The sequence below is a fragment of the Rhamphochromis longiceps genome, linkage group LG12 (genome assembly GCF_057381845.1).
Source record: "Rhamphochromis longiceps isolate RC_006_pf linkage group LG12, R_longiceps_female_GT1.1, whole genome shotgun sequence".
NCBI lineage: Eukaryota > Metazoa > Chordata > Actinopteri > Cichliformes > Cichlidae > Rhamphochromis > Rhamphochromis longiceps.
This window is the reverse complement of record NC_140568.1, coordinates 33901480-33972187: the sequence shown is the minus strand read 5'-3', so window position 1 is coordinate 33972187 and position 70708 is coordinate 33901480. Positions and strand designations below refer to the sequence as shown.

The 70708-nt window shown below is 40.8% G+C and overlaps 2 protein-coding genes across 3 annotated transcripts; one reads left to right on the top strand and one right to left on the bottom strand.

Annotated features, from left to right (window-relative positions):
* The first annotated feature begins 47177 nt into the window (after positions 1–47177).
* LOC146657676 (secretory carrier-associated membrane protein 1-like) lies at positions 47178–55517 on the top strand. 2 transcript variants are annotated; one of them, XM_085425955.1, is made up of 9 exons: positions 47179–47399; positions 48239–48319; positions 48540–48650; positions 50491–50602; positions 51360–51488; positions 51671–51830; positions 52486–52587; positions 52682–52799; positions 53934–55517. In XM_085425955.1, exons 1-9 carry the CDS (start codon positions 47343–47345, stop codon positions 54093–54095), a joined length of 1032 nt encoding a protein of 343 aa, XP_085282081.1. In that variant the 5' UTR covers positions 47179–47342; the 3' UTR covers positions 54096–55517. The 2 variants fall into 2 exon arrangements, with proteins under 2 accessions (XP_085282082.1, XP_085282081.1); XM_085425956.1 differs by lacking the exon at positions 48239–48319 and having other exon boundaries at positions 47178–47399.
* Positions 55518–56908: 1391 nt separating this feature from the next.
* Positions 56909–69791, bottom strand: LOC146657675 (LHFPL tetraspan subfamily member 2a protein-like). Its single transcript, XM_085425958.1, has 3 exons — positions 69661–69791; positions 61188–61887; positions 56909–59378 (listed from the first exon to the last, which is right to left on the bottom strand). The coding sequence occupies exons 2-3, from the start codon at positions 61588–61590 to the stop codon at positions 59122–59124; spliced, it is 660 nt and encodes a 219-aa protein (XP_085282084.1). The 5' UTR covers positions 61591–61887; positions 69661–69791; the 3' UTR covers positions 56909–59121.
* Between the last annotated feature and the right edge of the window lie 917 nt (positions 69792–70708).

Here is a 70708-nt window from a genome sequence, read left to right as displayed (position 1 = left end):
TTGTGTTCCATCAAGACATCTTGTAATAGTTAACATATGCTAAGGTAAAGCTCCCCTGTCCCGCCCTCCGGGAGCTTTGCCGGAGGATGCTGTCTCTGCGTTTGGGGGTAGACAGGAGCTGATGATGAAATGGGCCCTGCTCTTAATTTCTTATTTTCCGGAGCTGAGACGCTTATGGGAAGGGTGGGGCACGAGCTTTTTAAATGGACCTGCCACCGTGTTTTCCCAAAGTTAATGGAAAAGCAGCTTGCTGGAAAATAGGAGAGGGAAAAATGGAATTAGGTTCAGAGGTTTTCACACACAATAACAAGAGATAAGTATGAGCTACGGGCCTATTTCCCCACAGACATACAAATTAGAGTTGTCATTTCCTCACAGCCTGACGCCATTAACTAAAAATGCTGTTTTAGTTTTATATTTAGAAATGTATGCTAAACGTGACTGACGCGATTGCGCGGTCTGAAATCGGATTAAAAAATAAACTAAAATGGCAAAATCCCATTAAGCGTGGTCCATGTAGAAACGGCAGCATGAAATGTTGCTGCGCGCTGTTCAGCGAACAGAACTGATTTACATTCGCCCTCTTCAGCCTGACCGCTGAGGGAGAAAAGGAAGGAGCTGAAATAACTGCGATATCAGCCTTCCTTTTTAATCAATGATATGAGCCCCTCTGCACCAATCATGGCTGCTGGAAGCAACTTAATGATCAGCATTTAGAGTGGGCAGGTAAACCACTGCGCTGTGGAGCCAACACAGGGGCCAACTGCAGGTGAATTAACCCAGTCCAGATCTAATATGCTGGTGTCAGCTCTAGTTAGTGAATGGCTAACTGTAGCCTGTATTGGCAGTGGCATAGCATCCAACATTGTCTCCCTCATATGCCAGCAGGTAGCTATCTATAATCAATGGCCACTTTTAATTGGACAGGCTGTCTGTTAGTGGACACCGCAGGTTGAGAAGTGGTTGAGCAAAACTGTGTTTACCACGTGCTTATTGGAGATTTGGTCGGAGTTCTTCGCTTTAAAATGCATTTCATTGCTTCTGCGGTTGCATGACGATCAGTTATCTTTCACATTTCAAACATTCATAAATTTCCATGAAAGAAAAAAGACTAAAATAGCACTGTTTATATTTGTCGATAATAATGTAACAAGCAGTTCTTTAAAAAAGAAAAAAATTGCACCGTGCTTTTCTTTCAAACGCTTCACATAGTCCGCGTTTCTCTGCATAGCGTCGCTGCTCACAGCAAAATATAATCCCTGACAAACTAAGGCCAGTTAAATTGCATTAACTCGGAAACAACCCATGTTTTTCTTAGAAAATGAGGAAACTACCATTATGCAAATGAAATTCAAGCCTAATTGAACGGAGTGGGTCTGTTATACCCAAACACGACTTATTCCACTCTTCTAAAAATATAGGTAGATTGGTATTTAAGACGTGGACGCAATAAGGTTAGACAGAACTATATCCGATAATGTAACCAGTAAATGAAATCAGCCACTATTAGCCTCATTTCTACCGAGCCAAAGAGGTCAGAGACGAGGAAAATGGGAATTAATTTCCTCTAAGCCGAAGCGACCTACTGACGGTGTGCTGAAAGGCTTTTCGCTCTGTGTCCACACACTGTTCATTTCTGCAGCGAACTCCGCAGAGGTAGGCTACACTGCCTTGACTAATAGGCCTAAGTGACTTTTCCTTAATTTTGCTTCTGGATCTGAGCCTCTGAATTAAGCGAGTCTGGGCATGATAAGAAAAGTCTCTCAGATCTGTGATTGCATAAGTTTAAATTTGGTCAACAAGTTGCATACAGTCGCAGAGGTACTATTTGATGAATGCTGTCTTAACTGCGATTCCACGCCTTTATCCTCCCCCTTTCCCCCTATACTGTTCTCTTTGTTAATCCTGGTAATATTATTATTTATTTATTCTTAGGCAGCGGAGTGCCAGCGCTGTTAGGAGGCTGGAATCAGGAGACGGGGGGCCACCGGTGGACTAGCTGCTTTTGGCGCAGCCTCTAATTGATATTGAGCGAGCTGCTGGTGAGGAGTGCGCAGGGCCACTGCTGGCTAATCTATGCTTTAATCAGCGTGTGTAATGAGAGTGGCGGCACGCTCGGAGAGAAAAGAGACTTACAAGCGACGTCTGTCAGAGTCTGGGGAAAAATATTGGGTCTAATTGTCGTGATTAAAGAAAGCTAGAAGAAGGAAATGGCTTTTTTAAGGGGGAGAATGTGTGACGGTCTTTTCCTTCAAATCAGAAACACCTGAACGAAGCAATGAGGCGCTGTCCAAAGTGCTGAACTTGTATAACTAAACCTCACGAGGTCATCAAGTGCCCTGATGACCTCGGGCCACGCGAGATTATAACAACAATAATAATCCTTGGTATCTTACTCTTAATCCCGCAGTTATTTGTGTGACATCTCGCGCGAGACTCTGATCACAATTCTGGTGAGGTAAGCTAATTAGCGCTTGAGATTCCTGCTGCTGTTGTAACAGAACAATCCGTGCCTGAGAGAGAGCGAGAGCGCGCGCGCAGAGGAGAGGCAGGAGGAAGGCAGGCCACAGACTGAATAGCAAGCGGAACATTAGCAGAGGTGTGTGTAGGAACACTGTCAGGCAATTAACAGGGCATTAGAGATGATGCGCACACATGCACACTCTCACACTCACGTGTAGCTAAACGTGCACATGCTCTTCACATGACATAGCCCGTCCTTTCCCAAAACCACATAATCAAAGCTTCGGTTGTCGCGCGAACACTTGCATGAGTGTTTAAAAAAACAGGAACCCGCGTGCAATGTAAAATAAATCTCACTTGTGTGAAACCTGCTTTCTTGATCTTGACATTGTGTTAAATGGTGTTTGTAACGGTTTCGACACGTCGTGGAATTTTTTTTCAAAACTTTTTTTTTTTTTTTTTTTTTTTTAGATTACGTTTGGAAAAATGAATGTAACCAAACACTAGAATTGTGCTTTAAACATTGGCCTGGAATTTGGTTTTGTGTTAAGACTGCTTTTAGTGGTCTGTTTGGTTTCATTGCATGCCGTGGTATGTGCATCTTATTTTTCTGGTCAAGATTTGTCTATCAAAAGTAAAGGGCGTTTAGAAAAAAAAAAAAATCCGTGCGTGGCAGTCGTGCGCCATTTTACACACTGAACCTCAGCAAAGCTGTCTGACAGCCTGCCTGCGGCTGAGATTAGCCTCATCTATCTGATGTCAGTGACGGTCGTGTCCAGAAAATCACAGCATAAACGGGCCTGACTGAGGTGTGAATGTTTGTGTGTGTGTGTGTGTGTGTGTGTGTGTGTGTGTGTGTGTGTGTGTGTGTGTGTGTGTGTGTGTGTGTGTGTGAAAGTGGGAGAGAGAGAGAGAGAGAGGAAGAGAGAAAGAAAGAGGAGAGGTCAACTGATTACTCATACAAACAGACTGAAATAGACTGCGGTGTTGTGGGAATGCGCAGGGAGGGGAGGGATGAATTGGGTTTCCATGTGACAGAAACGCCTCACCTCAGTCTTCCCCGGCAGGGTCCACTTCCTGTCTCTGGTGCTAACACTTTGTCCTTTCATCAATCACACCAGCATGACCTTAGAGTGTATGAACAATACACACACACACACACACACACACACACACACACACACACACACACACACACACACACACACACACACACACACACAAATATTCTCCTATTCTTTTTTGTATAGACATGTGCAAATAGATCCTGTATTTCAAACAGGCAATTTTTATTATGAGGAGGGATTTCCCGTAAGAAAATGAGATATCCACCACTCCACAAAAGTGACAACTTCCCTAACAAAATGATTGATGGCACAAACTGGAAAAATATCATGGCACTTTTAAAGGTTAGTAGGCAATAGAATCACTGACTGACAAAATGATTAAATTTTTAAAACGTGGCTTCTCTAATTTTAGGATTTATGACTGACGACGCTTTCTGTTAAAAGTTTTTTTTTAAAAACATATAGGTCATTTTAATGAAAATATGTTTATCTCATTTAAAATTAATTGCACAGTGGGAGGGTCTGGGGTTACAAAGTAAAATCACATATTTAAATTTAATAGAATAAATATTTCTCCGGCAGTTTTTTCATAATTAAGCCAATATTTACATGATTTACATATTTATTCTGACGTCTCTATAAATTATTTTTAGACCTGTCCTGGTTGTACTCTGCGTTTCTCCCTAAGTCAGCTGGGATAGGCTCCAGCCTCCCCCTCGTGACCCTAAGATTGATAAGGTGTTAAGAAAATGGATGGATAAATAATTTAAAAAACAAACACTGGAGCCTTTGCTCGCTGTATCTGTGCTCCCCATTTATACAATGTCCGGCGGGGCGGAGAAATGGAGATATCAGAAGCGGTCGTATTTATGAGGCTTTCTGACAAATAGGCGCAGTTACGCTCCGCAGGCGCACTGCCTGTTTACATAGACCGGCTCCATTTCAGTTCCAGGCGTTTATGGACCGTGTATGTGTGTCGACGTGGATGAGTGTGCAGCCCGTTTGTGTGCATCGCGCACAGTTACAGGGGGTCACCTGCGAGGACTTGATAGACCCCAGGTAGCCAGAAGACAAACCAGAGGCTCCCGGATGCAGAAACTCCAGTAAAAATTGCTGAAGTTTTGAAGGTGACTGCGTGATCTTCCCTCACGCGTCTGGAAATGACAACGTCCTACATGCACCCTGCCTCTCCTTAGTGCTCATGCGCTCTAACTGTCTCTTATTACTCATAGTGGAACGACCTGGAGTTATTTCCTATACAAATAAAGTGCATTTGAAAGAGATTAGAGAAATATGTATGAATTTCAGTTTAATTTATTTGATCATTCCACATTACCAAGCTGCGTAGTGCTCAAATGTGATAACAAGTTTTCAGTTCCTTTCATTATGTAAGAGAAATTAGACCTCAATAGGATTTCACAGGGGCGCGGTGTTTCCTCGGGTGAAATGTAATTTGTGGGGAGAATTTGTTGTATCTGTCACAAATATTCCCAATTAGCCGCGTAATTATTTGAGGGTTTCTGCAATTACGGCTTAAACCGGTAAATTTGAAGCTGTGGCTGCCCCTAATTGGTCTAGATTTGATATTTTGCATATTTGCATAATGAGGAAATTGGGAGGAAATTGTGTTCATCCATTTGTGAAAAATTCTATGAATTTTATGAATCTGAAAGCCATCCCCTTGCGGTCGGTGACTTTGCCTCAGCTCCCAGAGGAAGCTGGGTGGGGGTGCGCAGGGCACGGTCACGTCTCCTTGTGCGCTCCAGAAGCACTCGGTGTTTGAGGTGGTTACATGAGCTTTACGGTTCCCTGTAGGGGAAATGTTGAAGCAATCCTTGTTTAGTAAAAAAAATAAAATAAAACTAGTATTTAAATATTAAAAAAATGTTTTTGTTTGATATCTAATCCAACATAAATACGCAGTAGTAAAGCAATAGGGTGCATAAGATTATGTATTTGTGGTCTGTGGAGGAATTTGCTTTATGCCTCTGCACTGATTTATTAAGCATTAGATGGGCCACAGTTATCTTTTCCAGTTTCAATCAGTTAACAAACAATATGGCTTCAAGGGTTTTATTAAGAAGCCTTTGATTTTGTCATTAGGTTTATATTAGATAATTCATCCAGATTGGTCTGCGAGACTTAATTATGCATTATCACAGTGTGCTGATTGATATTGAGAAAGCTAAGTGTTCTATGTAATTGGTAATAAAGAAGGTAATTTTAGAAATTTGTCCAATCAGTAATGATTATGAGGCTGTGAGCAGGTAATGATGTTAACCCTAGTTGCCTCTTACACAGTCCACCTCGAGCATATCAAATATTAAATATAATAATCACTACAATAAGAGGAAATACCCTTTTCACACACATTAACATAATTATAAACATTGCTTTTATCAGTGACTGAAAATGTAAATACAAAAAAATAGAGGTTAGTAAGTGGGACTCTCCAACACTGTGGTGTACTTTAGATTGAATATTACATGAAGGATCCACCTGGCTGGTAATAGTGCTGGTGGAGTGTGTGTCCTCGTGTAAGGGCTTTAGCCCACTGAGAGCCGTATATCAGAAAGCAGTAAAGAGGGACGCTAAGAGCACTGATGAATGTCTGAGAGATAGATGTGTTAAGTGACCTTGGTACATTACGTTCTCCTTCAAAGCTGCAGCAAAGAAGATTGTCCCTTATCTTGCGATGTAAAGTATGCTTTTGTGCATATCAGCATGCTTGTGTTTATGAGCAGCGTCCATTCTCACAGTCCAGACTTTGTTACAAGAATAATGGCAGGTTAATGCATGCAGGTACTGTTGTTCCCAGCCACTCCCCCCCCCCCCCCCCCCCCCCCCCCCTTTTCCTTCTGCGCACATGTTTGCAAATGATTGTAGACGTGAATTGTTTGTTGTTTTTGATGAAGGGCTGGGACTATAGATTGTATTTATTTTCCATTAACCTTCAGATACGTTTTGTAATTAATTGTTTGGTCCATGAAATGTAAAAGAAAAGAAGAAGAAGAAGAAGAAAGCAAGCTCATTAACATTTCTCAGTGAAGTGCTGTCTTTTAATGTTTGAACTATGATGCTTTGGGATAAATGGCTTAAAAAAGATAGTTGTGGATACAATTTGTTGCTGAACTTCACATTTCCACGAGTATTATTTTGTTTTTTAATCTTCCCCAAAGGGCAAACAACGGTTGTTGTTTTTTAGCTCTTAAAGAGTTTACACATTGAGGTTGTTGGCTAACATCCACTTATTCAAAGAAAGAAACATTTTGATTGAGTTTGAAGAGCAAAGACGAACGCAAGCCAAAAACAATGTGAGGGATAGCACACAAAATATCCTTCTTTAATATTCACAGGCAGCTCATAAAATAGGCTGCATAATAATTTTACCATTTCATGGGATATTAGACCATAATGACCACAGTCCACCCCTCTACACCCCACAGTACTACAGGCTATGCACACATACAGATATACACCTCAACCCCTGGGCAGACCAGTGTCGTTGCTAATTTATAGGTGAAAATGAAAGGCAAGCTTAATGTAATGGCTTCTCGGCGCCATGATATTATTCGCCCCATCACTCCATGGGTGCAGAAAGAGGAAGGTTTTGAAACAAGAAAGAATGTGGATAATAGGAAGGAGACAGTCAAGTGAGGGAAAGAGAGGGAGATAGAGACTAAACACATCAACTCAGGGATTGGAGGGCTCACAGCACACATTCTGTTTTGTTTTTTTCTTCTTTTTTTCTCAGGGAAAAAACAACAGCAGCCATGAATGTGTTCCCAATGAATCTACAACTACAAGCCTGAACAAATAGAATCACACACACACAAACAGCAGCAACAACAGCAGCAGCAGCTGAAACTGGCGTATTCTACTCTTTGAGTTAATGGGAATAAAATACCTCAGTGGATGAGTGCAGATGTGTTTGATACAAATAGTCATTTTCCTATTTGCTGCCTCATTGGGCATGATGAATGATGGAAGTCAGGGAGGCGGTGTGATAAATGGCAGCACCTTGGCTCTACTGCATGGCCTATTGATTCTCCTTCTTTATTACCCCTCCAACCCAGCTGGCTGCTCTGCCCCATACGAGCACACTCGCACACGCACACACATATATGAGCATGCACAAACACACACACACACACACACACACACACACACACACACACACACACACACACACACACACACACACACACACACACACACACACACACACACCCATGCATGCAGTGCTCCCAGAGAAACAAATAAACACGTGCATGCAGCCATGTGCTCAGTGACTACACACACACACACACAACACGTGCAACACATGCACATTTGGAGATCCACAGAGCAAAGGAAGGTAATGAGAGGCAGCAAGAAAAAGATGCAAAGTAAAACAAATTTGGAGGCATAGCAGAGTTTTATTCGTTTTAACAAAGTTGTGATATGTTTAGATTAAAAAAACAGGAAGTCAAAAGATACAGATGACTCAATTAAAGTGTTTTGTGAAGGTGATTCAATTGTCCTGAAAATGTTTGCTTCATTTATAAATCCTAAGCTGTCAGTGACTGTGCAGTTTGATGAGGGATTGGCCTGTGAGTACAACGCCATCAGTCACACAGACAAAGCGGGCAGGATAAATCAGTGATATGACCATCTACTGAGCTCTTCATCATGAGGTAATGAGGGTAATATCCTCCTCTGCACAATAACAACCAAGCAGATTACAAACAGAAAATCAGACAATGTAATTGTGTGTGCTGAACTTTCGCACACACTGGAAACACTCACCATGTCAATAAGGCAGAAGTGTTTGAGGAACAGTGACAGCTGTATTCTGTGGGAAATATGTGCAGAGGTGAGAAACTGCTTCTTGCTGGGTGGTGGAAAGAAACAAGGGTCAGAGGAAATGGGCTTAGAAGTGGCTGAAGAGAAATAAGTCCCATTAAAGATTAAGTAAGGAAATGTCTCTAATCATCAACATTTAAACAAAGAACGCATCGGTCTATTCCTGTCTTCATCTCTCGGATTGGGTAGAACAGAGAGATCAAACCCTGCTGACCTCTCAGACTTCAATTTACCTGCTGCATCTCCTTGACCTTGAAGCGCAGAGATAATTCAGAGTCTTGGGCAGGTGATGAATGGTTTGTGTGCATGTGTGCATGTGCCTGTGTCTGAGTGTGTGCTCACACCGTATTCACAAATATGATACCTAAACAAATGGAGAGGCAGTGAGCTAAACAAGCAGTAAAGCACGAATGGACCCTGAATACACTACTGCTGCATGAACCTTTGTTTTTGTTTTTCTGTGCAAGTGTGGTCTGCAAAATAGTGGAAATTCTAAATATAAGCTTTCATTTACATTTGATTTATTTTCCAATGTTTGCATTGACTGCCTTCAGAAACCACTGAAAGATATCCCCTAACATGAATTTTAAACTCGACTTTATTAACTCTAAATTAATCTCTCCCTGGGTGTGATTTATAGATGAGTTTTTATAGATTGAATTTAAAACTTTGGCTGGTGTTTGTCATTATTTGATAGTTACGTTTGGAATATTGTTGGTAATAAATGATTAATAAATGTGCTGTAGTAACACATCAGTTATTAACAGTGATGGATGAATTATTAAGATGCTTCACCTAAGTAGAAGTGGCAATATTGCAGTATAAAAAAGACTACTAATAATTCTATTATTAAAAAAAGTTTTTAAAAAATCAAAATGCTCTTAAAGCATCATCATTTGGTTTTTATACAAATTGTAAATATGTGCAGTAATTTTAAGATGAATAGTAGCTTAAATTCATATGTAAACACTATAACATTGTATTATATATGTCATAATATCTATCTCTGTGATGGATAAAGACAAAAAAACAAGCTGATGGAGACCTAACTTAAATAACAAGATTAGTTTTCTGAGCAATAATATTAATGATTTATAATGCTATGAAATATTGATAATTGATAAGTACATAGTAGGTACATATTATAAACCTTTAAATAGTGTTTAAATGCAATGAAAAAACTCTAGTTTGGTGACATAAATAAACATTGCCGTGTGGTGTTGGAACGGATCAATAAGGTAAAGGTAATATGAAAAGAAACTGCTAATGTGTTATCCGATTAGAAGCAACAACTGTTGACATAGAGTGGGCATAAAAAGATCCTCCCAAAATAGTCCATATGTATATTCACATTCCTCCACAACAGTTTGTCCTGTAAATTATTTGTGAAATAAATGTTTCAAAATGGGCTGAAATAAAGTATTTCTTTCATAACAACATTACACAAATGCTCTCACAGATCTATTCAGCTTGCAGGGGTCAGTCCATGAGCATGTGTGTGCACATGTGCTGGCATGATGGCTTCTACCTCACACTCTCTGCTTTAAAAGTCCATTTGGACTCCTGCCTACAATCACCTTCCCGTCGTCGCTGTGGTAACGGAGCCAGGCCTAATTAGTATGCATTATCAATTAACAAACTTAATAGCCGGCAGATTGATTAGATCCTCAGTTATAGGGGCAGAACTCAGGCGAAACATGGAATGAAAAATAATCATACACACAGGCTTGTGTGCTCGCTCTCTCTCTCTTCCTCTCTCTCTCACACACAGCAGCAGCTCACTAACCTTCTCCTCCTCCTCACTTGTGTAATTACTGTATGCATATGGCGGTGAGTGGATTGGGAATGAGGCAGTGTGAGATTTTAAATAAACCTTCAGCTTATAATGAGTCAGGCCGCCATGGCTAGTTTAGCCCTGATTGTGCTCCACTCTAATGAATGACAAACCTTATCCACTGCACATGCATGCACACACACACACACACACACACACACACACACACACACACACACACACACACACACACACACACACACACACACACACACACTAAGAGAGAGAGAGAGAGAGAAATAGTTTGTTAACCAAAACAATAAAGACATGTCCAGTATGTGGAGAAATGCATAAGTTGCATCCCTCACACTTACATATTCATCATAAATATAATGTATATATGCACACTCAGACATAAACACACCAACTTGTACACACATACTCTGAGAATGTAATCAGGCGTTAGGTTTACCCTCCTATCAGTGTAATAGAGGTTAATGAATGATTAGGTCTAATAATTTTAGAGTGGAGCTCTAGCTTATCCACATGATACATCAAACGCTGAACAGAGTGAGAGCGAAAACAGCGAGCGAGTGCCAGCAGCAACAAACAAACTTACCAGCAGCACTGTGATGGTGACATGAAAGTCAAGGAGATAAAGTCCAAAAATGTGTTCACACGTCAACTATGTCTACTCCAGGTTTTAGGTACTGATGACTGTCTGTATACTGGACATATTTTTTGCACCCTGTCCCTGTTTAAAGAAACTAATGAATCGACTGTAGTGATAATTTTCACTGAAATTGCAGTCATTGGCTATTTAATCACCAAGATAGGCTTGCTTTTAAGCTTTTAAAGTCTATATCAAAAAATATATTAAATGAAAATGTGTACCTAGACTAATAATATTAGTTATTCTTGACAGGTTTAAAGAAACAACATCAAAGCATACTTAAACCATGCCACCAATCTGCTATGGCAGATTACAGATGCATGCCAGGGGTATTTGTAGAAGACCTGCAACTAATTTCATTTTGAAACAGTAATCATGCTTTCTTGATGACACTCAAGAAAACTCATGTTCGTGTGGCAGTAGGACAAGTCCTGGCTACTAAATGCAGGGCTATAGGCCCAGCATAGCAGCAGTGACCTACCACGTCAGTGAAAGGCCAATAAATGGACATTAAAATGCAAACGCGTGCATATTTCATAGTGTTAAATTTTATGAAGCATTTAAAGCACCATCCCTCCAGTAGTAAATCCTAATGGTCTTATTCCCGATTCATAATATTCATACTCGCCACCTCTAAGCAGTGACATTAAAAAATGTTTGCATCTCCACCAAGTTAAAGGTTGAAATTAAAGTGAGTCTGGCAGGGAAGAGACGTACATATTTACATGTAATCACACCCAGACACACGTACACAGCGTGACTTTAGTGCAGATGTGCGCCTGGTCTCCTCTGCTGCATTGTGGCCCAGTTTGCAGCCATCTCCCTCTGATGTATAACTCGTTGTCCAAGCCTTAATGTTGATTTATTATCCATCCATAAATTAGAAAAATATGTTTGAGAATTCCGTGGCGCAGCCAGGCTCTGCGGACCGTCTGGGGATTGGCTGACGTGTCAGAGGCGCATATTGCCTCGCCGGGCAGCCTTTTGTTTCCCTGCACCAGCAGGCATTTAATGAGTGCTGATGGCTTAAGGTAAATGTGTTAGGACAGACAGCAACAACAGCCACAAAAACAGCCTGCTACATGGGAGAAATGTAGAGCCGCTCAACAGAAGAAACTTGCTCCTTTTCCTCACAGACCTATGTGCATGTTAAAAAGCACAGCAATTATAGATCATCCAGCTATTTTTTATTATTAAGATTTAAATATAGTTTCATTAGCAGCTGGTGGCAACAAACTTCATAAACAGTGTCTTTGTTTGGGCAGTTTTACAGAGCTTTTGCCTTCCATTCAGCTGTTCGATATTATTCCTCTCCAGAGTCAGCTCATCATATTAGCTCCAGTTTCAGCAGTATGCAAGCCTATTTTTCTCTTATCCTGCTATTATCGAATAAGGCTGATTATTACTGGTGATGATTCTCCAGCCGTTCCTGGCTGACTTGTGTACCGACATACATACTAATTTCTAATAAAGCCTCAGACATCTCTGGGGGTAACATGTTGCAGCATAAACCAGCCAGCGCCACGGTCCTTTCAGAAATGTTTTTGTGCAGTTCCTATTAATCATAGACGTAATCATAGGTCAAGGTTTAATTTTGTGACATAAAAAGCTGCCATGGTGTACGCTGGAGCTTCATTCCCCATTTATTCAGAACAGATTCGAGCTCCATGAGACACACTGAACAGTGCATAATCAACACACTGAGACAGAAACATCATTGTCATCTTGTCTTGAGCTGACACTGTCACTTCATTGTCATGGCTGTTAGGTCTGCTGTGCTGATGTCCTGCTCCACTGTTTATGTTACAGATGTTGCAGTAATCAGAGCAGCAGCGTGTGAAGGACTCAGCCTGCAACCCCGGCCATCATCACGCCGGCAAAGGTCGTTGTGGAAATGCTGGATGATGGTGATGGCTGGGATGGAATGAGATGTGGTTCCACTGTGATAACCTATTTTTCCTCACATCGACACACTTGCCACTTTCTTAACTCTTTAATGCTCCTGCTTTATCCTGATAATACTCACAAAAAGAAGGCTTTGCATCATCAATATAATTGTTTTCATTTTTTTAACTTTACAAGTTCCCTCAGTGCCAAGTCTCTGGTCTTGGTGGCTCAATGCAATAGCATCTATTAAGCTCATTCAGTTGGACAATGATAAGGAAAGTAAAGTGCTCATGTGTTGCTCATTGTTTGTTCATAATCCATTACCATATTTTAATCATCTTGTTAGAATTTTCAAACAATTACAGAGCTTGTCACAACATTAGCTGGCCAGTTTACTCTCAGAATAACGCCTCGCATTAGCTGGATTTAGAGTGCCTTTTCTCATCTAGAAAACAATGAATCTTTCTGGTAGAAATCTATATCCGTCAAGGCACATTGCTGTTGTGATGCCAGCTTCGGTTGAGGCAACAACTGCTGCAGTTTTAAGGGGAAAAATGATGCCTTAGAGGAACACTTATTGTCCGTCAGCCGGGTTAGCTATGTCTCAGTCTGAGCATTTATCCTGGACCATAATGGGGTGCTGAGTTGCTGGTGGCGGCCATTGTTTAATGATCTCCTTGGGCTCTGGGAGTAAACTACTGTGGTAATCAGAAGGGTAAACTCAGCTATATTTCAATTTGGAGAGCCGCTCTTCCGTTCAGAGAGGCCGCTCTGAGACAATAAATAATAGGACTATTTAGCCTATCGCACAGGCTGCCTCTCTGACACCTACCCAAACACACACACATATATATAAGTCAGCCTATAACAATTCATGTCCCATCCATAAATCAGCTCCACTAAAAGCAGGTGATTAGCGACATCATTTAGCCCTAAAACCCAAACAGCGACAACTATTTCCTTCCCTGTTTTAGGGAGAAGATGGAGAGATGCACAGATGGCAAATAGGTTAGTGGGGGAATGAACTGTAGCTGGATGACTGGACTTTGGGATGTAGAATAAATTCAATGAGGTTTCAGTTCTTCTTTTGGCCAGTGATGGTTTTGACCTTGTAGATTATGACATGATCAAACAGGAGGTGAGATTGGTCTTTTTTTGTTTGTAAGGTATTTTTAAAAAAGAAGATTTTGTTTGCAATTATTTGAATCAGTCTCTATTTAATAGAATGTTTTATAATGTTTGCCATTTATTCTGTACTCTAATTCTCACGTGGTTTATATTCATATTGATTTCTTTGTGGGCAAAGAAAAGCAAAGAACCAACCAACAGAACCTAATGTGTCTAAGATATTATTGTGATATCATATTTTCAGTACTTTTAATTTATTAAGATATTTTTTATGTTTGTCCTCAGCTCAGAGACAGAAAAAAATGACAAGATTCAATTGCAAAGCTGAGTTAGCTTACGCTTTACAGCAGCTAACGGATCCACGGGAGAAGAATAAAGAAGCTGACATGAAACATCTTGTTATGTTCTCTTGTCTTCCCTCTGAATCCCAGTTCTAGTATTACTTGTGGTGCATGTGGTGCCCTTAAATTAATGTTTTTATCACGATATGTAGACAATTACTTTGCAATGTTCCTCTTCTTATATTCATATCATGAGCTCGGTAAGACTATATAAGGAATATTTTTTATCATCTCTACATCAGCAGTAGAAGCATTTGCCCAAATTACTGTAGGCCACCGCTACAGCGTGAAACGCTCCTGTTGTTTATTTTTTCTGAAGAATGTCATGTTGAGAGGCTGAAGACTGAAGTTCATAGTGGCAGTGCACACTCGAAACAAAATAAAAACAGTTGATGGCTCCACACAGTGTTTTATGAATGTAATATATTATGTCTGAAAGTAAAGACGGCAGAACGCGAGGTACTTCTGGCCTGCTGCACAGCATAAGGGAGTATTTACTTCTTTACTAATTCTCTATTTTCTTGTTTCTTTCAAAATTCATTAAAACAACAAAAGACCTTGACACGAGACAAGACTTTTCACTTTGTTTAGTAAAGAAGAAGAAGAAGAAAAAAGAAGCAATCATGAAAACAAATAAAAGTTTTACTGCAGCATTACTTAAAGGCGTCCTTGATTTGTGGCAATGGTCTTTTAAAATAGACCATTATACATGCAGCTTGCATTAAGCATCACATTTTTTAAATTACAGAAATTAAATTCTAATTGATCCACTTTTGCTCGCTCAAACAAGCGATCAGTTGTTAGGCAGAAGAGAAATAAGAGTATTTTACAGCCAATAATATCCTTGTTTTTTTCTCCTTTATAACAACTGATTTACTAGCACCAATAAAACCAAAGACATTAAACTACCTAAGCCAACAACTTCCTCATCTACCACCCTACAATGCTGCTCTCCTGGCCTCAGTGGGGAAGGATCAGACGTGTGTCTGATGATGGCTTCCTAAAGAGCTTCAGTTAATGGCCTGTCACTTATCATTAGAACTGCAGAAAGGCGGGACACCAGGGAGCATGATGCAAACAAAGGCACGTTTTAGAACGTCAATTCTAAAAGCACCCATTGACTCTCTATTCTTGCGGCCAGCCTCTGAGGCCCTCGTCCCTGCTGGCTCTGAGCCCCGCCGTCTCTCCTGGGAGATTAGAGGGATCTGCAGAAATTAGCCGTTTGGATGACAAGCAGAGGCCAAAGGACGAGCGGGTGTTAATGTCCCCTTTTACGGGAACAAAAGCAGCGGGGATTTTAAATAACACGTCTCCATGCCGCCTGTGGCCACTCTAGTCACAGTGTGTGTGGTAGGTTACTCAGCAGTGTTAATTGATTGAAGCCCTGTGCTGACAGAAGGAGTCAATGCTATATCTGATAGCCTACGATGCACCGCATCTGTGGCTTGGAAACCTACGGTATTTATAAAGAACCATTTGAGACATAGAAACTGAAATTTTAACTCAAATTGTGGGCCAAATGGAGTAACACAACAATAAAAAATGTTACCCAACTGGTGGCAGTTTAAGAAGAAACACTCCTCCAGCACTGTGACGATGAATAACATTTCCTGAGCCCGTTCTTTAAAACTGAATTAATTCTTTTTGAAAAATGTTTCTATTAGAGTTAAAGGTGCAAGATGTCAACATTCAACTTGAAGTCATGCACTTCCTAATGTCGCCCAACTACCTTTGGTCTAGCAGTAGCAAGGTTGTTTACTCTTCATTACAGTTTCAGACTGAGGCAGGGAGATCCTCAAAGAGAACATCCACAACAACATCCTCTTGACTGAGGCTCTGCAGTGCTGCTTTTGTCCATTACGCTTGGCCTCCTCATTGACAGCCAATAAATCATTCATTTAGAGGCAAAGCAGGGAGAGAATCAAACAGCCATTTCAGAGCCTGAGGCCTTTCACTGTAGTGGCTGCTGCAGGCCACAGATCTAATGTAGAGTGGCTAGGCTGCAGGCGGGTGGAAGGGCTCTTAAGAGACAGGAGCGCATTGTTTGGAGAGACGGGAAACGCTGCTCTCATTAGACCTGGAGCTGAAAACCAACCTGAAAGGCCTGCTTCAATTTACCTGCCCTGTGCTTGGAATAAATCACCCCGGTGTGTGTGTGTTTGTGTGTGGTGCGCACATTCAAAGCAGACACGTACAAAGGGCTTTATACATGCGTTTGAGAGCGCACCTCTTCAGGTTCAGAGTTGTTTTAGTGCAGCTCTTGTTAAAGGTAAAACCTTTTACCTCTCAGCCTCCAATGGCCCTTTTATAAAGGTGCTTTTTCATTCAAATCAGAGTCACAATTAAGCCAGTCCTGACTTGTGCTCTTTTTTTTTTCTTTTCTCCTGTAGATTTGAGTACTCCTTTGCACTCACGGTTGTAATAAGTAGTTTATACGTGAGCACGACTGTCAGTATCGTTCAAACGCTGCGACGAGAGCTCCGTCTGCAAAGTAGAAGCCCAGAAAAAAACAGACTTTCTATGGAATATTAGCAGAAAATTTTTAGACTTTTGCATGGTGACAGGCTACATTTCACAAGAGCCAAAACTCACTGGGCGCAGCCAAAGTAAAGAGAATCTAATACTTTACACCAGGTAGTCAGGCACAGCAGGTAACACTCTGTGACAAATCCCAACACACACTGAGACAAAACAAAGAAAAGAAAGTGAATAAGTCTCCCAGTCGCTGATTTAAAAACAAGAAAATGCAATTGACAGAACAGCAGTGAAAGAAGACGATGGATGGATAGAAGTTAAGGAAAAGGACGAGAGGAAAAAGAAGAGAGCTGGAAAAATGGAAGTGGATAGCAGCAAGCCCCTGCAGAAATGTGGTGGCAGAGATGTCAGATTATTTAAATACTGATGAGGCCCTGTGTCTCTCCTCGTCTCTGCTAATGACATGCTCGTCAACGCCAGACAAAAGACCCCGCAGCCTGCTCCACCATGCCTGTCACAACACAGACGCAGTCAACACATCAGGGTACATCTGTGTGTGTGTGTGTGTGTGTGTGTGTGTGTGTGTGTGTGTGTGTGTGTGTGTGTCAGGGGGATTCTCTGTTCGGGTTCTGTCAGGGTTAAGGTACCACTGACAAATGATAAATCTCCTCTTCCCTGTCAGAGAGTGCTGGCATGGCGTTCTCAGACTCACAGCTCACACCAACAAAGCAACAAAATTGTAACCACTACCTTTAGCATTTCTTTCAACTCTTTCTTCATTTCTCCTTTTCCTCTTTTCTCCATCCATTCCCTCTCCTCTGCCTGCTGTGCCTCCACCAGCATTGAAAATTAAGTTGTCACACTAGAATAGATGGATTACACACAAATACACAGAGTCACACGCACAACTCATAAATGAGCTGAAATGGAATCAGAGTCTTATTGAATGCCTGCTTGAAAAACTCTGTGGTGTCCATAAGCACTATACTCAGTTTCAACCCGTAACGATCCCTGCTTGTTATTTGTTTTCCAGTGAATAGCGCGTACATGTTTGGACTAACTAGAAAGTCTTTGTCTCTCTGACTGCTGACAGGAAACAGCAGGTGATAGACCAACATCAGGAAAGGAATGGCCTGCTATAAAACAGGCAATAAGCACCACAGAAATGGTTGCCCCACAAAACACATAAGCCTGTCTGATGCATGAACACAGAGTCATGTCAGACAATAAAGTGTCCGTGCAACAGACACTCGGATGGACAAGGGGAAATATATTTGTTTGGGATTCAGCGTGTGACTACATTTTCAATTGTTATTGCAGCTTGAAACAAAACTTTTATTGTAAATTGGCTTTAAAAAGACATCATAAAACTGTCTCTCCACCTTTCATCGCCTCTCCTCATCTTCTTCTCTCGTCTCCTCTTTGTGACTTTAGCTCTAAAGCAGAGGAGAGTGTCAGCGAGTGTTCAGTTTGATTCAGTGCTATCTAACCTTGCTTTATGAAAGCATTAAATTGATGGTTCCAGGCCAGCCCAGAGAAAATGCACATAAAACTGAAACTAACTGAGAGATAATAGTCCTCATAAACTGGTCTAAGAGCTCTATAACTCAAATCGTCCTCAACTTGTTCTGTCTTACACAGCACAAGCTGTCACATACAAAATACTGATGGCCCAAAGGCACAAACTGCAATGCAAATGCAAACAAAAGGAAATGATCTCTACCGGAAAAAGAAAAATACAAAACCAAATCCTGCTAAATTTCAAAAACAATCATGTTAAAAGTAAAGCACATCCTCTTTCAATCCTACGATTTGATACATCAGGACATAGTAAAAAAAGACTATCTGCTGCTTTCCAGGTCTTAATATTACACCATGCCATTATTTATTAAAAAACGTTACCAAAAAAGCCCCTAAAAATGCAGAAAAAATGTATCAAAACTAAGTACAGTAATGATTAAATGGCTTGTAGAGCCACTTTTAGCAGCAATAACTTGAAGTACGTTTTCAGTCTTTCACGCCATTGTGGAGGAATTCTGGCCCCTTCTTCTTTACAAGTTGTGTTCAGTTCATTGAGATTTGTGGGTATTCATTTATGCACAGCTCCCTTAAACTCTCACCAAGATACTGGAGTTGGTTTGAGGTCTGGACTATGACTGGGCCATTGCAACACCTTGACTATTTTCTTTTTCAGCCATTCTGTTTTAGAATGGCACGGTGGCATGGTGGTTAGCACTGTTGCTGCACAGCAAGAAGGTCCTGAGTTCAATTCCACCATCAGGCCGGGGTCTTTCTGTGTGGAGTTTGCATGTTCTCCCTGTGTTTGTGTGGGTTCTCTCCAGGTACTCCGGCTTCCTCCCACCGTCCAAAGACATGCAACTTGTGGGGATAGGTTAATTGGATAATCCAAATTGCCACTAGGTGTGAATGTGAGTGTGAATGGTTGTCTGTCCCTGTGTGTTAGCCCTGTGACAGACTGGCGACCTGTCCGGGGTGTACCCCGCCTCTCGCCCTATGACAGCTGGGATAGGCTCCAGCGCCCCCCGTGACCCTGAAAAGGATAAACGGATGGATGAACTATTTTCTTTTTCAGCCATTCTGTTTTAGATCTTAGATTCTAGAATACTTTGGTACACAGAATAGCACTGTGCTGCTATGTTTGCTTTTTGGTTGTGGTTCTGTGTACTTTGGTCCCCTTTAGTCTCATCGGTCCAAAGGACATTATTCCAGGGCTTGTGGCTTGTTCGTGCCACTTAGTTCTTTTTTTGAAAAATGAGGCTTTCTAATGGCAAACCTTCCAAACCAACCATAGTTTTTTAGTTTTTCAGTTTTTTATTTTATTTTGGACTGATATCTAAAACCTTAGAAATGAAAGACGGTGTACTTTCTTTTTCATAGCTGTATATCAAACAGCCTTTAAAGACTTGTATTTAACAGTAGTGATGTTTGTAATTGTTTACATCACCAACAAAACATACAACTTGCATTACTGAAGTCTGAGAAACAGAAAGCAACGTGCTTCACTGTGTGACTCAAACCTTTAAAGGAATGGCTTACCATTTGCCTTTCTTTCTGGTGGAAAAGAAAATTGATTGATATCAAGTCTGAAGCTGGAACCAGTGCTTTTCTTTCCTTTCTTCCTTTTCCTGTTTCCCCTCCCAGTCATAGATGGTTATCACCCTCTGTGAGTGTGGATTTGACTTTGGTTTCTTCCTGTCCTGGCTTTGAGGAGATGACTGAATTCTGCCTCAAACAGTTTTTCTCCATTGTTTTGGCTCATTTCTTGAAACAGAAATTACATTCTCAAAAAACCATGGACAAACCTCCAAACCTCTTGGCAAATGTTCACAACAGAATGGCATTTCTCATTCATTTTATCAAATGGCAAATGTCTCAATTGTCTCAGTGCATCTTTGCAAATAATTAAGTACAAGTAGCCTACAGTTATACAGTTAGCCCACATTTAGCACATTTTCCAAATGAATAGATCTTGTAGATCTAAACTGATTAGTTGATTCTCAGTCTAATGATCATTCTCTCCAAAACATGTCAGCATGATTTCATTGTATAAGTACTCACATGCACAACTGTCTGTTCAATTGTCAAAATTGGTCAAGAACATAATACCATGAATACCATATATGAATATCTTTGAATATTTGATAAATTGATGACAGTCATTGACAGTCAGGTGAAACTAGACTAACGAAGGGGTAGTATCACACACAGGTGTGTTCCATGATTATGTGCTGCCAAACACAGATATATAGAGCTTGACCAGAGCCAGTTCGATCTCTGAACATGGATAGACAAGGCTAAGCAAACGGACAAGGGGAAGTTCTTCCTCAAGCAAGAGGAGGAAGAAGAAGAAGAAGAAGAGGAGGACTGAGAATGTGTGGTGGAGGAATAGGGGGAAGAAGCCGCAAATAATGCCATCACATTGAGACAGATCTGTGATGCCATCCTTCAGGACAATCATATATTCCAGAATATAAACACATTAAGCATCTCCACAATAGACCGGGTTTTGAAGAAGCATCATATGACAATGAAACAAATCTACAGGGTACCATTTGAGAGGAACTCTGACAGAGTGAAGGAGCTGCACTACCAGTATATAAATGTAAGTCAGTTACTGGTTGTCTCTCATTATAACCTTACCTGTAATCACATCTGTAACCGGAAGGTCGCCGGTTCGATCCCTGGGCTCACTGTCCTGGTCGTTGTGTCCTTGGGCAAGACACTTTACCCTACCGCCTACTGGTGTTGGTCAGAGGGGCCGATGGCGCGATATGGCAGCCTCGCTTCTGTCAGTCTGCCCCAGGGCAGCTGTGGCTACAACTGTAGCTTGCCTCCACCAGTGTATGAATGTGAGAGTGAATGAATAGTGGTATTGTAAAGCGCTTTGGGTGCCTTGAAAAGCGCTATATAAATCCAATTCATTATTATTATCACTAGTTTAGAACCACTGGAGTAGTGGCCTGTAGTATATTGAACCTGTGGGGGAGAACATGTAATTGTCTAACTGTAGTATATGACTCTTCTGTATGACTGATTTTATGTTCTTTACTCTATTTTAGAGAATAATGTCATTGGAAGGACATGAGACCCCTCACATCCTGGTGTTCGTGGATGAAGCTGGCTTCAACCTGGCCAAGGGCCGAAGACGTGGCCGTAATATTATTGGCCACTGGGCCACAGTGGATGTCCAAGGTCAGCGAGGGGGCAATATAACTATGTGTGCTGCCATTTCTGAGAATGGTGTGGCCACTCACATCCCCAGTCTTGGCCCACACAACACACACAAGCTCCTCATCTTCTTGGATCGCCTTTATACCGATTTTTATACTGAAAATGAGAGAGGTCTCATAGGGCCTCACCTACCCATTCATGTAATTGTGTGGGACAATGTCAATTTCCACCATAGCCCACTCATTAGGGGCTGGTTTGCAACGCATCCAAGGATGGTCATGGGGTTCCTACCACCTTACTCTCCTTTCCTCAATCCGATAGAGGAGTTTTTCTCTGCTTGGAGCTGGAGAGTGTATGAGCATCATTCTCAGGATCAGCCGTCCCGGCTCCATGCTATGGACACAGGGGATGGTTGCGGCATGCACGCCGTGTCTTCCCTCGTTGCATCGCAAGAGAAAGTATCCGCTGTGATGTGGACGAGAATCTGTGGCCAGACGGACAACGGCATGTAAATAATCAGGAGGGTGAAGACAGTGGACAAGAGCGGGAGAATGAGTACAGCGACCACTGAATAAGTCCTTGTTTTTTAATTTTGTGTTCATACAATTTACTACTGTAATGTACTTTTTTTTTTACATATGTATGAAACTTTCTTTGCGTGTGAATAAAAAATGGTTATAATTTCCTTGGTAGTGTGAGTGCAATCTGTGATGTCAAACCTTGGAGGCTACTCTTTTCTGTTGTATATTGTTGGTCCTCTGCCATAGTGACAAAACATCTAAACATTTTGTATGGCAGTACTCACACAATGCCAAAGGGACGATGCATTTTGGGGGCACTGACTATTCAGATTAGAAAGAAATGTAGTTTTGACACATGAGTGAACTGTTTTAGGAGAGATGTGAGCTTTTGCAGGTGGACCATGTTGTTGTGATCAACCATCCAGGTTTATTTTGACAAAAGCACCAAGAATGATGAGAATGTCCGATCTGTGTCGAGAAATGAGCCAAAGCTATTGAGAAGGATCTTTGCCATTTTGGAGACACTGACTGTTTAAATGCGAAAGGGATTTAGATTGAAGCCTGAGTGAACAGTTTTGGAAGAGATATGAGCTTTTGCAGGTGAGCTATAGTGTTGTGCTAAACTGTAAGAGTGTTTTGCCAAATGATCTTAGAGTTTTGAGAATGTAATTTCTGTTTCAAGAAATGAGCCAAACCAATGGAGAAAAACTGTAATACGGAAAGGTTTTTCTCATATATTATACTCAAAGATAACCACGCCCTCACACCACCTTACAGACTGATGTGTAAAGCTACTTTTGGCTGGTCACTTGTCACAGGGGATCATCATAGCAGGTAACTGTGCACGTTTGATTTGGCTGAGTTTACAGGATGCCCTTCCCAACACATCCCTGAAAGGGATTTGTGTCTCTGGCTGGAATGAAACCAGCAATCTTTCCACTACACTGTAAAGCCACTATTGATGATGTGATGTTTTTTGATTGTTTTGACATTGTTGATCTTTAAATAATCATTTTGTGAGTTCTGTAGCTTAAAAGGCAGACACTTTCTTGATTGCAACGCATATTTTGCCCTTACATCATTTATATCTTCCAGTGGTCTCTGCTTTTAGTTTGAAGTCTAAGTCTTAGATCTTAGGTTATGTTTAGGGTGGGTCTCTGTAATATTTAGTTAGCTCTCGTTTGTATTTCGTTCTGTTCTAGTCTCATCTGTATGTTTTTTCTTTATAGTCTTGTCTATGTTTGTCTGTTTCTTGCCTTCCTGTTTAGCTGTGTCAGGTTAGTCTTGTTTCCATATTTCAGTTGTGCCCCTCTTCCTGTTTTATGCTGATAATTGTTTTCTCTGTCTTGTGTTAGATTTTACGTCATTTGTCTTATTTTCTAGATTTGTACATATTCTCTGAGTCTCCCCTCGTCCTTTGTTTCTCATAGCTGTGTGTCACCTTGTCCTGTGTTTCTGGTGATCAGACTCTGTAGTCTGCAAATGTTTTGAACTATTTGTATTCTAGAATAAAAATAAAGCTGATTTTTACAAAATGTATTCCTGTTTCCTGAATCCTGTATTTGGGTACACAGCTGAACAATGACAGCCGCTACCAGTCCAGAAACAACCAAAGGGACATTTTTGGTTTGTTGGTTGGTTTGTATGGGGATTAAAAAAAAATGTATGTTAAACTAAATGTTACTACAGGTCAGGTTATCTGTGAAGTACATGCCCCGGGGTCTGTTTCAGTGTCCTTATCCTCACTCTCTTCCCCTGCCTTGCACCTAGCCATCACATTGGACCCCTTTATTTGTTGCATGATTTTGCTAATAAATGACGCTGATTAGAGACTAAACTGGTGTTGTGTTTTGCCTTGTGTTGTGGACTTTTGAGCCAGCTGTAACGGTGTTAATGTAATAAATCAATAATTTCAATTGTGTGCTGTCTGCCTGAAACATGTTTGTGTCTTTCTTTGTCTTGCACATAGGCATTTTCCCAACTGCTCTATTGGATTAGTATTTTTTTAATCAATAATGTATTACACAAAAACGATACGCCACTTTCCTAATATAGTAACATCCAGGTGACCAGGTTTCCCAACAGAACATTGCATGACAACACAGTTGTTGTTTTGTCGTGCAATGTTTTTTACTAAGCCTGTTATTGGTTTTACTTTTGAGGCTGAACAGAATATATTTCACCACAATTTGGTGAATTTGGAGTTAAATACAACATGCCTTCCAAAATATTTACACAGTCAGTTTGTTTACATTATTTGCTATTAAACATGATGGCAATTTGAACATTTGTGTGAATGCAAATACAGAAGTAGTAACAGTAGCAGCTGCTGTCAGCAAGATGAGTGATGACCCTTGTACAGGGTGTAAGAGGAAAACTTTGTTTAGTTTGTCTTTGCAGGACAACACAACCCCAACATTTCTTTATCAGTTGAATATCCTACAAGTTAATGAACATATAGGACAGTGAGTGGTTTTCCATATGTACCAAACACGTATTGCAGCCAGAAAAATGCATGAAATCTATGGGCCCATTTTACGTCTTTGCAGGTTGCACAGAGTGGTAATGGATGGCCGGTGGGTGCCCGCTGACGTGTTATTCTTTTATAAAACATTGCCTCTGCGTACCAGAGCGCAGGGGAGAGTGTGTCATGCTTGTGATGAATGACCAGAGGGTAACATCTTCACTCCTGACCCCTAATACAGGCATGCAAGCTCACGCGTAGATATACACATACTTATAAACACAAATACATACAGACTCACACAAAATCAAGGATGCAGATTCAAATTAGTAAACAGATTTTTTTTCCCCCACTGTGAAAGCACAGTGATGCAGTCACTAAGCAGATGGTGATCCAGATGCAGGCGGTGACCTCTTCAGTGTACTATCCTTTTGAATGTGTGGTGAATACAGAAAGACACTCGATCATTGTGGGTTGTTTTTTTTCCCCCTTTTTATTTTTGCATCGCTTTCATTGCTGTATTTTTTCATCTCACAGATGAATCTTTTAAAAGACCCTTCCTTGCTTGCTCTCATTTACCATACAGCTTGACTAACAGGCCCGTAGTCATCAAAAGATATCCTCAGCTATGTCCCCAAACAAAGCATGAAAGACCAGCAGCATCAAAAGAAGCTCCAAGTAATGCTGACAGAGCTGGAGTGGCCGGACAATGTAGAGGAGCTGGAGAGGTGAATAATAGGCACTGACCCTCTCCCCGTGCACCACCAACACTTGAGCACCAGCAATATAACAAACAGCAGCGAATAACTGAGCCCAACATCGCCATGCCTGAAGAAGTGAAGCAGCAGGAAGATAAAAGAAAAAGAGAGACAGAGAAAAAGATAGAAAGAGAAGGAGACATGATAGGGAGGAAAACGAGACAGAGAGGATGAGGGGGGAGACAATGAGACAAGGAGACAGAGACAGAGTGGGTGAAGGTGGTGGATGAAGCAGCGGAGGTTTGGTGGGGCAGGCGGGGAGGGGAATAGGCAGCCAGTCTATTATCAGGGGTCTATAGAGAAGCATTTAGGGACAAATAGGACACCACCCTCTGTCACCCCAAACCATTCAGCCCCTGTCAGCCCAGCCCATTCAGCCAAACCCCAGGGGGAAGTGGCACAGGGAGGACATGGGGGGAGGAAGCAGGATGGAGGTTTTGGGGGGGCTGAAGATGGAGTACCCAAGTACCACCCCTCCATGATGCTTCAGATGCTGTATCTTAGCAACGGCACTCAGGGTGTGACCTGTAGTCATATGGCTCCATTCAGTTTCACAGTTCATGAACATACACAGGAGCCAAAACAGGCTCTCATGTACAACAATTAGCAAGATCATGCCTCCCACCCGTCTCCTCCAACCTGGCCACAGCAGCAACCCCACAGGGAGGGAACTTAATTACCATCAACAGACAGAGGGGAGTTTTTCTTTACACACTTAAGATGATCCACTTTGCACTCACTGACAAGCGCACATATACAGAGAGAGCGAGAGAGAGGGTGTCTCATCCTATTCAGAAACTTTCCATTTCAGCATGCTGTCAATCACATGTTGATTAAAGCAGCGTATTGATGGCATTCTTCTCCCCCCAATTTTCATATGGAATTAGTATTTAATGAATTGTGTGCAGATTAATTATAACATAATGATATTTAATTGTTACCAACTAATTGTTGTGGCACTCTTTGCTTTGCAGTTGGTGGGAACTTTGTTTAGTTTTAGTTCAGAAAGGAACAGTTGGCTCAAAAACACTTCATTAAGCACCATTTAAACCTGAAACATTTCAGTGAAAGTCTTTTAATCACAGTCAAACTTTCTTCTTTTTTTATTTTAGTTAAAACTAACCAAAAAATGTTTTATCAAAGAGGAGGACTAATAAAGCTTGAAGGCAGTTGTGGGCATTTCAAATGTGCTGTGATTTTTGAAAATCGGTTAATCTCTCCTGCCTGCTTCAAAGTATAAAACAGACAGTTGAATTCATGCACTCAGACACACAGTGTGTCTGTTTGGTAATCTCCCTTTCAGAGGGATAAATGTCTTTATCGGCCTTGTTCTAGTAATAGATTTATATACTTCATCTATTATTTATCCAAGCATTATCACTATTGCCTTAGGCTAGAGATGTACAATGTTTACCATGACCTTGGGCTACACACTCATACTTACAACACACTCAATTTGGCATAGAATTGGAGTAATAATAAACACACATGCAATAATTGTCCCAAAGTCACTTTGATCTTTTTCAGCCCTGAGGAACCTTGCAAGCTAAGAGGCCCATTGAATAGGACTGTCTACCGAGTCTTTATGACTACTCATTAAAACACACTTTTATCATTTGTTATAATATAGCACACTCCTCTCCAAATGACATCATTAAACATAATTCAATCTTTACCTCTTCTTCATGTGTGCTGGTTTTGCTGATTTATCCCCACTTTTATTTTATTTTCTCTCCTGGTCCACAGCAGCTGCAAATTGCTGCACTGCCCCTCTGTGGATGCTTACAGAGCTGCAGGGTTTCCAACACCACCAATAGAAAGGCAAAGCTCACTTACCAAAACTGTCCGCTCAACTTAAAATGATCTACAATAATAGTGAAACACAAAGAGACAGCATCAAGTTTCCACAAATGTTGCCAAGGACGAAAACACACAGCACACTCACATAACCACACTCTCACAGCCAGAGTGCTCTGTGCAATTACTGCATATATCTATATACACATATAGATATATACACAAATACACACAGAGCAATTTAGTAAATGTCATCAGGTCTGCAGAAAGAGAGGGAAATAGGCCTGCCTCCCATCTTTGTATCGGGAACACAGGTGAGATTGATGAGTAGCGTCTGTTTATGATATCGGTTATTCAGGATGAAAGATGAGGGTTTGTAGAGGGGTTCCTCCCATTCACTGTCATTGATTTACACACACAAATGCACAAATGCACAGACACACACAGACACAAACACACACAAGAACATACCCACAGTGAGTGTCCTTGCTTTGTCAATAGTCAAGGTTATATCATATGCAGCAAAATATTTGACTAATATGCTAAGATCAAACACAGCAAATAAAAATTACTTTTGTTCAAGACGACAGAACAAAGAGTGACTTCTTAAAGGAGACATTCATAAGAAACTAAGTAGAGTACAGTGAACATCCATCAGAACCCCCCCCCCCCCCCCCCCATAAAACTAAGGTTTAAAAGCAATAAAAGACGGCAGGGAAATTTGTGAAGTGCCGTCAGGGCAGAAAACGAAGCACTCAAGCTGAAGCCAATTCTGTTCTGGTGAATTAAAACCTAAACCTCCTCCACATTAACATCCACAGAGAGACAAGTGCTGTGGTAAGTGAATGTGTTGCCTGTGTTTGTGTCAAAAGCCTGTTTCTCTTCCTCGGCCAATTAGAGTGACTACGGCACAAAGGCATCTAATTTTGTCAAGCTCCTGTAAATGGAATGATGGATGCTGACGTGAGGTGTGGGGGGCAATGTGAGTGAATGTACGCTTAGTGGTTACCCAGCAAGCACACACCCCCTCCACCCCTTATTAAAGCTTCTTCTGGAGAAACACAAGCAGGCAGACACAGTGAGAGAGATGCACAAACATTCCCTATTCATGATGAATTAAAAAGCTACAACACACTACTTTTCACAAGAGAGCATTCATTATGTAGCTCTAATGTAATGGCATAAAGCACAGGAGCAACAGCCTATCAAGTGCAGTGATTTGGCTTTTTTCACTTGTGCTGTTTCGTTGCTATAGGGTAATTTGTAGCACTCAGCAGGGCAGGGGAAAGTGAATCAAGATTAATTTACATGCAGGCGAACACTTAGGCAAGGCAGAGCTGGTAAGCAAACGCACCGCTTCTGCAGCTGAGCGGAAAGATGGCAGCAAGGCAGTGGGGGGGTGGGGGGTGGGGGGGGGGGGGGGGGGTTGGATAATTAAGGAGCATCAAATTGCTGAAGGTAGTTAAAAGGCCACAACATGCCGAGTCTGGTTGCTCTCAGAATGCAGCCTATGCGTTTTAGTCAAGCTGCATTGATGGAAGCATAGATTCTAATGGCAACAGCAGCCTTACAGCCAAAGAGCCACTTCAGGTTCAGTCTTCATTAATTGTGGTTTAGAGTCTTTCCTCTAAGCATATTATTCCAATACATGAGTTTGTCTTCATTTAGGTAGAAGAGTGCAACAGTCAGGGCAGTGCCAGACCAAACAGTGTACTGCTGTGTTATAGTCCTTCAGTGGGCAAAGTAAGCCCCGTATGAACCAAAACACAGGGGTTATTCAATTTAAACACTTGACTTAAATAACAAATTGTAACATATCATGGTGACACAAAGACAAAGCAAAGAGTCCCTAAAGATGCGAGGGTGAAGTGACACATCTAACTTGGACAAACTGCTGCAAACATGAGATACAAATGCAACTACAAGTGCAACAAAAAGAGAGGAATGAAAATACTAAATGAGCTGTTTGAGCGGGATGTGTATCTCAGAGAAGCAATGGATGCTGAATCCTTGCACCGCTGAACAGCCTTAACATATCAGAAAGAGAAAGAGATCACTGGGATGGGATAAAAAGAGAATAGCTGGTAGACTTTTTCCCCTCTGTCGCTCAGTGGTAATGGACTCTGGACCGAGCCTGTGGCAGGGGAATCTGATCAAGCATGCCATCCTAGAAACACATGACCACACTTCACATACACACATTCACACACAGAATCATTCTGTCAAATCTGAATAAACACAAGCACACATCGGTTGGATTGCGGGGTGCAGCTTGGGGATTTGGGGAGAGCGTCTAGCATATTTGGCCATCTCAGATCTCCTGTCAGGGCCTGAATGCGGGATGACAGCAAGAGAGAGCCGGCAGCGTCTGGAGACCTGTCTCCATCTATGCATCTCTCACATAAACAAATTCTCCCATCGCTGTATTCAGACTAGCCTCTCTGCTCTATTACACACAACACACAGCTGCCACAAGCACTCAGACACCCAATCAACAACCACAGTGAGAGGGAAAGAAAGAGGGAAGGAGAAAAGGGACAGGAGAAGGATAAGAAAGAGGAAAGAAGAAAGGGGGGAGAAGGGCGGTAGAAGGAGATGGAGTTGAGGAGAAAGCGACACAGGAGCAGCGTCGAGGGGAGACGCTGAGATGAGAATGGTGAGAAGAGGCCAGCGCTCCGGAACTGTGCTCAGCGTTCTGTCTGGCCGAGCAGGAACCTCCTAAAAGCAGGACCAGCACGAATGAAAGAGAAATGGGCTCTCGTGGGATGAGGAATAAACAAGAGGCCAGAGTGGGGGGGATAAGGGTTGCAAACACATTGAACGCATGAAATATTAGGACCACCTGCTCTGCCCATGAAATAGGCGGATCAGGGGAATGCAGAGACTGAGGCCAAATGTTAGGAGTGTTATCCCGGTGCTTTTTTGTGTTATCAGAGTTGCTCGGTCGCCAGCAATTGCAGTTAAGGAACCACATTTCTCTCCTGGTCTCTGCATGTTTGTTTGTTTTCACTTTATACTGTAGTAATAATGGGCTTTATCTTTGAAATCCATATATCATCTTACATTTAAAAATGAAAGTGACTCTTACTAAAGCTGATAGAGGCATGCCTTTGAACAGCACTGCAAACATTATGTTGTATATACAGTCAGTGAACCTAATGATTATCTTGTTTCTAATTGTTATTCTTGATTAATGCACTTTTATTTTGTTTTTATAAAGATAAAAAAGCAAAATATGTCAACATCAACTAATAATTTATTAAGAAAATTAATACTCTTGAATTTGAATTTTAAAGTAAATTATTGGGCTGCCTGCAAACATCTTGGAAATGTGGATTTTCATAAGGGAGTCAAGGTAAATTGTACAGCTTTTTTATAAACATTTGGAAGCAGATATGGTGAAACACCAATGAGCTCGGTCTCTGTTGCCTGCTTCTGATTATCTGTTTGATACATAGGTCTATCTTCGACTTCCAAGATATTGGTTTAACTTTAAGACAGTTTGCATTTTTATTTTCCTTAATCTGTGACATTTGTGTTCAACCTGAGAAGTAGATTGTTGGTTGCAGAAGATGTCACCATGCAATCTCGGATAGACTTGTGATTCTGACCTCTGAATTCTGCATGCTGCACACTGCAGCTGATGAAATGCAGTTAAGCTGCAAAGTTAACATGGTTACCATTTTGAATGTGATAGGTGGACTAGAACACACCCAGAAACTGTGCCGTTCAGCCAGATTGATCTGCCACATTAGAAAACATTCCTCCTCCTGCCTCTGCTTCCCTTCTTTCTGCTGCCACCTCCTCTGATCAAAGAATTGATCCCTGGACCAGTCGATCGGTTGCTACTCTGTGATCCGGGCTGGGCCAATTACGACAGTGAGTAATAGTGATTAGTTTGTGTCTAGATCAATCCACACATATGCAGGCAGAGAGCCTGTGGACAGAGCCAAGGGAACCAATGACTATTCACATCAACACCAGATTTGTGAAACAACAGGATCCTGTTGTTTCACAGTTGTTTCACGATATATCCCTGAACAAAGAGGTCAATTTAAGGCCTACAAATAGTTTCAGAATGGTTAACAGTCCTTTTTAAAATCTGAGAATTACTTAGACCAAGAAACAGAGAACGTGAGCACACACTGAACACACACACGAATCCATCACATAGTTAGCAGCTAAATCTCAGCCTGTGGCATTGGTTTGTCATTGTACAGGTCATTAAAGGAAGACTAGTACTAATGTCGAAGGCAAATCTATTTATGTTGATAATATTCATGGGCAATCCTTCCATAACATTGATCAACACAGTTTGTCTAATAGGAAAATAATAAACAATTACTCCTGCAGACGAAAAGGGTAATTGATTTTCTTCTGTAAATTACTACCACCGTCAGCCCTGCATACACAGAAAGGTGATCATCTGCATAAAATCAATGGGATATGATCCTATCTGTATGATAATCATGGAATGTAGTCAAAGAGCTTTCCCCAGCTTAAGAGACAGAAAGAGAACATAGAGGGTAAAACAAAGAAGCAGCAAGCAAGTAGAAAAACTTCAAACAGATGTAAAGCAGCTGTCCTCTTAATAAATCTGTCATTGCTGGTGCAGAACCTTTTATGCTTTCAGAAATCAGTTTTTGGCCAAATGTAATCCCACTATAAAACTTAATTCCCATTAGATTTTTCTTCAAAAGAGGAGCCCTTTTTCTAGTCGGACTATATGATACAATATCAAGACTGTATACATGTGAGGACTGTGTGAAGTCCAGAAATAGCAGAGACAAGGGCTGCATTAAATCTCTCTGATTAATTTTTGAAGGGTGCCCACACCACCCCTGGTGTTCCCAGCTTGACACTGACTTATGGTGATTGGTAAGCCCACCACCAGACAGCTGTATGTATGACTGTGTGCAGGCCTCCAGATCAATATTGCTACCAAAATTAATATCCGTGTGCATGTCGACCGGCGAGTATCTGTCTGCAATAAGAATGAATGGAATGGATATGACTTACTACCACTATTAGTTATTTCAAAACATAAAAACAAATAAAACAGGAAGCATTTTCTCTCTCTCCTGTGGTGTTCTTCAAAAACAGACACCACAGGTCGTTTTTTATGACACTTTGAATTACCTGCTCGTGTTTGTCTCACAAGCTTGAAATTGTGCGTGCAAATAATGACCAGTGAATTGGATTTTTTTAAAGGAGCCTTACAGTTTAGAATTAAAGGTGTACACAATAAGCATATAGACTAACTTGGTTAATTACACTGAAACAGTCCCTAATGGCAGCCTATTTTTCCTGCTCCTTATATAGGGTCAGTCAGCTGCATTAGCTATACACAGGTTAGACATAGTATCAATATATTCCACCTAAGAATGCAGTAAATAACCAGTTGTTCTTACCAGAATATCTGTTAATTTGTGGGTAATTAAATATTTGTGCTTTAATTTAAAAACACAATTTACTGACTCCAAGAGACAAAGTGAACCTGAGGCATTTCTCAGCTTTGACTAGCTGTTTATCCAGCCTTGAGCGTCTGAACAAACAGTTTGCAGGCAGTTTACAGGGTCTGAAAGTCCTATATGGTTTGTAGAGACTACAAGTCTACTGGGACTAAACGTGGGCAGTTTTGAGAGCTTTTAGTGGGATTACTTCACTGTACATTCATATTTCTATGAAACATCTTCTTTCCTTCTTGTCTATTTAGTAGTCAAACACAGATATGCTGTGTAATAAATCTATTTCGCTCGGATAGCACTCAAACCCTTTTCATTCTGTGTTCAAGGAGGAAAATGTGGTACACAATTTTGTTAGACCCTAAAACCAAATACAGGCCTTTTCAATAATAAAGGTTTGGTGCTTTTAAAGTTGGGAGAATGAGTACTTGGAGGCATACAGTAAGAAGGGGCTTTCAGGATATTAGCTTCTCAAATCAAATCACCATGAAGAGAAGACAGAACCAGCATTTAATATAAGAGGAAGCTTGGACACAGAAGAATAAAGTTTTTTTGAATCTGTCCTCCCTACGTAGATTTTAATGGCCTACAGCAAAGTGAAGTGTGTTGAAACTTTTAACTACATTAGCCTGATACTATTCTTCAACATACAGAGAGGATTTAGCCCATTTATCATTTCTTTTAAACCAGTAGCTGTACTTTGGACTAGATAAAATCAAAACAACTGGCATATTCAGCCTGTAGCCTGTTATCACATTACACTGATTTATTAAAATAAGCTCATTTGAAGGACTAAAGTGGATTTTTTTTTAAAGGTACAGACTAATACAAATCCACTAATGCATAGTCAACAAATTACTTCACAATGAAGTCTTGTTTGCAGGTTTGGATATAGTGAATGCACAGCTGAATTATAGTTGTTAAAGAACTAGCTTTGTCCAGATTGATGTCCTGCTTCCGTCATGACCGACTGGAAGGCTGAGATCACTCAATACTAATCAACAGGCTGGACACGAGCTGGTCTTTATCACTTTGTCCCCTTTATATGACTCCCAACCTTGGCTGTGCGACCAGTTGCCTGATTTCTCATTTTGTTGCACTGCGAGTGACAGTGAGCGGCTCTGATTGAGGGAATCCATTAGGGATCAGCCCGAGGAAAGCCTGTTTGATGGATGAGACCAGCAGTCACCTTCAGAGCTTGCTAACAACACCTGTATCCTCTCTGTCACACACACACACACACACACACACACACACACACACACACACACACACACACACACGCACCGACCACACTTTAGCTGACACATACCAATTCACACATATTGTCCTGTGTACAGAGTGAGAGATCAAATTTTAAGAGATGAAAATCTTTGCTGAATTCTCAGTTAAACCTTTAGCCTAAACAAATAACTTGTAGAAGAAAGAAGCTATAAAGAAACATTTTAGTACAACAAGCTAAGAAACAAAAGCAAGATTACATGTGTGGGAATTCAGTTTTAATAAGTTTTATGCTTTCATATTTAATCAGTGCCTAAAAATATCCTTTACATCAACATACATCAACAATGATCACGTTTTAAAAGCAACCTTTATTTCCACTTAAAGTGGCAGTTGTTTTCTCCACTCAGCACACAGTGTGTATATGAGTATACATGCTGCTACATGTGTGAGTCTACTTGTGTTGATGTGAATAGTCTTCTGCAGCTAGCAGGCTAATTGCACTCAGCAGTATTACCTCATTAGGGCCCATCAGCATTTGACATTTAAATACAGAGCTGCTAAAAGCCTCTCTGCTTATTTAACATTAGCATTACCATCCACCGCGTCCTCCGGAGAGACAGGGCAGGCACAGGCCTTGGTCTTCTTAGCTCTTTTTCTCTTCTGGGTAATTTTTCCTTAAATAGCCAGTTGATGCATTTAATAAGAATAATGTTGCTAATAGCAGTGCGAGGATGGCAAAAGTGAGCACAATAGTACCAACAAGAAGCAAATGCCACGACAAGCGAAGGTAAGCAGGAAGGTGATACAGAAGATGAGAGCATGAAGAGAGAAGAGGTGGGAGAGGGCGAAACACAGGGAGGGAGGTCAGCAGAGCAGTGTTAGAGAGGGAAGGTAGAGCCTGATGGGCACCAAATGAACAAATTATGACGGGCTCCATTTTGCAGGATGGGGTCACCCTCCCCTTCTCCCCTCCCCTCTATCTCGGCCTCTTCTCTCTTCCACTCCTCCTCTCTCCTCTTCTCTCTCCTGACAGTTCAATTTCCCCCTCTCGCCTCCCTGCTCCTGCCTGATAATTGTGAGTGAAGCCTTATCACTGGGCCCCCCATCCACCCTCGGTCCGAGGTATCGCAGTGTCTGAGAGAGGAGACTGGAATGTCAAAATGTTATCCGAGACAGCAAACAGCCTGAGAGACGGAGGTCACACACAATAAGACCGGATGTTCATCTGAATGCACAAGCACAGGCATACTGCCTCTCACAGGATGCATGGGTAAAATAAATACAAAAAAAGAAAGAAAGAAAAAAGAAAATAGAGTAAATACTGTATCTATTATTGTGCGATCTACTGTACAATATAAAGCGCCTTGAGGCGACTTTTGTTGTGATTTGGCGCTATATAAATAAAATTGAATTGAATTGCAACACAACTATGTGAAGAAAAACAGAACTCACAAATTCAGAGCTTTTAAATTTTATATATGATCTCTTCTGTAAATATGGTAATGAAATGTCGTCCACATGCTTGTTCTAGTGATCTGAAGCTTCTTGTCTGTGATCTGAAAGACTGGTTGCAGTGAACAGTGAGTGAGTGTCAGGTGTCAATCAAGCACAGTCATTAGAGAACAGCTCTGTTACACCGTGGGTAATAAATCATTGATCCAATAGATTCTTACCCAAAAGAATATTGGATTTTGAGACAACAAAGTCAAGCTCAACTATTCATGATAAGATCAAATTCTTGGAGCTGGATTGATTTGTGTGCTTTATGAAAAAACAAATACCTGAAGGTGGGTAAAAACCACACAGTCACATACGTGCATGAACACCGGCCTCTGCTCAAAGAACTCAGCTCCTGTGTGCAAAGTGGAGCTGAGGCATGTTATTTACAGTCTAGAGGAGGCCAGGTTTAAATGACACCTGAGCATAAAGCTCATCTCACACTAGCGCTCAGCCCTCTGTCTCTACTTTGTCATGTGAAATTGAAGCATTGTGAAGAGCATTTGCTCATGGGCTCCTTCTTTTAGTCACACTGTTCACTCTGTTCATATGAGACAGACACAGATAGACAAACAAGCTGAGAGATATGAGGCAATCTTGACTCTGAGGGGAGCAGCTGGCCTTTGGATAGGTTGGGGTTTAAAGTGCTTTAACGGTCAGCCGATAGGGCTGATCTAAGGTCAGAATAATCTGAATGCAGGAAGAACTATCAGGGGCGACACGGGACCGAATCACTGACCCCAGACGTCCCCCATCACAGGAAACTAGATGGAGGCTAAGAATGGGATAGAAGGAAGACGATTCAGAGCAAGACGGGGGAAGAGAGAGTGTTCATCTATATTCCATTGCTGGTAATGAGGGTTAATTCATTGGTTAAGGATTAACAAGGTGCAAGAATATGATAGGCAAGCAGTTGGCTTCTCGAATATAGGTTTAAATCAGCCCCATTATGTGTGATGTAATTTCAGCTCCAGAGCCCTGCCTAGTGGGAAAGTAATTATGGTGTGGCTTTAAGGACTCTTCTTAAAGTACGACTCCAAACCTGTGGTGCGCTGGTGCCGAGAGTTCAAACACAAGTCAGTCATTTCCATTGTCTCCTTCTCTAATCTTCCCTTTTCATACACCATAAAACATCTCACACTGTACAATTAAGTCTGTGTGAAAGCCATTTAACCCAGCGTAAATTGTGTTTTGTGTCCATTAATCTATGCATAAAATAGAGTCTATGCTGTATGTGCCACACACAAGGGGCAAACACATCAACAGCAACATGTCTCTGAATACTTTATATTATATATATTATATAGTTGTTGCTTTTACTGGGTCTGTCACATGACAGGGGATACCAGACTAAGTGAAAGGTTATACACATGATGAGATTCTGTGATCCTGTTGTTTTTATTCAGCTGAATATTTTGAAACGCTGCAGCGTTTATAATTGACAATGTACACTCAAACAATATTTACAGTCAGCCTCACTCAGGATTATGTGATTTAATTTGCTTTATCCATACAGTTAAACATAAACAAAGCACATAATGTTATGAATATTTATCAGTCACATAAACAGGTAGGTGTGTGATAGCACAAAAAAAACAATGTGCTGTAAATACATGCAAATGTATTTACAGCATGTAAGCACACTCAGTTATTAGAACTATTACATGCTTATTTAATTGGACATTATGTATCGGAATTTCAGGAGCGGGACCACGCCTCCAAGCACGCTCCTTCTGGTTCTCCTTCTGGTTCTCATCTATTTAGGTCCCCCCAGTTCTGAAAACTGTTCATTCTCGTTTACGTGCCCCAACCTCCCTGCCCCTTTTCAATTCTTTAACTTCTTCACTTCTATTAAGTACATGGGGATCTGCCAGGCCCCGGAGCTGTCGCCAGTCCCCTTCGAGGCCTCCCCCAAAACGCAGCTCAATTCATGTCCAAGCATTCACCTTTACCTACTAAAATGCTGTCAAACCTAAAATGAGGACATGGGCCCAGGTAGTGAATTTACCTGAGTTCAAACATGCATCTAATTGCATGGGATCTCTCTGTGTACTCCAGCTTCCTCTCACACTACAAAGGCATGTGGGGGGTTAGATTAACTGATGATACTTTGTTGTTGGTGTTAATGTGAGCGTGAATGGTTTTGTGTGTTAGCCCTGTGACAGCTTGGTGACCTATGACAGCTGGGATAGTCTCCCAGTGTACAATGAATATATAAATTATGTCATAATACAGAAAAACTTTAGAGATGTAAATATCATAAAGGTAATCTTACTGTACATAGACAGACATATGATACTTGTTTCTATGTCTGAGTCCCAATTTGCCTCTGGAAATATTCAAACATAGATCTAAAATCAAGAAACAATTCACACTTTAATTGCATTATATTCGGGAAATGTAAATGTAATGTTTAAACTATAATTTTACTGAAGATTTTGTGCATGAAAACTCTAAGAAATGCAAAAAAAGTCCAAAGAAAACTTTTTCATTAGTTCTATCAGGACACATGAATTTAATCTTAGCTGTATATTTGCATTTACAATACTTGTGGTGTAAAGCGTGATGACTAATGTTTGTGTTTTTACCTCTAAAAAAATAACATTACAGACACAGCTGGACTAAAGGTAAATTGAAAATGGGAACATACAGTTTTAAAATGTGTACAAACGTCCTCACTAATTAATGTCCTCTGTATAATTCCAGCTATAGTTTCTCCCTCCACTTTGTCAACTATCAAATAAAGGATAAAAACTCCATAAAAAGTACATCAGGGCAATTTGAGCAGATAAAAGGACACATTTAATAATTCAACAGTTTGGTCGAAGAGCAAACGAAAGGAAAGCTTTGTATTAAAGCTGCAGTAGGCTTTGAAACATGCTTTTTCACAATGTGATAAAATTAAGAAATTAATCTGCGCATTCAGTTAATAACTGGGTTTGATCTATGCGCGTGTGTGAAATAAGAGGAATCTGACCTCCAAGGCAATCCCAGACTAACTAATGGCACCCTGAGCTAAGCTAATATTTCATCATCACCTAGCCAGTGTGAGAATGATCTTGATGCTATTAGCAGCCCTAATGGCTAAATACTCCGGCACTGCTAAAGAGGAGCCCGCCACAGACACACTTAGCATCCGTTGGCTCGTTTAGCATGGACATAAATGAGTGTGTGAAATGAAGACATGAGAGGGATTGGCACACCAGTGACCCCTACATATATACTCGCACATATACAGACACATGCACCGCCACACACAAGCACGGACATGGTGACCCCTACACAGTTGATGAGACGCGAGCTGATATGCGAGTCAGACGGAGCCACATTTGTAAAAAGCGATAGCCAATTACAGCAGCGCAGGCTGGGGGATAATAGCCTGCCTGTCAGGCTCTGTGTGCTGTATATGCGAGTGCATGTATGTGTGTGTCTCTGCCCGAGCACGTAGTACCCAAGAGTGAATATCGGGTTCCTATTCTCATCTATTTGCCCTATATCTCCATTTCTACTATATTAATTTCAGAGCAGTGCTGCAGCACAGGGCCTAGGTCATTAGCGTGATTCATCAGGGGTTCATCCAAAATGGGTATGAAAAAGACGAAAGAGTAAGCCATGTCTACCAAAATGGGAGGCATATTTCTGTAAGATTTCAGCTCTATGGAATAATAGGGAGGTTTTTATCCCTACAAATGATGTATAATACTAGATAATGCAGAACATAAAGATGGAAGCTAAAAAGATGGGTGAAATGTACACAGAGAAAGAATGGATGACACAGATGGTATATTATCTCCTGCACCATGTACAACGCCTCAGAGGACTCAAACGATGCAAAATCGCGAATCACAAATACTTGCCAAGCCACGGCGCTCTGTCATAGAGACATTGTATGTGAGATGCAGTGAAGGCAGAGGGAAATAGGCAACACCGGGGACACTGGTTTGAAAGCTCAAACATCAGTGCTTGTCCTGTACTTTCCACAGACACATGATCTCCTCAAGGACTTGGCCCTGTCAGCCACAGTGGCCAGCCACCTGAAACAAAGGAATGATAGACTATCAGAGGAAGGGAAACTGTTCAAGGGAATGGTGTGGATTTAGTGGTCTAGTGCTGACACATGGCTTTGAGCATGGTAGAAAAGCACTTTAACTCTTGAGTGCTTTTATCACATGTACACACCCCATAAAACATAGGTTTGTGTCGCAGCATAGCTCACACACACACACACACACACACACACACACACACCGAAGCACATATAACGTATACATAAGCCTATCTCAGAAGCAGGAAGGTTGTCGGACTGAACCAAATGTTTTTCATTTGTTTTTTTATTGAACAATTTAGTGTATAAGCATCCTCTCCGTGTTGTCATCATTGCGAAAAGTAAATTATTGAAAAAGACTGCAGAAGGACGTGAAAAAAAGCTTGTAAAACTGCTGGAAATGTTGAAAGTTCACATCACGGGTGGCATAACACTACCACTTCACTAGGTTTATACTTCCCATAAAATCCATGGAAAGGTTCAAGCAGTCATTTGCTCCTAGCGCGATGACACCATATGGCAGCATAAAAGAATTTTAAGCTGACCCATTGTTAAAGTGTTGAGCCTTTTTTCTTCTCTGACAGCGGTAACCGGATCTCGTTTTTGTTATCAGCATTTGCCGTATTTCGGCTGTAAACAAACTGCAATGGAGAGACAGAGAGGGATCCTTGTGGACACGCATCCAACAAAGCTCTTGTATTTAGAAATGCATTTTCGCTTCTGTTCCCTGCCATCTTATCATTTCCATAAAATCAAATCAAAAAGAGAGGGAGCGAAAGCAAAGACCCAACAGAACTAAAACACACACTGCGAAATTGTTATGGTGTTGCTTTTTATAGCTTTGCTGGATGGATTTTAAAGCAGTTCTCTATAAAATTTCATTAGGACAAATAAATGATTTTTTTTCAATAGCTGGCAGCATGCACACACATGAATTTTAAATCTGCTGAGAAGCTGCAAACATTTCTTCTTGTATATATTTATTTGTATTGTGACACTGGAGAAGAGTGCAGGGACAATACAGTGATTTATGAAGGTTTTGACAATATTAATTTTCATCAACAAGCTACCCTTGTACACTCATATACATAATTCATATGTACTTAAAAGAAATCCCAGATTGGGGCTATAATGCTGAAAACAAACAATGAAGTTAGACCGTATCCTATGTGATATTCCCTTCTCTCCTATTCATCTCCGTAATAGAGATGCAAGCTCCGTAATGCTCACTGGGAGCCAAGCATGAGATTGAGGATTTCTCACACACCATGCATTATTCATAGTCCAGAGCAACAGAGTGTGTAAGATGAGAATTACACAGCATGAAGAGAACAGGGGAGCGGGGACAGAGGGAAGGAGAGGGGGAGAGGGGGAGAGGGGAGGAAGGAGAGAGGAGCAAAGGTGAGAGACGGTGTGGAAAAGAAAGAGATAAAGGAGACGAAAAAAAAAGAGCGAGATAGTGGACACTGTCAGATCTTCATTTCCGATCCCTTTCAAGTTAACCCCAGGACTGTTTCTTGAGTTTGTGAACAGTGGGGTGTAGGAAATGAATATGGAAGCAGGAGCCCAGATAGCTCAACTAGATTGGCTCACAATTTGCATTTGTTAAATGTGCATCTTGTGAGTTGGTTTGTATTCTGAGCACAAACTGAATGGTGAGCAGGACATTTCAGGGTTCTGTTACGATTCGTGTCCGGCCTTCGTTCTTCATAATGAAAAACAGTGGGAAGTGAGTCAGGGTTGGAATTGATTTGTTTAAACAATGGAAATGAAACAAAGTAGGAGGCATGGACCAAAACAAGAGGCATGCTATCTAAAATGAAAGCTAGAGACCAAGAAATTGCAAGATTGTGGTTGATACAATTTAACAAACAGCTTGTACAGAATGATATAGAGCATTTTTCATCAGAGTAATTGGAAGATGGATAAAAACACATTTTACGTGTACTACAGTGCAAAATTATACCTGTGCCGACATACATTAGGCTGACCAATAAACTCTGTGCGCGTAGTTCACGTCTCAGAAAGTTAATGCTAAAAAAGCCCGATGCATCTCTCCAGTCTAAGTGTAATTCATCAGCAGCCATTTTCTAATAGAAATTATTAAATCAAAGAAGAACGTGTAATCTGAAACAGCAGCAATAAAACGTTTTGTTGTTGTTCTGATGACCCCATTTAGTGCGCCTGAGAGCCTTTCTACAAAACGCTAATGTTATTAGTATGCTTAGTTAATGAAATATTGTATTATATATTTTTTCTTTCCAACCTAAATATGCATGCATGACTGTGAGTATGTGTATGTGTGTGTATGTGTGTATGTGTGTGTGTACATCTCTCCACAGATGCAGTCTTAATGACAAGAATGTGACGGTTACTGGCTTTTTAGCTTCCCAGTGATGAAAAGCCAGTATTAATTTAGGCTACAGATTTCATTTGTTCCGAACAGGAAAAACAATATAAATCACTTTTAGAGTGATTAGAGAGAGGGTTAGATTAATCCAGGCCTGATTAGGGCATTATGCTGGCTTGTTATGGACACACAGGGTGACTGACGGTAATTACTGTCTGTAATAGGAGAGCACACACTCTGTCAAGGCATGAGAGCCACGGGCACAGTGTATGTGAATTCATGTGTGTGCAGTTATGTACTGTATGTGTGTGACTGACTGACTGACTGAAACTGGGATTGAAAATGTTTGATTTTCACCAATTACACACTGAAATATGTAGACTGCATGGAGGCAGATCATGAAGCGAGAGCAGCCTCGTGTGAGAGGCAGACAGAGGTACTGTGAGGACTATACGGGGAGAGGTGAAAGAGTCATTGCTTTGTTTATGATTATTGATATCCTTAGACAAACATATTCACCTGGATAATAAAAACAAATGGCAGGTAGGTAAGGCAAATATTACCGTGCAGAAAATTAGAGAGGTGCTAAATCAGCAAATCGAACCTCACTGTTTGGCAACACACACACACACACACACACGTCCAATCCATAAAAGCAATACAGACAAAATCTAAGGGGAATTTCTATTTTTGAAAACAAAAATGCTGTATAAAAATAAATGGCTACCCTGATTAATCACAATCAATTCCACATCATTTTCATGCAAAGATACAAGTTAAATGCAACTTAAATTTTCATTTCTTACAAGCTGCATTAACACAGAAGTTGTCTGACTGCCATTAGGAAGCATCGAGCAGATTCAGCAAAGACTCTGCCAATATTGTCTTTATTACGGGGAATTTCCTGCAGGTGTGAAGCTAAATATCTTTTACAGTTTGGAAGCAGACATAAGGCACTCAATGAGATGTGTCCCATTAAAGGCATGGAAAATAACTATGCATATTTAGCAGGACACTGCACAGCTCTCTTCCAGCTGCGCACTGGCACCACCAAAGAACTCAGTCTCTCTCGTCATGTTCTTTTTCTCCTTCTTCCCGTTCTCCTTTCTCCTCTTTTTTATGGCAGCAATTGTTCCTTTTCATCACATCATTGGTTGAAAAAGAACTTTAACACGCTGTTGGCTCAGCAAGAGCTCCACATGATTCGATAGGCCGAGAGCCCTCTGTCTCTTTGGGCTGTAAAACAACAGTCTAGAAGCTTATTTTATGAGTGCACGCCTCTGCTCTTTGCATGTTTATGTCAAATATTTGGAACAAATGGCATCCATTGACTGGAACAACACAGATAAATCTAGTCAATTCACAGGCAAAGAGAACGGCACAGGCCACCGAGAAAGTGGCTCACTTGATGGCTGACAAGGGGAGTGCTTGCATTATTCAATTAATACCTGAAAGGGTACATTTTATGCAGCATTTACAAAAGCATCCACTAGTCAACGCACGCAGAGCGCACATAAATACACAAACACACACACATACTCTCACACAAACACAGGGACTTGTGTTTGCATCCTGGGAAAAGACTGGACTCCCCTTCCATTTTGCCAAATCAAATATACAGTGAGAGCAAGCTAAAAGGCACTTTCAATCAGCCGCTCTGGGTCTGTCTGTCAATCTGGGAACAACAACAATCTAGCCTACTTGGAGTGGTCTAGTCAACATCCATTCCCCAATAAATTCAATCAGTGATGCTTTGTGTGTGTGTGTGCGTGTGTGTGCAGACACATGTGGGTGTGCATCTAGGTGCGAGTGTTTATGAGAATGGCAGAGCAAAGGAAAGCTACAATTTCTGACAAGGTTGTTTTAGAACAACAAAATATCACTTTAAAGTTATGTCTGCATGTATAGACACAGTTGAATATTTAAGAGAATATATAGACACGTCCAAGGTGGGGAATGCTGTAGATACAGAAGTGAATGAATTTTACTTTGACGCCATTTCTATTCCTCACTCGAAGCGACAATAGGAATCTCTAGTTCACCAAATAATCTTAGAAAGCCAAGTAGCAGAGTTAACAGGCCTGAGCTAATGACATTGATGTGGAGGGCTGCACGCTGGAGTGATTGTCTCACTGCCTGAGACCCAAAAGAAGCACTAGCAGCCTCATCATGGACCCGCACTCTCATTATTTGGCCACAAATGGAAATGCAAATCGCTCGCTTTGCTGCGGACGCCTCAAATTTATTAAACTAAAAGGTTTAATTTCCATTTTTCTCTGCATCAGCTTTATTTATAAATGTCGTGCCCTATGAAGACCCTGTTATTTTCTCCCACTCCTGCAGGCTCTTAACAAATCTGCTCATTAATATGGAAATGGAGAATCAATCGCTTTTCCGGCGACAGAGGGCTGTTTCCCTCTGCGGTGTGTAATGTGTTCTGACTGGTCATCAGCACAAACAAACTCGCATGCATACACACAGCATACATAAAGCCATAATACCCTATATCTATATACAGTATATCTCCAGCCCTATATTTGGATAAGCATAACAGATCGTGCATTGTATTTTACCATCTAGTCACAACATCAGTTGAATACTGAATTTTTTCAGCCCCTTTAGACATTGTCAGGCCATTGCCAGAATGGCACCAGATGTTGCAGCATTAATAAGCCATAATATCAAGTGCTGCTTATCCAACCTTTCAGAGCCCTAAAATAACACTCATAGACCTTAATGAGATCTAATTATGCACAAGGTTCTTATTCAGAGCAATATGACGATAATTGCATCTGTGGCTTTTTACACTTGGTCGTCATGTTGGCCAGTAAATTGCTTCTGTTTCTCCCTCACCGTCTGTTTGTCTGCCCTTCTCCTCGCTCTCTCTCTCTCCTCTTTCTCTGTCTCCTTTCCCGTCTTTCTACAGTCAACAGTGTGAAGTGAACTATCTCACCTATCCACTCTGGTCTGCGACCTAATGAACATTTCTAAATGGCCATGACCAGCTGGTTAAGAGACTAATGTAGCAGCTATTAGCCAAAGTGGTTGTTTCCTCACAGAGTCATCTATGGAAAGCAGCATTAGAGGGCCAGTGGACAAGTGGACAAGGACAGACAGATCCCTCTTTTCACACCTTTTTCCTCCCCTGTACACACATATAGAGTACGTCCATGCACACAGTTTGCACATCCTGGCACAGCATGTTTATCTTTCACATTCTACAGCAAACAAACCATGTGACGTATTTTCAACCCACAGAGCATTAGAGCTTATTAGGTCCACAAGGTGTGATTGTATGTGTGTGTGTGTGGGGGTGTGTGTGTGTCTTATTAGGAAAATTCAGTTTCACTCAAGGTCTCAGCACTGCGGTTGCAGACCACTGGCCATTGATTATTCATAGACTCTGTGATTGGGTCCATTAATACAAGATTAGGGGAGGAACCGATGCTCATTTATGTGTGTGCGCGTGTGTGTACTGAAGTTGAATTGTAATGAATTCTCACTTTGTGTTTATCTAGAGTTCATCCACACAAACATTATATAGGTACAGTATATAAAGCAAAAAAGCACATTAACTTGCCATGAAAATGTTTAGCTGCTTATTAACAAAAACCCATTAGTTTCATTTAACGGTTGTATGATAAGCAGCCATAAAACTAAAGAAACGCGCTGCCTTTGTTTAAAAATGAGCAGCTGAATTCAAACAGTGAAAAGGGAATATTTTAACCACCATCATTTACAACATACTGTAAGATTTCAACCTAATAGCATTTGTTCTTCAATTGAAACTTAATCTGGGTAAATGGTGCTTAAATGTTTAAATCACATTTACAGGCTGTCAACTGATCTGATGTTCTTCACATGGTCACCCTTGGTTTGAATGAAAATAAATTGATGGAAAATGAGAAAGGATTCTGCGAAACGGGGTTGAAGAGACCTTTTGGATCGTAGCTCCCCCAAGTGGGCATTTTTGACATATAACTGAATCTTGAAGCCAGTGAAGAAAATCACACACGAACACACACCACAGGAGCTCTCAGGGGGGCTGATACTTCTTATATGTGGACAAGAGAGATAAAATGATTTCCAGTAAATTGTCTGGGATTGCTCCAGATAAAGAGGTCACTGTTACTTATCATGAAAAAGGCAGTCTAGGTTTTCCTCTCTACTTCTTTCACACAGGCACAAGCGACCAAGTGAGCAGCAGACACTTCCATATATCACCATCCTCATCATCATTATCATCATTAACGTAATCATCATAATCATCAAGTGGAGGAGATTGCGTTGGTATTTGACCTACAGGAGCTCAAATATTGTAGTTTACTGAATGATCACAAGGATGATGTAAGAAAAAAAATCTTTTCTTGTCTCACATTAGCCCGTGTGTGCAGGTTTTGCCTTTTAGTTCCACTTTTGCGCTGAGGCGGTGAAGTTTTAATTTGGGAAGACATTCTCATCAGTACACCGAATTAAAGATTTGGCCATTACATCTTACAAAGGTGGAAATTGTAAAACGCAAGTAAAAGCAGCCCCACAAGTTTAGGTTGACTTCTTTGTTTGGCAACTAAAGAAAAATAATTTAAAAAACTAATTGTATAGAAATAATTTATAGAAACAACTTATTGTATGGCTATGTGGGTATGGGCACGCTATGAAAATAATCTTGAGAGCTTAAAAGTAATAACTAATTTCAAAGTACTGCATTGAAAGCAACATAGCATTATTAGAAATTAGAAAAGTAAGGTGCACTTGAAATAAAAGCAAAAGGTCGGTTTCTTTGGATCATTCTTAGTTATTAATTATTTACAGGTAATAAGATAAACACCAATGTTGTAGTGGGTCAAAGTTTTATAATTTTTTTAACAAGTGAAAAAGACTTGTTGCATGTGATGAGGCGGTTAGCATTGTTGCCTCACACCAAAAAGGTCTTGGGTTTAAATCCACTGCCTGGCTTGGGCCTGAGTCTGTGACAGACTAACTGTCCAGGGCAAATTTTGTATCCCACCTCTCAGCTCCATGACAACCAGGATAGGCTCCAGCCTCACCACAACCCAGAAAATGATAAATATGGATGGATGGATGGATGGAGCATCCATTTTAATGCATATGTGCAAAACGTAGGAGAGTACGCACACACGGAAAGAAACATATAATTAAACTATCATCATCCGATTCAAATAGGTGCTCCAATGGGTTAAGTACAGTAATCCATGATATGGAGTCTACAATGTAAGAGTGAGATTTTCCTTATATTATTAGTCAGAGAATTTGTATCAGTTCAGCATGATGCAGATGGATCCTGTGTTCTGCAGACAGTAAGTAAACATCTGTATACTTACATAACATCACACAAATACAACAAATTGCCATAAAGGCAGGCAGTAGCTTTTGCGTATAGTTTGAGGACTGGATGAACTTTGTGATCAGTAAACTCTCATGTAGTATGTTTTGCACATTGTACTCTGGAAATACGGAGACTGAATGCAACATGTGAACTTGTAATCTTCCATGTTTAAGTCTCAAATACTCACACACAGTCCAACACACAAATACAGTACATAACAATACAATACACCAGAGGTGTGTCGTGCAGTGCTCTGCACATTTGTGTACAGAGGTAGCGCACCTGCCCGGGCATCATGCTGTCCGCGGTGCTGAAACAGTGACGTAGACCGTTCTGTTAATCACGCATCCTCTCTTCTCCTGCCATTTTTGTGCTACTGGCTAACTTGCTAATCAAGGGGTCTCCATCAGCAGGAGGCGGAGAAGACTGCAGGCGGCAGAGAGAAGCAGTCAAATCAAAGGACCTGAGTCTTCCCTGGAGAATCGGGGAGTTCCCGCACACAGGAAACTCTTGTTAGAAAGGCTACACAATGTCCGATTTCGACAGCAACCCGTTCGCAGACCCGGATTTCAGCAATCCTTTTCAGGTAGCTGACACGGCTAGCTAGCAAGCAAGCAAGCTAGTATACGCTTGAAAACCCACTGAGGCCAAACTCACTTTAGCATCCCTGCTTGCAGAATGAGCTAATCATCAAATTTTATTCCTCGATAGTTTTGTAGAGGGAGTGCCGAATAATTACATGGTCACAATTCACTGTTGCTGGGGATATCTATTGTAAACGAATTTAAAGGAATTATGTCATTTGAGAACAAAGACACATTATGTCAACGTTAGCTAGCTGGATAGCATTAGCTCTGCCCACCGTCTGTAAACACTCGCTGGCCACTGCTAGCTTGATGGACAGTTTACCGGGTGGCTAGCTTAGGACAGGTGCATTTTTGTGCTCATATCACAGTGTTATGTACTTTCACAGTATCCAGCAAACATTTGGCTGCCTTTGCAGTCATGTAGACTAATATTTTGGAAACACAGACACGTACATCTGTTTTCGATGTTAAGCAAGGGAACAAGCTATTAATTTCTGCTACAGCTTGTATTTTATTCCACCTTTTATAAACCACACGCTTCCAGAAATCTTAAGGCTTTAATTTCAAGCAACTGTTGAGTCCCCTTTACTTGAAGCTGTGTTTATCAGGGTGTTTAAACTTGCGCGTTTTTAGCTTTTCACAAAACATGGTGGAAAGCCTTAATATTAGTAGAATACCATCATTAAAGTGAGATATTTACATGTTGTTTATGTAAACTTCTCACCGCTGATTTTCAGAAACTAAAGACCGTCTAACGGCATCTTGTGAATGAAGCTTTTGGTCTTGCAGTTTTAGTTTTAACTCCCTAAATTCCTATGTGGACCTCTCTGCCCTGTAGGATCCTTCGGTGACCCAGGTGACACGATCTGCCCCTCCTGGTGGTCTGGAGGAGTATAACCCCTTCACAGACGCCAGAACGGTCAGCTTTACGGGCAACTTCATTGATGAGTAGTGTGCATGCATGCGTTTAAGTGCTTCTTAGTCAGTGACCTCGTTTTTATCCCTTACCCTCATCCTCTTTCTCTCCTCCTCCTCTCAGTCACAGAGGATTTCAGTGACAAAATATGACTGTGGCCTAATTACACTTTTTCTTAATGCTTGCACAAATATTAACATAGAGAATCTCTGCTGGATTACAGGCAGCCCCAAGAAACACCCCCAAATCTACTCCAGCACCTTCCCAGAACACACAGCCTGCCATCATGAAGCCCACAGAAGAGCCGCCAGCTTACTCACAGCAACAGACTCAGGTAAAACACACAGGAGCATTTATATACATGTTTCACATCCAGTTTTCTTCTCATTTTTTTGTTTCAGTTAGGTTGTCAACATGTTTTTGTCATTTGCAATTCAAACTAAACATATTTGGTTAGTCGCACTATGTTTTTTCTCATCTTTCTACTAAGTTAATAATATAAAAAGAGCCGTGAGTGTGTTATAGCCATTAAACACACAGTGCCCAATGTGCAAGTGCTGAAAAGTAATTGAAAACATGGCTGTGAAACATTTCTTGGGAAGCAGTGTGTTAACATCAGTTAATGTCTAGCTTGGAGTTGATGAAGAGATGGAGTTTTTTGTAAGTATGACAAGTAAAGAGGGTCAGAGTGCAAGTGAGGTAGATAAGAGAGAAAAATCTGTCAGACAGAGGTGGACATCAACAGCTGGATTTATTCTGTAAAAGCAGGCCTATACAAGAAAAATGGAAATGTAACCTGTTAGGCCAAGAAGCACAAATGTGTAGATCATTGCATCGCTGAGGATACTCATTAACAGAAGGTCCAGAAGGACGCAAAAAAATCAAAGAAAATTTTGGCTTGATGGCGTTGTTTTTTCAGTCTCAAATTTTACCTGTGAAGAATGGTGGAGGTTTTGTTATTGGGGTTTATACGGCTCCCAAGGGAACTCTTAACTCTGACATTAATCTTTGATTTTATTGCTGACAGAAGCAACGGGATGAACCTGAATTTACAGTCAAAGCAGCTAAAATGCACTTTAGAGGGAAGATGTTGAAGTTTCCACAGACTAAAGACTTTTCAGAAAGATTAATTTACTGGTCTGAGAAAAAACTCAAGGGAGTCAACTAGGACTGTAGAACTTAAACATTATTAATAGAAATACTGCTTATGTTTTTAAGAGCTACTTTAAACAGTTAATCACATTCTTTGAAAATAAGCTAGTATTTTTAATCTTGCTGAATAAGTGGTACTTTGCACATCTTACACACAGTGCTGGATACGTTTGAAAACATGGGCTAATGTTAGCAGTCTCTCCAACAGCAGACGTCTTTCCTTACATGTCTGTGCAGAATGTAGTTGTACATTTTTCCAATCAAGTGGTTATAAGCTACTGCACTCTCGACACAGCCTAGATACGAGTGGGCTGCAAACTCACACTAGTTTGCGCAGCTGTCTGTCTCATTTCCCACCTGCTTGTTTACAATTTCCCATCAGAGAAAGAGAGAGGCACTGCTTTCTATGGTGGGTCGCTTTAGTTAACCAGCATTTCTGTTGCAGACTAGCAAAAGCAGCAGTGTTCAAATATCCTTTTTTAGCTAGCTCTGTAGATCCCTGTGTACAAAAAAGAAGAGTTAAAGGTGGCTAGCGAGTCCCAGAGAACCTAGACTTTGGGCTCTATGTGTTAAAGGTGATCAAAATTGAAAAAGAACCAAAAATGTGCAACTGTCCCCATACTTGCAACACTACAACACTCTGTCCTTTCCTCTTGGTCTTCATATACTTATCTGATTTCTGATGGCCTATCAGCGGCGTAATGAGGTACTGCCTTTTCATTTAACGTTTCCTGCACCCTTTTATGTCACTGTCTTGAATAGTGTGGATCCATTTAATGACCCTTTTCCACCTGTAGCATCACTTTAGAGTTGTATAGAACTAGCTGTTAGAGGCAAGTGAGTGAACTGCAGTTGTTGATACGTTTTAAAATCAGAGCCCGTATTTTCCCTTGTTAAACTAACATGTCTGAGCTTTCCCTGAGTGACAAAACCTTTACTTACATCATTGTACTTCATGTCATACCTGACCTCTGTCAGATGTTGGATTGTGAGCTTTAAGATCACATCTGTGTTTGTCTCAGGACCAAGCGCGTGCTCAGGCTGAGTTGTTGAGAAGGCAGGAAGAGCTGGAGAAGAAAGCAGCAGAGCTCGATCGTCGAGAGAGAGAGTTACAGTCCCACGGAGCCGTCGGAGGTCAGTCAGTCCATCAGTTACCCATTTGAATCACTCGCACGCTTCAACCTCAAAGTCTGAATTCTGGGTCCCACTCAGAGCTGGACTAGCAACAGCGCTGATCTAAAAGTTGACTTCTTACCTTGACACTAACATATCGGGCGTGGCGCACAATTTGTGAAGAGCATTTTAATTCTGTGCAGGTACAGTTTTACACAAGTATGGAACAGGAAATGTTCCAGTTTAAGTTTTGCACTGTGCCAAAAAATGTCCAGTTGATCAAATGGACCAAAGTGTGTTGCTGTGTGTGAGTGCATGTGTATGTGCGTGTGGTGCAGGATGGGAGTGAAAGCGACACACAAGCTATATATCTTAGTGAATGTCTGATTTACAAAATTGGAAATTTAATACAAGTTGCATAAAATAAATAAATGGTGATTGACAAACACAGTTTTATAACGTAAAAGAAAGTATTTCTCTGTATTTGAATTAAGAAGGCATAATGTTGTAGTGCATGTTCATGTTTAAATGTACATAGGACAAATCTAATTGAAGTAGAATTGAATAGACTGAATGAAAGAAACATTTCATGTCAATCACTCATACTTTATTCACATTTACTAATTGTAGGATAATGTCCGTGGTGATAATAACTTGTAACGTATTTTTTTCTGCCTTGTTAAGATTCTTGCAAACAAATCTGTTAGTATATTTAATAATATTTTAGATTTAGATGAAAAAGCTCAACATCCAACCACTGCTTCGTTTCTCCACGCAGGGCGGAAGAACAACTGGCCTCCACTACCGGAGAAGTTCCCTGTTGGTCCATGTTTTTACCACGACATTGCAGTGGACATCCCTGTAGAGTTCCAGAAGACTGTAAAGATTATGTACAACCTTTGGATGTGTAAGTGTACTATTTAGCACACCTCATCAATTTCTTTCTAAATTAACCACATCAAGTGGTTAATGATGCAAGTTACCTAAGAAACATCAACCGTTTGGTCATTCACAAGAATCTGTATAGAAAATGTTGCTTAGTATAAGTTTAGGTTTAATCTGAGGTTCTTTGTCATCTTTGTTTATCAGTCCATGCAGGCACGCTCTTTGTGAACATGTTTGGCTGTTTGGCCTGGTTCTGTGTGGATCCAACTCGTGGCGTAGATTTTGGCCTGGCTATGCTCTGGTTTCTGCTTTTTACCCCATGTTCTTTCGTCTGCTGGTACAGACCGCTTTACGGGGCTTTCAGGTAAGCTGAAACATGAAAAACCAAAAAGAAGAACACTGCCTTTCCACTGATATTTGGGGTCTAAGTCTCTATAAATATGTGGGTTCAGTTTTTATAGTTGAAATACAATAAATTGTATACACAGGAAGGTTGGAAAAAGACACCAAAAAAAGAGATTGGGAGAGTAGGTCTAGGTGAACACAGACCTACAGGTATGTTCTCCAAAATCATTTCTGCTTTATCTCCTGTGTCTGTGGCCGATCAAGGCTATCTTAAATAAAAACACTTACTGCCTGTCTTCTTCTTAAAGGAGCAGCTCAGGGATTTAAAGTCCCACTTCTGTGTGCCCAGAAGAACAAGCTCACACAGCATTTCTCAAACATCACAAACTCTCAGCTTCTATAAAAACTGAACAGATGTGCACCTTCCTTTTAACACACGTAAATTAACTTAAGATAAAGTTAATAGTGTTCCAAATATGAAACTGGTAAAAAGAGTTGGGCAGCTGACTTTGCCATGTTCTTACCGTGCACTCGACTATTTCACGCATAAAGGCTTTGAGAGAATGAGGGAAGGATTAAGTAATTAATGTTTAATGGAGGATGAACTAGTGGCACAGTTTGACTTTATTCCCTCCACATTGCTCTCTTACCGTTTCTTTTTTTTTCCACCGTAGGAGCGACAGTTCGTTCCGCTTCTTTGTCTTCTTCTTCGTCTACATCTGTCAGTTTGGAGTTCACGTTCTACAAACCATTGGCATCACTGGTTGGGGAACATGGTGAGTATTTTGTACTTGAGCTGATCCAGGCACCGTAGATCAGTGTGCACTGAAGATCACATTGTCATCTTGGTTTTTTTCTTTGTCTTGCCAGTGGTTGGATCGCAGCTCTAACTGGCCTGAACACCAGTATCCCTGTAGGAATCATCATGTTACTCATCGCAGCCCTCTTTACTGCTCTGTCTGTGGGCTCCCTCATTATGTTTAAAAAGGTAACACAACACAAAGACGGCATCCTTACAGTGACAAAGGATATTATTAGTAAAAGGTTTTGCTGTGACAATAGAGACGCTGTAAAAGTGAGATGTGGCACTCTGAGAAATCAGTGGGAGAATTTTGGAATGCCAAAGATGGCAGGAGTGCCGAGCAAATCGACAGCTGAAGCGGGAAATATGAGAGCCAGTTGGGCAGTGGCAGACAGATCTACTTGTAACTGTAGTAAAGAGTTAGGGTAGTGTACTCTATAATATCTGCTCTCTGGATTGCAACCTAAACGAGGTCATGATGTTCTGTATTTCGCATTTTGGGCAAAGTCACCAAATCAAATGTAAATGAAGATTCAATCAATTCAGTTTTTATGTGAAGTTGACCTCCGAAATTAAAGTTATGGCTCGTTCTCCATTCATTTTAATTGGGGCTTTGGTTTTATTAGCTTGGAATAAGTGCCCGCAAATGTTGCCAGGATGGCTGCCAATAAAGAAGACTTAAGTGGACAGAGAAGAGGGAAACATCTAAACTAGGGATCTAAAACTACAGCCCACTATGATCCTAAGTTGGCCTTTTAGTAGTGTATCTCCTCCTTTCTCTCACTATAAATTTAATCCTTGTGATGGCTTAGAACAAAGAAAAAGAAGTGCAGTCTCCACAGTGTGACTCAGTTTTTCTATTTGATAAAAAAATGTTCTTGTAGTAAATGAAACAAATCTGTTACAAAACTGCTTTTTTGACTGTTAAATCAACAAAATTTCAAAGGTTTTTATCAATTTGCAGAAAAGACTCTTTAAAATCTTTTTTTAGTTTATAGTGAAAGATCAGAGAGTTTTTACTTTGCTGGTGTTTTTAAAAAAAATCTGAAATTAATGCCACTCTCCACATTCTCCAGAGCTGTCCGGTGGACCAGATTGTATTTTTTTCCCAGCCCATTCTGGCCCCTTATGTTTGACACCCCTGGTCTACATCATCTTGTAGTGTGTTAGAAATAAGAATAGTGCTGTATGCCAAGAAGAATCAGTGCTATGACTGGACAGGAAGAGAAACATCTTTCCTATCGTGCTGTGCTGCAGTTCTTTTGGTAAATTTAAACCAAATAAATTGATTGCAACTAATTCCTTGTCTTCTTTCCACAGGTGCACGCGCTCTATCGCACCACCGGTGCTAGTTTTGAGAAAGCCCAGCAAGAGTTTGCGACCGGGGTCATGTCTAACAAGACCGTTCAGACTGCAGCTGCCAACGCTGCAGCCAATGCTGCATCCAACGCTGCTCGCGGGGCCTTCAAAGCTCATCCATAAACAGATGTGGTACACGTGCTCAGTGCTCATTTAAACACACACGCATATACTTAAACACACACACACACAGAAAAAATGGAGATGCACAACTCTGGCCCTGCTGGTCCTCGGATCAAATTGATAATATTTGTGAATGTTTGCCCTGCACCGACACACTTTGCTTAAAAAGTGTGAAGCAAAATAACGGAAAAAACGATCGGAGTTGTCCATCTTCACTTTAAATCATATATCAGCTCTCCTGCATCCACCTGGTCAGCTTTTCAGTCAGGTGACTATCTGCTCACATCCCACAAAACATCCAGCAAGTGACTCAAGGTGTGCTCCGACTGTGTGAGATTTCATCGCACACGCTTGCGCACTCCTTTACTCTCCTTGTTCGTCTGTCCCCTCGAGGTGATCCTAGGTCAGGTAAAGGTCGCAGCTCGACCATACCTTATTTCTGTGAGGGTGATGACCCCGAAACAGTTTCCTGTCTGATAAATGAAAAGTGATCTGACCGTGGTGTTTTGCACATAGTTTGGTTTTCTTGCCCGTATACTGAAAGTGGCTGGGCCTCTGTGCGAATGTCTGCTTCACTCCAAGAAAATTGTGGCTCTGATTTCTTTCTTTCTTCTTTTTTTTTTTTTTTTTTAATATAATCCAGTGCTCCGTCATTAAGCTCTGAAAGGTAAATGGTACCTTGTCCTATATCTGTGCTTTTGTTGTGAGACAAGTACCATTCTTGTTATAGTAAAAGACAAAACAAACAAAAAAAAAAATCACAAGAATAGGAAAATGTCTGTATGTTCTTATATAAGGACCTGCCCCCCCCAACAACACCTGCCAGGTGAGCCATTTTTTTCCTGCTCTGTGTGCTACTTTGATTGACAACGTGGGCTGGGTCAGCATCTCTAGATTTGACAGCATGATAGCGGCATGCATGTTTAGCACACCCAAGGTAGCTAAGTCTTTGGCAAAGTCATTCTTCCCACTTCCTTTTGGTCCCAGCTACAAGGAGCTGGTTTTCGGTGAATGTCTGCCTACTTATCCTCCCTCGGTTTTGCTGTGAGGGCTGTTTGCATGTCTCGGTGGCTGCCTGACAGAAGATGACGGTTAAGAGAAGAAAATTGGAGGGAAAAGGGGAATGAAAATTGAATATTAGCTTTTTTTTTCCCCTTATGTGTGTATTAACGCAAAAACTGTGTGGCCCTCGGTTGTTTTTGTAGCTCCTCATACTCGAAAACTAACGCTGCTATGAATCTCAGAGGCGCTCAGTCGTGGCCTCCCGCTGTCGTGTTTCCTATTGAAAAGGATGCGTACCATTCATAGGGATCAGACCTGCCTTTTCTCACAGAAGAATCACTGTCCACAGTTCTGGATAAAGTGATAAAGCTATCATTTTTCCTGAGATTAACCTGCATACATAAACTTGTAAAAAAAACATTGACATCGTGTATATGTACACTACATAGGCTAACACTCCATTTTTGTTTTCCTCGGTCAGTAGTGAATTACTGGCATTTGAAGTTTTATAGCCAAAATAAGCATTAATATAACAGAAGATTGGACTTGGGGTGCCGTCACTATGATACACTAATTTATCTACAATAATAACAGTGTTATCCAGCACCAAGTTGTACAGACTACTGTCACTGATGTGAAATATGGATGTGGGTTTCTTCATTTTTTTTCTTTGTGCTTTAGCACCTCTCATGATGTTGGTGAGTGTGTGAAGATGTGCATGGCAGAAGACGGGTGATAACTGGCACTACTGTTATTAAAAATGTATAGCCTGAACTTTATCGTGGACGAAATGCTGTCAGTGTTAGCTAGCTGAGGCTCGGTAATTTGTCCTGAAAGAATAAGCCTAGATCTCTCGCAGTATTCTTTTGATTTGGACGTAATTTCATCAAAATTCATTGCACATTTCTTGTTTTATGTTGAACGTAGCGCAAGAGAAAAATGTTTTTATTTATGGTGTAATTTAAACTGTTTGCATTTTGTTTCCTTTTTGGTTTGTGTGGGTTTTTTAATGACACTGTCATAGCATCAGCTAGATTTAAAGGTTTTTTTTAAGTGTTTAATGACTTTGCAACTTGACCTTGCAAGAGGTGTGCTTGTCGTACGAGGATGTGTGTTTATGGTCGGTATGAAAGAGGAAAAGAAATAAAATAAGCTCCCTCAAGTGTTATTCTATGTCCTGAAAAGCTGTGAGAAATCTACCAAATGTCCATACAGATTTGTTTTCAAATCTCAGTTTGTGGTGTGATCCCTTTCCATGTTTTACTTTGAGGTATTCTTTTTCCTTACATACACCCACATGAGTCCCATCTATCTATAGTTTCAAACAGTTGTTTTACAAAGCCATGCTGCAGTGGGTAATTTCTTGATGTATTTGATGAGCTGGTCAGCAGTACAGAACAATGTGTTTGAAGTTTGCCAACACAAAACTGTGTTTCGGACCTGTGACTATGTTATTTCACTGAATCAGAGAAAAAGAAAAAAAAAAAAACTCATCCAGAAAGGGACACTTGTATATTTTGTAAAGTTGAAAAATCGATCCCCATTATCAAATCACGTGTAAAAAGAAGTAATGCACTCTTGTCTGGCCTTTGTCGCATGTGAAATAGTTTGAGTTTTGTATATTTATGGTATTAACATGAAATAAAATTTCAAAGAAATGATTGTGGATTTGTTATATAATTACAAATTTATCCTCTTTCCGTGATTTAAAAACAAAACAAAACAAAAAAAACATTAAGAATGACCATGGAGAAGGGTATCTGCTCAAATTCAAACTGTGTCAAAATGAGGAAGGAAAGGTGGTCTCGGAATTTCAGAAACTGCCGTTTTACTGGGAATTTTCCACACAACAATCTAAGGTTTACAGAGAATGAACTGAAAGAGAAAAATCGGTGAGCCGTAGTTCTCTAGGCAAAGATTGTGCTGATGCATGCAGAGGTCAGTGGAGAATTATTCAGCTTGAAGCAGTGTGACCAAAGGCAACAGTAACTCTCACATCTTGGTTGTAACTGCTTGTTATAATGAACCAAAGTATGCAGAAGATAATCTCTGAGCATATAATTAAACCTTGAAGCAGATGTGCTACAGATGTCACTCAGCTAACTAAAACTTGCTCTACCATTTGCAAGATGGTAGGCTCATTCTCATGACAATTTTTTTTTTTATTCATACATCCATTCATTTATTTATTTTACTGGTCATGTTTGAATACAAATTACTATTTTTTGGTGGCATACTAAAAGAAAGTTTAAGAACCACTTAGACTCCGAAGCCCGTGACACAGTTTGCAGGGTATCATACATACATGCTTAGAGATGAAAAGATTCACGAGATTTTCAAAAGTTAAACAAATGGATTTAATATAAAATTTAAAAATTGCCAGTAAACAAAAAAAAAAAACAAAAAAAAACAACCAACTTGTTAATCATCTCATATCACTTCAGATTTACCTCACAAGCCTCTTAACACTGTTATGAGCTAATGTCCACCGTCCGTCTCCAGGGGTCAGTGTTTCATCAGGAAGTCTTGGCACAGTAGAAACAGAGTTTACACATTTCTAACACAGAGTAAAGAAGTCCTGCTTTATTTAAGCACGGGTTCTCTGTCCTCAGATATATCACCCTCTCATACACGAAGCCTCATACAGTGTTCCACTTATACTCTTTTGTTAATGTAACAAAAATAGCAGACAGTATATATTTAATCACAGTCATACTATGTGTTTGGATGTAAATCCATATCACAAGTTCACTTTCATTCTGCCTACTTGCTCTCAGAAAACAACACTAATGGAATTATTGCACATCTACAATGAATAAAAGCACTGCATCACATGAATCCTAACATATACAGAAACATTTAAATGGATGAATTAGAAATTAATACAATATGCAGCAATGTGAAATGATTTAAAGGCAGAGTGCAAAATAAAATAAGCTCCAATTGGAAAACCATCAAACTGCAATGGAGGTTCACTTTAATCAGCTTTGCAAAAGTGTCCAAATCACTCACGAGTGGGTATGAAGTGTAATGACCCAGTGGGAGGTTTTTTCAATCCTTATCTTTTCCTTTTGGGCACCTTCACAAAGCCAGACTTGTGTTTATGGCTTTCTGCATGTCATACGGTATTTCATGATAAACCACCTGCTTCATCTTGCTGCTTTAGCCCATCACGAAGCCACACACAATGAAACATCTGGCAGAGCTCTGTTTTCTTTTGTTTGTTTCTGCATACGCACACACAAACTGTTATTAAGCTACACAATCAGTTAAACAGGAGGAGCTCCCTTTGAAACTAAAAATCCCTTCTGTGGTGATTTTCAACTTAAAGCGTTTAAAAAGAGTCTCAATGTCCTGCTACCACAGAATCAGAGCACATAGGCATTTAAGAAACCTCAAGTTAATGTCTATCACCAGAAGTGGCAAAAGTACAGATTTTCTTTACTCAAGCATTATTATTAATAAAATATTTGTACAAGAATGTTGCTGGGTGTTTGAGTTGTTGAATCTGGTAGTGGTTAGTGATCGAACCCTATGAATGAACATAATGATGGTTAAAACAAATAAACTGCCTTTCTGGCCGTGTTTAACATGTTAAATCTAAAAACCTATCCACTGCCAATCCAATTTATTTCACTAACCTCCTGCTATTCCAGCAAAAAAAAAAAAAAAAAAAAAAAAAGTATAAGTATATAAGTTTTCCTCCTTCTCCAGCTTTACCAGAGATTTTTAAACTGAAGTTCTAAAAGGGGGGAAGCATTTTATTCCCTTTTCAACTGCTCATCAGGTAGTCTCCATCACGAGAGAGTAATTGTTTTTTTTTAAAGTCGGGGGGGGGGGGGGGGGGGGGGGGGGGTGTTATTAAGGCCGTTTACAACAATCAGCTGATTTTATCCAGACTATCACGAGGGGGGAAGAAAATCCCCACTGAGAAACAACTGTCCTCCCTCCACGAAGTTGTAGTCCACATCAGAGAAATTACACCGTGGGTGATCTTCTGCAGCTTCCCAGGTTTTGTAAAGGCTCAGAGCAGGCAGATCAGACTTTTCCCATCCTCAATCTCCTCCTGAACTTTATCGCTGGAAGTAGCGATCTCGGCCTGTGCAGACAGAACGGCACACAGGAAGGTTGCTAGCGTTCCTCCTATCGCTGTGTAGAACGCCCAGCCAAGTGAACAATTAAATGGTCGAAACGGCAACGCATCGGAGCCACAGTAGAACTTCACCTTCTCTGAACCCCAACCAGCAGGGTACAGCATGAGGCCGACCATCAGTAACAGGCCTGGAGGAAGAGCAGGTGATGATATGAGGGGTTTAGTCATGTCAGAGCTGAAGGTTTGAACAAATCGCAGTGCAGGTGGGAGAATAGTGAGTCAACTTTGCTAAAGACAACACCAATTTTTCAGCTGACGAGCTGATTTGTAATGGGTGGAGAGAACTTTGACCCTCATCCTCAGTGGTGATATCACGTAATTACAGACTACCTACTCAATAAAGCTGGGCAGTCAAACCCGCCTGTGTGATTCATTGCAAAATATGCAGTGGTAAGATTAATAAACTTGGGAAAGTATGATGAACATCAGATGTTGTAAAGTCAGATGTTGTAACTTGCCAACACAAAAGCAGTACTGACATTCCTTACAGACTATGGCATGATTTCAAAACTGAGCTCGAACAGCCTTGCTTGCACAGACTTGATGTGATAGACGCTATACTGGCATATTAGCAATAGCTCTGGAGCAAGTGATATGCAGCTCCTCAGTTTCTTGAATTTGACCATGATTCAGCACTGCTATTCTTGAAATCAGTTCCTGTAACATACAACATCTAGTATTAATGGTGAATGAACCCAGTAGATTCATGGCAATGAAAAAAGAAGAAAGAAAAAAACTTATATTCATGTATTTGTTGTATGTTTGTAGCCTCATGGCAAGTCAGCTATAATAAGTTCAAGCCCACTGCAACCCTAAATTCAATAAACAATTATGGAGGGTTGGTTTGCAGGCTTGTTATTTTTCTAAGAGTAAATATATGGAAACTCAGAAACTTTGTATCTGGACTCAAAAATGAATCTGTCTTGATTGAGACTGGTCTTTTTAATAAATCCTTCTGTTTATAATGTTTCTATTTTACTACTTTATTTGACACCTGACTGTGTTATAGTATATTAATTGTTTATTTTTATTGCCATTTGCTGGATTGAGGTATGATTTCTGCCACCTATCCAACAACTATTCTTCATCTTCATCTTTCACGGGCGGTCGTTGCTCAAGAGTTGGCAGTTTGCCTTGTAATCGGAAGGTTGCCGGTTCGAGCCCCAGCTCCAGTGGTCAGAGGGCCTGGTGGTGCCAGTGTCCAGCAGCCTCGCCTCTGGGGCCCCCCAGGGCAGCTGTGGCTATAATGTAGCTTGTCATCACCAGTGTGTGAATGTGTGGATGACTGACTGTAAAGTGCTTTGGGATCCATAGGGACTGAGTAAAGCGCTATACAAACACAGACCATTTACCATCTATTTGTGTCATATTTGTATAAATCATAACGACCAATAAATATGAACACTTAAAAAAAAATGTTTTTCACTGAGAAAACATAGGGAATTGTAATCCCCCCCCCGCATTTAAGTTTCTTTTTAAAAAAAGAAGGCTAGAAATGGCCAGCAGAGGGCGACTTACATGGTTACAAAAAGATGTCCTGATCTCACGAAACCCCTTTTATGGTGAATTTATTTATTTATTTATTTTTTATTTTTTATTTTTTTTTCATTTTGTATACTATGAGATAAAAACCTAAAAAAACTTAGATATGTAATTTCTGAAATCAGTTTTCATTGATATTTTGTAAACAGTAGACTACATACTAGTATACTCTGGGGTGACCCCTTAATCTGACTGGTAACTGGTTTTACTCCAGCAACTTTATTATATATGCCCTTTCATACTATAATTTATTTATGTCATAAAATAAAAAACATTTCAATTTAGTGGAAGCTGTCCTCAGAGCATAGTTTACATATATATGAAGGTGGGAGGGGGCACATGATTACTTTCTGTAACAAAGATACTTAACACATACATACAGATTAACAATTTACCTGCAACAGCCTGAAGCAGTCCACAGATGTTGAATATGCTCTTCTTCAGGATGCTCTGAAAACACAGGCTGAAGATGGAGATAAAGGCCACACACCCAAGCACTAATGTCCCCGCTGCCAGAAACAACATGGCAGCCTGCCAGAAGCCGCTGGCCACTTCTCCAAATGTCGTGGCATAGGGCCCACAGTTCACCTGCGAGGTCCCAATACGAAGGCAGCGGTTGTAAAGGCCGAGAGATGGCCGGTACTCTGAGTCCACTCCTGCCCTGGTCCCGCTGGTGTCATTCCGAGGCGATCCCAGCAACCAATCCGGGCTCATGAATGCAATGAGCTCAGCAAAGGCCACTACAATGCTGAGTAGGGTCCACAGCATGGAACGGCATGTTACAATAACATGGCACATGGCTTTAGCTCAGAGAAGGTAAAAAAAAATGATGAAAAACTTAATAAAAATTCTTGAAGCCCTTTAAGCTATTGGAGAGTTTCAGTTCCCTTCCTTAGAAAGAGAAAGGTCTGTTAGGTTCCCTGCGCAGATCCAGATGGGCTGCTGATCTTATCCTCTCAGAGCAGATGTTGTCCCTTCTCTCACCTCTTCTTTGCCTTCTTCCTCTTTGAGGTAATGTTTGGCTTCAGACATCCCAAATGGCAACAACGCACCAAATCAGCTTCCTTTAGTCATGATACCGCCTGAACAGCAAGCCTAAATGAACAGAGACACACTGAAGTCAGCAACACAACAAGGACAGGGTGTAAGAAACATCTACAAATGATTCTCCTTAGGCTTTCCAGATGACAAACAGTGTCCAATTTGTACCCTCTGTCATCAAACATTCATCCTTACCAAAAACCTACTCCCAAAGCGCTACTTTAAAGTCAAAAACAGCTTGTTATGAGTGTGTAATAAGGCAAACTTCCCAGTGTGTGCTAGAACAGTCATGATGAATCACAATGCAGAGTTTATTCTGTCCTCGTTTTACTCATGGTAGACATCTGGCTGGTTGATTTTATCTGCAATGGGATAGAAACTGTGTGTTTTGCCACTAAGCAGGTGTTAGCGCAGAGCAGTACAAAACTCTGTTACAGCATGCCACATTTGACAGAATCAAACAAAAGCCACTTTCAGTATTCACTAAAGTGGGTGGCTCCACATTTTTGATTTGGTAGATTTTATTTTTGGCCGGATGCCTTTCCTGATGCAACCCCCAAGGAATTTGTGTCTCCTCCTGGAATCAAACCATTAATCTTTCACTTGGGAAATGTGTAAACCACTACACTATGGAACCACTGATAGAATCACACAATATAATGTGCCATATCCTCGCCGCTGTCACAGGCAGACACAACATCAATGGGATCCTTCAGTTCACTGCTTAAATTACAGCCTGAATAAATGAATGTACATCAGCATTAGTTACTGGCTTTCATTAAGCTTAGCAAAGCAAAATGCATTTCTTTGTTCTTTATTCAACAGAAATAAAATCTGTATTAGTGCAATGGCCAGAAGTCCCAACAATCAATGGCACTGTTGCTGCATTATGATTTACTTGCTGTGACCAGATTGGCCTCGACGCATCCTTGGTCTTAGGGGAGCAATGAAGTTTCTTGGAAACCCTCTGATGTCATGAACCAGCTGCATGATACATACAGAAAAATATGCAGGATGTGTTATCTTCACTATCTTGGCAGATCTCACTGGTAGATCCAAGGGAAACCTGTGTCTGTGCATTCCCCCAGACAATATTTAAAGATTTTGTAAAAATAAACTAAACTAACTAAACCTTCATTCATTTTCTAGTTCTGCAAAAGCAAAGAACTAAAAAAAATTCATGTCTTTTGTACAAAGAGAGTGGGAGATATTTCAGAGATCTCAAAATCTGGAACCATAAAACCAAACGAATATTTTTGGCACAGCTTGGCACCACTGGAGTTAAGACAGAAGGGGTTCTCCCGTCTGTATCAGTTATGAGAAACCATTAGTCAAGCACTTTATAGAGCCATAACCTTCACATAGAAGGGAGGAGAGGCTTGTTTAACTAATAAGAGTCAATGTTATTGCTCTAATTCTTGCTGAATGTGTCATTTTGCCAGTGATGAAAAGTTCAGCACAAAAAAAATTAATTAAGAGCTATAAGTCACTCTGGTGACCTGCCAGGAATACTCCAAGTACAGCACCAGGAATCACATAATCAACCCTCCAGCCTCAATTAAAGGCGATAAATCATTACACCACATCTGTCACGATCCAAGTCATTTCAAGGCAAAACACTTCAGGAATTTCCAGACCAAGTATTATCTGTTACCCCTACACCGAATCACGTGAAGTCAGGATTAACCAGATCATAACAACAAAGTCGAAGCATGACGACATTTGAGTAGCAGGTATGAGATTTGGAACGGTTAAGCCGTGATTCAGTTCAGGGGGATTCAGTCATGTCTGCAGTCCCCTGTTGTGTTTGAAAGTCATGGCAGGATGTGTTTGTAGTTTGTGCACAAGTCTGCTTTGATTTTACTTGGACGGTGAAGCCGTCTTAAAGATTCCTAGTTAAATCTCATCTCGTCTGCTTGCGCTTGAGCAGAATTTTAGTGCTTCAGGACACTTGAACTTTATTCTCTTACTACTATCTCACACACTAATTAGAGATCACACAAAATTCCAGCTAAAGTACACTGTCTACAAATAATTACCCAGAGGGAGGTTAAACAGAGGGAGTGCATTTCAATTACAACTGGGCTGAGTAGAGATGAAGAAGATCCGCCAACATCACTGGTCGTTTTCAGCCCCATAAGGAAATGGCAGAAATAAACAGGAAGCAAACAGGAAGCATCAGTGTCTGTGCAAATGTTTTAGAGATTCACTCATGCATTGTGAGGATGACCTGTCAAACTACCCATCTAAACACAGTGTGTCTGAATGAGCTGTGAATCCGAATTTCAGGGAATTGTAGCTGTAAAGAAAAGACCGAGAACAATATAAGCACACTTCAAATACCTGCTTATGTGTTTGAGGATGGTTTAGGGAGTGCCCTATTCTATTACAGTCCTTGAGATTGTTCCAGGCCTCTTCACACACACAATGGCTCCTTATTGTTATCACCGTTACCATTTGGCAGTCATATCACACAACAGCACTCACCGCACAGGCAACTTTTTAGCTCTATTTATAGAAATCATTACAATACAGAAATGGTGTTTTTAAGTGCGTGTGCATTGTGAGAAAATCAATGCGTGTTAATGTGGCTCTTTCAAGCGCACATAATCATGTGCGTACATTTGTTTGCATGAGCTTTTGTTTTTGGCTACACAGTCTACACTTTTAGTTCCTCTGGAGTTTGAGCCGTCTGTTTGCAGCTGATTATAACCCATCCAGCCTGAGCATGGTGCTCTCTGTTAAGACTACAATGCCCACAAATTAGCAGCTCTGTACAGAGATGGAGCCTACAAAACATACCTCGTCGAGGCAGTCAGCAGGCACCGTGTGATCTCTCTCAGCTACTACAGGAAACCTCTTCACTCACAGCTCGTCTTCCGCTCTCTAGTCTCAAAGAGTGCTGTCAGAATTAAGCCTTAAAAAGTTAATGTTACACTTTTATTAGGCCCAAGTATTTTGAAGTATTATCTATGCTTGTATTTAACTCAAAATTGTAGAGAGCATACAAATTAATCTGCAAGTAACTCATTACTTGCAGATTAATTTGTCTGACAAAGTCAAAGAAAAACAAAAAACATCTACAAAAAGCCCATTTCTTTCCGGGGTTACCAAGCTTGGCTGATCAATACTAATACAACCGCTATATAAATGCAATCCACTATTATTATTATTATTATTATTATTATTATTATTATTATTATTATTATTATTAGTACCAACTTGTTGATAGGCATTTGCCTGAGTCTGTGGATGTATGCATGTATATATATGCACATTCTGTGCATAAGAGTGCTTACTGCAGTATTGTTGAGAGAGCATAAAGGTCACTACATCCTGAAATTGATGAATACTTTCCGCTTGTTTGGTGGTTGTTCTGGGAAAGCGCTTGAACAGCACTTCCTCAGCAAGGTCAAGATTTTCTGTGTGTTTATATGAGCACTGGGGAGGAGTATTTTACACTTAACGGCACATCAGACACTCAGAAATATGACTTATTCATAACCCGGTGATCAAGGCGCTGTGGGTGAGAGGCCTTTGCTTCCCTGTTGCTTTTGATAGATACATATCTTGAAACAGGCAGATCTTTGTTACTGCAGTTCTCTCTGTGCTTGTGGAGTCGCTCTCATATGCATCATCCCCAACACCGACAGACCGTGGAGACTCTTTCATGAATCCTCCCTGATGCAGAGTTTGATGTTACGGTAGATATGCAACAGGATGAAAGATGTTCAGCGGTAATGTGGTTCTGGATCTGATCTCGACCTGCTTTATCCCACGCTGCTCTCCTGTCCTGACACAAACCAAGCCTGCTGCACAGCATTACAAGCATGTAGAGAGGGCCCCGAGCCAACTTACACACAGCCTTCTAATACTTCATTCAACAAGCCAACATGAACAGTCTCCTTGCTGCTACGAGACAAACTTTCTCTCATGGAATTTACAAAAAATGCAGTCTGTGGGCCAACAGCCAGCCATGTGGACCACAGGTTAGACATGAAACCTGTTGTTCAAGCAGTTTGTATGCCCAGTAAAGTTTCTACTAATGAAACGAAATGTCCGTTTGACTCCAAGCCCCAGATAAAGCAGCAGATACATATGTGGGTCAGTCAGCTAGCCGTTAGAGGAAGCCGCTGAGGAGTTAATTGCTCTGAGATATCAGCAACAGTGCTGGTATCATGCCAAGGTGCTGAGGTAATGAGTGCAGGCCACTGTAGTCTGTTCTGAAGGGTGAAAAGTGAATGAGGACTGAAGGTGGGTGGTTAAGAGATCTAAAGCATGCTGACCCAGATTATTTGGTAAAGGGAGGATAGACACAGCCATTAAAATGGGAAACAAAGTCCATTCATTGAAGATGTGAGAGACAATGAAAATGCTATTGTTTTTCTGTGATGAGCCTGTTTAGAAAAGCATGTTTGAGCTGGTAGATCAGCCGCCCATAGCAGATGACCCCCCCGTTAATTTGGATAGAGATCCCCCAGTAGCAAATTTTTCATAACCTAAACCATAAGCCCTAAGTCGAGCTCTGCTCTGCGCTGCTCCTCTGGAAGTAAGGGCCTCATAAAAGGCTGACTCACTATCTTTAGGGCAACACAAGGGCTCATACAATATGTGAACAGCAAGCACACTCAAATGATAAAACTTTCTGTCTGCATCATCACAAATTAGGAAAATGAAAAATAAATATGATACTAAAGCAGTTTGATGCCAGTCAGAGTTGGGCGGGATCAAACGTGTCCTTCTACCATAAAAGAATGCAGCTGAGCTCCATATGACGCAAGTGAGAATGGAGCAACGCATCCACCACCCACGCCGGAAAAAATATATTAACCGCATGTCTTTATTTTCCAATTAATTCCAGTACATTATTAATAAAAGCTTCTTGGTGCTTCATCAAGACTCATCATCACTTGTGGCCTTCAGTGTAGACTTGTAAACTTTTATCAGTGCTCATTTTTATCTGCTGAACAAAAACACATCAACGCCACGCTCTCTTCACCTCCAACAAACTTGTGAAACCAAGACCATGTTTACCATCGCAAATGTCAGCTGTTTAAACAAAAAATTAAGAATGAAAAATAAGAGGAGATGTTGCAAACAGAATTAATACGTTTTACCTAGTCCTTTGATTGCCACACCTAAACTTATAGCCTCAGGGGATTAACCATCCACCTTACTGCAGTGAGTGCTTCAACAAGAGAGCTGAGAGCACCCAAGAGTGAGTCACACAAGGCATACCAAGCATAAAAGACAATAAGTGCAAGATAAGTTTGATTTCTTTGGTTTACTTGCTCAATTGTCCCAGATATTATGAAACAAGAGCTGTTCTCATCAAGAATTCTCTCTTGCTAACCATAACCATGTGAGCTGCTGCTTTTGCTGCCCTCCATAAAGAGCGGAATGAAAGAGCTGCAGGAGGAGAAAATGTTTCCCATGGATAGGCATTTACCACAATTTGTGTCTCATAACGTCTGCCACTGAGTGATGGCCACCATCAAATGCATGTTTAGCGCTCCAGAGTGAGTTAGATTTATTTTGCAGGCCCAGATTAAACACAATAAAACATTTCAAGCTGCAGAAGACTATTACTGCTGATGAACAAACGCCAGCAGTTCTAACTTTCATATACAACCACTGGACCTAAGGTTTCGATGACAATAGAGGGGCACAAAAATGTAAACAATAAGTCAACAGCGAGAAGCCCTCCAACATCATGCCATAACAATAGATCCCACTTCACTGACAAACAAACACAAATACACAATCATAAACGGTCCCAGCCTGTGCTCACTCAACCTGGCTATAATCGCATCAAAAAAAACACATGACTTCCCCACAGAAAAGTATCAGCCAGGCTCATTTGTGCGCATGTGTGTGTGTGGATGTGCCAAAAAAACAGAAGAAAAATCAGCAGTCTTCATCTGGTAGACTTCAACTCAACAAAGGCAACACAAAGCCATGCCGACACCATTCCCCCCCCCTTACTCACTCTACCTCTCCAAGACATGCCACCGTTGGCCCAGAATGCACTTCTTCACTCTCAAAAACAGGTCGCCATGGCCCCTAACCTATTCAATCTGTGCAACACCCCGGCCTCTCACTCCCCATGCAAACTCTGTTGTAGCCTCACAGTTTGTGATGCACAAAGTCAGTAAGTGACCCTCACATTTCACTTACACAAAGACATGCATGACGCGGGCTAGCTCTACCCCTTCAGCCGTCCCGCTCTCCAGTTTGTTTCTGAAAGGATGATTGACGTACACACAATCTATTCCTTTCTTTTCTATTTTTTCCTTTCCTTAAAAGATCATAAGAGCTTTGGCATGTTAATTAGATTTGTATTCTATAAAACTACTATAAACACTAATATATCCATTTGGAAAGGATTTAAATACTAAAATCCCTTCAAATCCTTGTTTGTATATGTATGTGACATTTCCTCTCACTGCATTCACACTCTGAGATTTACATTCAGTTAGCAATGAGAAATGTATCAAAACACACGGACGAAAACAATAATTACAAGGAGGTAAAAACAAAAAAGGCCACACAACACAACTATGTTAGTCTATGAAAAGAGTTCCATAAATAACTTGAGTATCCAGCTGTGGCTGCCTCTAAAGGTTTACATATCAAAGAATGCATGAAGGACAGTTTACAATCACACTCAGTAGAGAACAGGAGTCTCCAAGAAGGAAGCAAAATCTAAAGGACAGCAACAATGTGAAGAACTGTGTGGCGTAACTGGATATAATAATGGTTTTATCTACAATAATTAGAAGTCTGTCAATCGTGACCCTGACTCAACACGTATGCTTATGTTAAAAACTAGTTTTATCACAGCATGATAAAAACCTCAATAAATAAATATGACTTACGATATTTCCTGCATTCACTAGAAGCACAGCTTGTATTTTCACCGGGAAAAAAAAAGCAAAGAAAAAGACATCTCCCTTGGCTATCATCAGCACATTGCTCCATTCAATGACACCTAACAAGTTTGCGCTTGTCAAAACTCACTCATAGGAAAAGAGGGCAGGCTAGAGCAATCACACTGAAGGAAATTGCGGCAGAACTACATAATCTTTTAAAAGGTCACTGGAATTTGTTGAACATTGCACGTGTAAGTGCAAAAAATGCAGTACTGATCATTGGATGAGTCACAATGAGAAGTCCTCACTGAAAGTTAGTCATAACTCACTTTTGTCATTATTATTGCTAAAGTTTGTTCTTGATGTCAGCTTGAGTAAACACTGCAGATGTTTCTTGATTTGTTTGGTTTATGATGTAGCACCACTTCCCCTCACAGTGCAACAGTGTGTCAGGCAGAGAGAATATTACTCCCTGGGTGGCTTTCCAAAGATGGACCTCCACCCTGCACCGCACTTCAAGGACACGGGGTTGTGGTGGAAAGGGAAGGGGACAAAGGGCTGCTGTGCGGACATGTGCGAAATACAGATAAAGAGGTGAAAACCATTAAAATATTGACGTTTTCAACCGCTGCCACATGCTGCATCAGAACACGGAGCCAGCTGCAAGTGCAGATAGCTCACTCTGTGAATAAATGCGGTCTTAACGCACAATCCTCCAAGAAGTCTTAAAGTAGCAACATGCCTGTGTATTACAACTCAGCGAAGCATGCGAACTCCAAAAACGTACAGCTGCGAATAATCAATGAAAAGCTTTCCGACGAAAGAAATCAGCTGACACATGAACGTTAGGCTGAGCAGCGATTGATTTACAGCTGTGCTTTAATGGTATTTTCAGCAGTGAGATTCACATCTGCCGGCCAAAAGCTGTGTCATTGCTACAAACTCTTCTACTTACCGAAGTCGAAAAGCGGAGAAGTTTTGAAACACTGCTTCGTTTCCCGGGGCAGCCCAGCTTTCCAAGCACTCATTCACTCCTTTCTTCGGGACTCTCTCCTTCTCCCTCCCACAAACCCGCCCCGCTACCATCTGACGCCATCCTTTCTCCCCCCCCAGTTTACGCCCCTCTCTCGCCTCCCCCTCTCGCTCCCATCCCCCACCCCCGCCGTGTGCCACAGAGAAAGTAGACGAAAAGTTGTAGCGATGATTAGAAAAAAAATTACTATTTCCTGGATGTTCTTATTCTCAGCTCTTCAATTAAACGCGTCGAGAACGATCTACGAACTCCTTTTTTGTCTGTGCAATGAAATTCAGTTTTTTAAATCTTAATGGGTACTGCTAAAAACACATAAGTGTAGACATATCATATATTGCGTATATTTAGGTGAGATATCATTTTACATAATGTTATTTTACTGGGATATTTGATTATTTATGTTCAGTCTGACCAATGAAATAGTCCTGGATAAATATTATCATTATGAAAAAGTGCGCCTTTCATGCTTTTTATGTTGAGGTCAACATACGTTTGAGTTATCCATGTGAGCCAAACGCCTTTTTTTTGGTGTTGCCTCTGTATGATGTTACAAAAACAGAGCGATATACCTAATATTGGCCTCGCAGACACACAGCTCTGGCTGTGATTACAGCAGCAGCTGTTCAAAGCTTTTGTTTATGAGGAGGGGCCAATAAGAAGAAAGAAAGAGAGCTGCTAAAGTGGTTTAAGACATGATGAGAGGATAAGCTGGGTGGCAGCACTGAGGCTGAGTGTGAAAAAAAATAAGGAATTATTAAAAAGGGAAACTATATGGAGCTGTACATGAGAATAAGAAGTTCTCCTTAAAAAGCTGACAACAGATAAACATTTTGCTTGTGATGACTTGTGATTTGGATTTTGACTTTAACGCAACAGTTCAGCAACAAGATATCATCCTGAAACCAGTTTGCCAAATATGGAGCTAAAACCAGGAGCTGTTGGTTTAGTTTAATAAAACACTGTGTAAACA

Bases quoted from the DNA above. Each gene is read 5' to 3' on its own strand.
- LOC146657676 (XM_085425955.1), top strand. From the start codon at position 47,343: ATGTCCGATTTCGACAGCAACCCGTTCGCAGACCCGGATTTCAGCAAT. The intron at 47,400-48,238 runs GTAGCTGACACG...TCTGCCCTGTAG, and splicing joins ATTTCAGCAATCCTTTTCAG to GATCCTTCGGTGACCCAGGT. The intron at 48,651-50,490 runs GTAAAACACACA...TGTTTGTCTCAG, and splicing joins ACTCACAGCAACAGACTCAG to GACCAAGCGCGTGCTCAGGC.
- LOC146657675 (XM_085425958.1), bottom strand. From the start codon at position 61,590: ATGTGCCATGTTATTGTAACATGCCGTTCCATGCTGTGGACCCTACTC. The intron at 59,379-61,187 runs GTAAATTGTTAA...CTCTTCCTCCAG, and splicing joins ACTGCTTCAGGCTGTTGCAG to GCCTGTTACTGATGGTCGGC.